Source organism: Pteropus vampyrus, unplaced genomic scaffold, assembly GCF_000151845.1.
Source record: "Pteropus vampyrus isolate Shadow unplaced genomic scaffold, Pvam_2.0 Scaffold64, whole genome shotgun sequence".
Taxonomy (NCBI): domain Eukaryota; kingdom Metazoa; phylum Chordata; class Mammalia; order Chiroptera; family Pteropodidae; genus Pteropus; species Pteropus vampyrus.
Window position 1 is genome coordinate 5993136 of NW_011888845.1, and position 71274 is coordinate 6064409.

The following is a 71274-nucleotide window of genomic DNA, read 5'->3' on the forward strand; positions in this document are numbered from 1 at the left end:
TTTTTGGAATTGCTTTTATTTTTAAGTTACCAGACTTAATATATGTGGTAGTAGGTTCAGAATGAGTGTGAAAACATGATACAATACTTAACTAAGAGCTGTCACATAGTGAGGAAGGAAAGTCTTCTTTAGGATAAAAGAAGCAATATTCTTTAGTGACTTTTTGTTGACATTAGACTAGTGACAGAGAGAGACAATTCTGTTTCCCTAGATGACACTATGCTTTCAAGTATAATGCCATGACTCTAGGGCAATGTCTAAGCTCCATTGCTTGCTTGTCTAAGTTTGGACAAGATGGACTGGTAATATCTCTTAGTCACCTGCATTTTAATATGATTTCTTACTGTAATTATAGTTATCATGGGCCATATGTTGATGCAAGTTAAAAATTTTTTAGATGAATGGGTTACTTTGAAAACCTATAGTAATGAAGTAAATCGTAATAACTTTTGTTTTTTTAGGAAAAATAATTTCAAATAGCATCAAAAATTGTATTGAAAAGGCTTCCTACTTGGAAATTTTTACTGAGGAACTGTTAGTCTGTTTGACATTACTTTTTTGAAGTTATTTCCCAGAAGAGCGGGATCTAGAGAAAAAGGCAAAGTTTGTCCTGGTACAAATGTGTTCTTTCAGTACCAAAGTCAGTCTAATGATGGATATTAAGGGTGGTGGCTACATTTTGAACAGAGTAAAGTATTTTCTCAGCCAGCAGATTATAGTGTATTGTGACCACCTACTTATTACTGAAAGCTCTAATTCAAACTGTTTCGCTATGACACTGGGATACAAATTATAGGCGAGTTTAAGCTAATTTACATCTACCTGTTTATTTTCCATTGTAAACTTTTCTCTTATGTTGCAAATAATATTGTAATATTCTATAATATTTCATTAAAAACTATGTGTATGCACAAATATACAGACATAACTATAAAGAGAGACAATGAAAAGTTAACAGTGATTGCCTCTGGTTTATGAGATTATTAATACTATTAATATAATTTGGGTTCAGTTGCATGTAACAAAAGGTATTCTAGAAAGGAAATTATTAAGAGAATTATGTGCTTATAAAATTATTATAAAGGCTACAGAAGCAGGCTTTTGACTGAGTTTCCAGAAATGACTTCCAGACTTTCCACGTTGGCTACTTCCTCTGCCATGATCCGGAAGCTGCTGCTATGATCTCTGGCTCCAGGACCAGGTAAACTCAGCTGAGATCCACACCAGCGAAATGATACAGTCATGAACAGAAGACAGAAACTGTTATCTCTATTACCACTGCCGTAGAAAAACTAACAGCAGCATGGCTGTATTTAACAGCAGAAAGCAGAAGTGCAAACGCAATGTCTTTCCATTTTCCAAATATGTGAGGGTACATCTGCTTGGTGGAAGCTAGAACATACGTGGACACTGAGATCACTGAGAATTCTAGTCTTCATCTCTCCATTCTCCAAAATGCTGGAGGGCAGGTACGGGGAATTGGAATGAAGTTGTGAACCAATATGTCATAATGGACTCAAAGTCTGATTTCAATTTTATCCTTTATAATTTGGTGTTTTCTAAGTTTTTCAGCATAAAGCATGAATTATCTTGGTGACTGGAAAAAATAATAAAATTTTATATTAGGAAGTTTCAAAGTTATTATACAGCTTCAATAACCATCACTTTTAATAGCTACTTGCTTGGTTCTCAACTGAAAAAAAAAATTTCCATACTTTTCTTCTACAAAGTAAGATTCAATTCAATAGGGCTTCTGTGTTGACATAAAATTACTGAAAATATTTAAACCTGTATGAAATGAAAAGCAATAAACATATGTAAAAGGCAAATACAACTTGGGACATTTAGAATGAGGATAAAGGGTACACATATTTAGGAAAACAAGAGAAAACAACTCTTTTTCATCTTGGTGAAACAATGATACACCACTTTATCTTGTTGGCTAACTTGCAACATGACAAATAAAAATGCTCCCTTCATAACTTCCTTATGAGGGCTGAGAAAATGTGTCTAGAAAGTGAATCTTCTCAAGTCAATCACATAAGACTCTAGCTGTCAAACACAGTAGAGATAGCTTGGTGATGCTTATGACACTGTCTACCAAAAGAGAGCAGCTCAGACGTAAAAATAATTCTGTGCCCTAGGGAGGAATGCTGTTTCTTTCCTTGTGATATGCAGCTGCAGCTCACCCCTATCAAGAATACCAATGCAGTTTGATTGTACTGCTTTCTATTCTGTATTTTTGAGATTTCTGCTGAGTGCCTACCAATGTGCAAAGTGGCACAGAAATTCAACAGTGAAAAGGAAAGTTCTCTGGTTCTTTGAAAACTTCTTTTTGAGAGCAGTGAGTTGAGACATTCGCATTTAAATAATGAGAAAAACTGCAAATGACTAAAAGACATAGTAGATCTTTAGATAGAAAATAATTTCATGGTGATTGCTCCTGCGTTAACTAGAACAACATATTCCAAGCCCGTCAAGTTAAAAAAATAGTTTCATGGGTCCTACTCCACGAATTTCAGTAAATTGAGGACATGACTGAGGACTTTATATTTTTAAAAATATGTGAAGAGTTTCTGATAATCATCTAGATATTGACCACTGGACAAGAGGAGGCAAAGAGGACCTGCTGCCATCTGCTTTGACACACTGACATCATACATATATCTGTTAATATCAGTCATTGAGAGAAACTGAAAAGGCATGACTCTATTGACAATATAAAGAAAAGATATCATTCCCCCTTGTATTTTTTCCTCCCATATGCAGTCATCCCCAAGGGGGCTGTGACTGACTCTGGATTCTATGCTAAGGCCCTTTTTAACTATGATTTGATGGCACTGGGTGTCTACCAAATGTCTAGAGAAAAGGAATAGACATGCCAATAACAGTAATTTTTCCTCAGGAGCCAGGACTCCTGGTACCTTTTCCCCTTAGTTCTATCTACCAAAGCATGTCTGTGCCTATTCATACCTGATTGATCCATCTTTCCCAAAGCTGCTACGTTGTAAGTAGGAACTCAGCTTTTAGTGGAGCATTTACTCTATGAGGTAGTCAAAAAGCTCATGTTTTTAATTGAGGGGTGGGGGTAGGCAATCAATCGTTCTCCTGTTGATTTTAATAATTTTTCATTCTCTAACAGCATTACTTCCGTAGCTTTTATTCTGAACAATTCCTATCCGATTAAAGGTGAGGTGAGAGGAAGAAGGGCCAATGGGGCAAACGAGCCTGCAGTGCTATAAAAAAGTGTTAAAAATCTGGTCCTCTGATTATCTTGCTCAAAATTCTTCATTGGTCTCTCATTGCCCTCAGAATAAATCACAAACTATGGAAACATGGCTTACAAAGTCCATCAATATATGACTACATCAGAGACACAGTACACATTAAACATTCCATTTTCTCCCCTAGATTTTAGATCCTTGTAATTTTAGGGGATGAGGGGAGGATGGAACTAGTGCTACAATAAACTGTGAATATTTGATGTGTATCACTTCTAGAATGAAATATATAAAAGACATGCAAATTTCTCTTTCCCTGATGAGGTGACCAGGAAAGCCAGATCTTCCAGGTGTTTCAGCTACAAGATTGTGAGTCTCCATTACCCTAAATCTCTAAATTGCAGTGTGTAGCCCACCACTACTAGCTTGGCTCCAGCTTACATTGGGTATGTATCTTGAGTGAGAGATAACTATTATTGTGTCAAATCACCGATATTTATTTGTTAATTAAGTATAACCTAGATAATCCTGACTAATATGTAGAACTTGGCTACACTATGCCCTTCATCTTTTGCTGATATTTTCCTTACACTTGAGGCTGCAGCCAAACTGAATTTCAAGTTCTTGAACATGCCTACCTCTGATCCTTTGTACATGCTGTTCTCTTTCTGGATTGCTTTTCCAGTTCTTCTTTATCTGTCTAACTTTTCATCCTCCTTTTCTCAGCCAGGACATCCTTTCTTCGAGAAAAATTTTTTTGATCTTAAAAAGTTTCAACCTACACATGAGTGTTCAATGGAGAATTAGATGCCCTTTCTAATTTGATGCTTTTTATAGCTACTTAAATTTCCCCTGTACTTATTACACCATGAAATAATTCCCTGCTTAGTTATCCTTGAGCTCCTTTGGGCTATTTACAAGTGAGGACAGATACCATATCTATAATGACCACCATTTTATTCTTAACACAGAGAATAGTACCAGCCACATGGGAAATTCTCAATAAATATTTGTAAAATAGATGATTGCATGAACAAAATCACCAAGGCTGTTTGGAGAGTTAGGGCAAAAGGCAGACTGAGGGAGGCAATATGGTAGCATTTGGAAGGCTGCTGAAAATTTGCCTTCAGGTCACACAGAGATGATGGTTATCCATCTCTGCTCTACTGCCTGCTTGATCGCTGGGCCTCTTGCATCCCCCTGACGTTACTCTCTCCCTGTTGGCTTGCCATAATTTATCAAAGCTGTGTTAGCGTCTATTGCCAAAGATTAAAAAATCCAACTGGCTCCTGAATCCTAAGTGGCAAATGTTTACTATAAGTCAGATGAAAACAGGCTGTTCTCTTAGCAGAATTTTGCTTCTAAGTAAGAGGAAAATTAATCTAAAATTTGAGTGCTGTAATGTAAAGGAAGAATCAGTGCATATCTCTGCTTCATTTGGAAGTATCCTTTACACTCTAAGTAATTTTCTTAAAATGAGAGCAATCTATTCCAGATTAGAAAAGCTAAAAGAAGGCACCACACATAGTATATATTTTGTTGTTGTTGTGTGTTTTTCTGGGTTTGGCAATTCAGGAACACCACTTCTCCCTGCAGAGTGATGTTCAGATAAAAATAGTAGCCACTTGTGAATGTAAACCGTTGTTAAAATGCACCCTGTATATTTTAATGAAAGTTATTCACACAGAAATCTTGTTCCAGCTAGCAAACTGATTCAAATGCTGAAAGTAGATGAGTTGATAAAAGCAAATCAGATTAAATCAAATACCAGTTTCCCACTTTCCCCTTCATTTTAAACCTTTCTCTAATGGTTTCTTTCTTATATTTAAAATTCTATTGGGCTCAAGTAAGAGGCAGTCAAATAATTAGAAAAGAAATTAAAGAGAAATGCAATGGATGAATGTTTTTTAGAAGCTCAGAAAAGGCTGGGTCTATCTATTGCCTTTTGCTTGAGTCTATTATAGAGTTATAGTACAGAATATTGAATCCAACCATTGTGATATTTCTAGATGTCAGCATCAGTAGCCAGAGGGCTTACTCGTCATCAAGGCAATCTTTACTCTTCATAAGCTTGGCCCTGAATAAATAGGAAGCACTGATTAAGAGAAGTGAGGTTGTGGAATATTTTTGATGTTTCTTAGATTTCAAATAGCACACTCTTGGGTGTTTGTTATTTGCATTGCTCTCTGCTGAGAGCCTCAAGGGTGTCTCTTCAGAAATGCTCTGTGGTCTGCCTTTAGTAATAAGCCCTTTGGGTAAGTAAGTAAAAAGAAAGAGAAAGCTTCTTCTCTGCTTTTGAAGAGTGCTTGAATGATTAGAGAGACAACACCCAGAACATTCAAGCATAATTAGAAAGCAGCAGGGGAACATGGGCAAGATAATCTAGTGAAAGTAGGGTCTATGGAATAAAAAAATCATATATCATGAAGAGAGCATAGTGCAGTGTTTTAGAATTTATTTAGAAAAACTAAATGATTATTTCTCAATAACATGTCTCCTTATTGCCCAAGAAAACCAACAATAACAGCAATAGAGACTCATAACCTAAGCAGAGCTCCCGTGGAATATTTGTTCCAAAGCATCAATATCCTCTTCCTTGAAAGATCAGATTTTCCTAAGATTTTATCACAAGCAACTTTTTCTTTTCATTTCCAGTCACAAGTTTCTCTTATTACAAGATCATATGTTTGCGCAGCAATTTTTCTTTAAATAAAAGATTGAGAAATCAAGAAGGAGCACATATAACACCCAAGACATGTATAAGTTTTGTAGTCAGGGATACTATGGTAGATAGAATAATGGAAAGGGGCCATGAGCCAAGGAATGTAGGCAGCTTCCAGAACTTGGAAAATGTGAGAAAAAAAGATTCTCTCTTCGAGCCTCCAGAAAGAACGCAGCCCTGAAGATTCATTTTAGACTCCCAAATCTGTAAGATAACAAATTTGTTTTAAGATAATTTTTTAGCCACTAAGTTCGAGGTCATTTGTTATAAGAGCGATAGGAAACTCAGATACTAAATGGGATAACCATCATTTGCTTAAATCTGGTCTCTCCATTTGACTATTTTGACTAAAATATGTCCATGACACTAAGATGCATATTTTCTTCATTTTAACATCTTAGAAGTTGTGATATATCTTAAAATTAAAAATGTCATTGCTGTCGGTCAGGCAGCAAAGATAGTGGCATTATCCATGCTTTTGGGAACTTAAAAGTGCTATCAATAAAACTTGCAGAATGAGTGTCAATTATTTGAAAGAAAATGCTAGAGAAAATAGTGAAGCTCTATTAAAACATTTTTATTTTAAATAATTTCAGACTTTCAGAAAAACAGAACGAAAATTCCCATATAAGCTTACCCTGATTCCACAAAGGTTAACATTTTACCACATTTGCTTTGCCATTCCATTTCTATGTAATATATGTTGAATTTTTTTTTCGAAAGATTTGAGAGTAAACGGCAGAAATGAAGACATAGTGCCCTTTACCTCTAAATAATATTTCAATGTGTATTATCATAAAAACAAAGTAATTCTCTTATATGACCACAGTACAGCTACCAAAAAGAGTCAATTAGCATTGATCAAATACTCTACTTTCCTCCCACCACCACCATCACCCTGGACATGAGAAATTACATTGCTCATTTACAGGAACTTGAAAAGACCCGAAGTCATTAACATTGGATCATAGCAATACAAATCATTCCATATTTGGCTACATGGAATATAGCTTATAAAAACGTACACTAATAAAACATGAATTGAATGCTGTTTTGTTTTGAATCTGGTTCTCATTTACAGGTAAATGCAGAAAAAATTTTAGTGACTACTTCGGCAGCTGCAGTGAACAGAGAATTATTACTTCCTTCCCTTTTTGACTCTTTTGTGTTCTCAGGAGGTACAGCAGAAAAATCAACACCAGATGGCTTGAAAGGAGATTACATTAATTTTTAAAATTTATGCCCTATTTCTAAAAAAATTTGAGGTAGCTCAAAATCATTTCCAGAGTAGAAACTCTTAATTGTTTTGGATTTAAATCTCCCTGGGGGAAATGCCATTTCTATTGGTTAAAAACAAATCTCTTGGTTTAGTGGTTTACAGATGTTGTTTGGTCCTTGAATGATGAGGCCCTATGATTTTAATCACTATGGCAGAGGCCCCTTTAGTTCTGCTCCAAAGCACCTAAAAAGTAGAAGTTATTGGAAGAAAAGCATCCAAGATATGTTCCAGGTTATCCTCTAATTTCTTGGAGAAGCCTGGAGAGAGACATACCCATAATAACTTGCATCACTGAAAGGGAACAACACACTGACAGAGATGAAAAGAATGAACTAATGTTTTTGAGAATTTTGCTAGGCTTTCCACTCTGACAGAACCAATCTACTTGTCTCATGTTTTCTTTCCGACATTTACACAAAACTTATGGATGATAAAAATCTATGTTTCACAAGCAGGAATAGCTATATAATTTGCAGATCCCAAAGCAAAATGAAAATGTAGACTCCTTGTTCGAAAAGCAGGAAAAATATTTTTCCATGATTTTTTTTTCTTTATTATAGTCTTTTGACTTATGCTATCTACAGATCATGCTGAATCTTTGGTGGAATAACTAGGAAATTCCTGGGCTAAGCTCTGTGAGTTTTACCTGTGTGTATAAGCTCATTGTAAAATAGCATGCTTGAACTGAGCTTCTCCTTTTCATTAAGACTTCAAGATATACCCTCGCCCTATATAAAAACAAGTATGAGCAACACCAATTTGAAGAAATGTCTCTGAATTTACCACAACTGTAATGGAAAATAGTGCTCATCGTGTTCATATTTAGATATGGCTCACCTGGGACAAGTTGATGGTTTTCAGCCAATTCTCTTTAGCATAAATACAAGGGCTGCTGACAGATTGCAAGTTTAAACAATTGTTCTTTTGATAAATATTCATTTGCTGTTACTTTGTGCAAGGCCTGCTTCTCACTCCAGAGAATATGGTAGAAAACAAAAACGATAAAAATCTTTGCCTTCATGGAGTTTATATTCCAATGGAGGAACAGACAATAAAAGTAAATGAGTTGAAAAATTATGATGATATGTGTTTTGGAGAAAAGGAATGAGAGAAGAGGAATAAGGACAATTGACATGGCAGCATGGCAGAGGGTTAATTTAAAATGGGGTGACCAGAAAAGTCTTCCTGAGAAGGTGACATTTTAACAAAAATCTGAAAAGAGTGCAGCAGCTAGGTAAGAAGAAGGTATTTGGAGAACAGCAAGTACAAAGCCTGTTGTTTTCAAGGAACAGCAGCAGGACTGTAGTTTTGGAAGAGAGGGAGCAAGGGTGACGGAAATTTCAGTAGATGATGAGGTTGGAGGGATTGTGAACTTCCATTGCTAAAGGTGTTGACTGTTAACTAATTAAATTAACATTAGTTAAAACTAACTACATTGACATTTGTTTAAAGTAACTAACTGCCTAAAGTTATCCCCATTTTTAAGGAGAGTCATGTAAAAGGTTCACCATCAGATCAATACTTGGACCAGATAACTTTGATGGGTCTTTATGAGATCGCATGACTCTTGGTTGCTGTGAAGATACGCTTTACTCCTACTGGGCAGGTGTCTTTAATTTCGAAATTGGTAGGGGGAAAACAGTGAAAAGTCAAATTCAGTTTCCCCTTTATTGAAATGTACACTCCATGAAGGCAAATAATTTTACATTTTTTGTTCATTGCTTTGTCCCCAGGAGTCAGAAGTGTGCAAAGTGAGTATTTGTTTAGAGAACAATCATTTACACTTAGCTGTCAATCAATATCTTCCCTGGTCTTGCTAAAGATGAGTTAACTGCAAATCAACAACTTGCTCAGAATTAAAAAGAATGTTTTGTGATTTATTTATAATCATGAAAGTATTTCAAGGAATGAAGGCAATTGGTTATATTCCAATTTTAGCACTTAAAGTCCCATATTTTCAGGAATAGATATCTCTTTTCCCAGTTATCTTCATGTCCCCATTCCTCCGTTTCTTGTTCAAATCTCACTTTCTCTGTTCAAATGTCATTTTCCTTGACTACCTTATCTAAATGTACCTCCCCTCCCCTTGCCCATTAATTTCTATTTCTTTTATTCTGGTTCATTTTTTTTTTTTTTTCATGATATGGGTTATGGGTTGAATTGTGTTTCCCACAAAAGATATGTTGAATTTCTAACCCCAGTACCTCAGATTGTGACCTTATTTGTAAATATGGTCTTTGCCGATGTAGCCAAGTTAAAATGAAATTATTAGGGTGGGTTCTAGTCTAATATGATTGGTGTCCTTATAAAAAGGGGAAATTTGAACACAAACATAGACATATATAGAGCAAAGTATATGTGAAGAGACACAGGAAGAGCGCCATGTGAAGATGGAGGATTGGGCGAATGCACTGAAAAGCCAAGGAATGCTAAGGACTGCTGGCAAATTACTCAAAGCTAGGAAAAGGCAAGGAAGATTTTTCTCCAGGTTTCAGAGGGAGCATGTCCTTGCAGATACCTTAATTTTAGATTTTCAGCCTCCGAAACTATGAGACAATAAATTTCTGTTGCTGTAAGTCACTCACTTGTGATACTTTGTTGTAGCAGCTCTAGGAAACAAATATTACACCACTGGACATATGATATGCCATTTATTTGTTTAATTTCTGCCTGCTCCTATCAGACTCTAAATTCCATGAGGAAATGGATGTGATATATTTTGTTTACTTTTGTATCCAAAGTATTTAGAACAGTGCCTGGCATCAATAAATATTAGCTGAAGAAATGTAGGGATAAAATATTTTATTTTTTCTCACTCTTTTCTTTATTCCTATTTGTTCTTTCTAAAGATAAATCCGAGTCCAAGATTAATGAAATAGGAAAAAATTTTAGTAATTGCAAAAGAGTGTAGTGGAAAGTTTCATTTTATATATTCTATTATGGTTCCCCCACGAAATACTCTGTCAGAGGAATGAATTCTCTGGTAGGGGGAATCCTGAACATCTCTGAGCATGACCAGGAAGGCACTATGACCAGGGATGGAGACATTAGGTACTAAGGCTTACATTATCCTGTGTGTGTATTTCAGCCTCTCGCCTGTTGATTGTGTAAGTCTAAGAAAGTGACAGCAAGTTCTGGCCGGATTGCCTCATTTCCTTCCCCTTCGCTGTTACTGACCTCTGCTGTCATAAAGCAGCATCTCTGCTCGCCTCTAGAGCTAAGCTCTCTGATTCCCAACCAGGAAAACATTCAATAACAAATCTCATCATTCTGGAAAATAAGAATACCCACGGGCTTCAAAGGCCACGTGACTTCCACTGTTTAGCTCCTAAAATGGCTTCTTAGATTTGGAAGTTCATCTTCGAGAACCACATCCAGGGTCACATGTCTTTAGCTTTTAGCATTACTGAGAGAGGCAGATGGGGGCTGTATGCTCTCAAAAGAGAAAAGCTTGATGCAGCTTCCGCCTTCTCTTGACCACTGGATGTGCCTTCTGCAGCAACTTGTTGCAAATTCTAGTTTTTGAGGTCATGCTATGGCTTTTTTTTTTAACATTTAAAAAAAAAAGTATGTGTGGTTCCATTAATCCTCACTCTTACCTAATTCAACCAACTTCTGGCCAACTCCTGTAAGGAAAAAAAATTCTCTCCCTCGTTTAGATGAACAGTCTAATATGATTCATGAATAAAACATTTTAAAGATTAATGATCTTAGTGAAGTCCTTCTTACAAAGTAGAAGCATGATAGGCTAAAATAGAATAAAAACAAAGAATATGTTTGTGCATAGATACCCCTTCTGATTCGTGAGTTTTGGAAAGTCCCATATTTCATGAATCATTAGCCTGTTTTATCTTGATGTTATACAATCATTTCAAAAGCAAGACTGTGTAGATGTTGCCACCTACTGTTTGCCTGGAAATATGCCATTATAATTCACTTTATATAACAACACTCATCCCTCTAACTGCATTTCTTTTTCTGCAGAGACCATTTTTATCTCAATTCTTTCTTTAAAAAAATTTATTTACTTGTTCTTAAGTATTCTATCTACAAAGTCATTACAAGAAATTCTTCCATTGGTCTGTTGGAAAATCCTGAAGAAGTGATCTAATTTTCCTAAAATCTTCCTTAATATGTTGAAATCATTTTCAGATTTGAAAAGACATACAGTATGTATAATTTTTAATTTTTAAAATCCCGCTTTAAAAATACAGCAGTCTCCAATCTAAGTCAAAGAATTTAAATTTAATAGATTGCTTTTAGTTTTAAGATTCGAAGGCAAATATAGTTTTAAGATTATAAAGCAAATATCTGCTCTTTTTTCTTATAAATATATTTAGATGTCATTGATTGAGTGTCAAGTTCTTTTTATTAGTATAAAATACCAATTACTTTACTTACCATTTGGTCTTGTGAACTGTTTACTTTGTAGTTCTATGATGTGCAGGTAGCACTATTTTAAGTATGTTGTTGATTCAAATAGAGTAAAATTTGAAAATCTTAAAAATTATATTTTAGGCTAATTTAAATACACTGAAGTAATCTGTCATCTGCAGACAAATAGCTATGATTAGACCCAGTAATAATTATAATTAAAATATATGAGTTATTTTATACATTTTTTGTATATTTTAGTAAATTTGGTCCTAGTTACAATACTATGAAGTAATTAGTACAGTAATTATTTCTATATTACAATAAAAGAAAGTAAGACTAAAAGAAATCAAGGTACTTGTTGGATATTACATGGCCAAAATAAATATACAAACAGTTCTCTTAATTCCAAAGCTTATTCATTTTTTCATTCCTCATGAGTTAGTTTAATTAGTTTACATGATACTCAACTCTTTCAGCTTTTGATTGTTGAGTGCATAACTATAAAGTGTTTTAAAATAATCAAGCCATTCAATTCTAAATCTTTGAGCAGGTCTTGAATAACTGAAATTCACTGAAATGTTATTCTTATCCTGTGAAGGTGACCTGGACAAGGAGGTTCCAAAATGCTGCCTTCTTTATGTGTATACTGAATACTTGGTTTAGTAAAAAACAGATGTTTTAAAATGGTGTAAAGTACTACATTTCATTATGGTTACTATTTCTATTACTGCTAACAAATTACTACAAACTTGGAGGCTTAAAAATAACACAAAAATTCGATCACAGCTTTATAGGTCAGACGTCCTGGCATGATGTGAGTGAGTTCTGTGTTCGAGGTATCATAAGGTGTTGGCCAGGCTGAGTTCTTGTATGAAGACTCTGGGGAACAATTCACTTCTAAACTTTTTCAGGTTGTGGGCAGAATTCAGTTCCTTTTCACTGTACAACTGATGTTCGCATTTCCTTGCTGGCAGTTAACTGGGAACCATTCTCAGCTTTCAGAGGCCACTCACATTTTTTGCCATGTATAGCTCCTCATTTTCAAAGCCAGTAATGGAAAAAAAAAATTTTTCCTTGTCGAACCCCTCTTATGCTTTGAATCTCTCTAACTTCTCTGTCTCTGACCTCTAAGACTCATGTCATTAGGTCAGGCACTCCTGGATGCTTTCTCTAACTTAAGATCCACTCATTTTGGACCTCAATTACATCGCAAAATACCTTCACAGCAATATCTAGATTAGTGATTGACTGAGTAACTGGGAGAAGTTCTGTGTACACCAAGGGCTGGGAATTTGGGGTCTTTTTAGAATTCTGCCGAGCATGTGTGTCATCTGTGCAGCTACAAGCATTTTCTAATTTAACCCTAGTCTCCAGTCTCTGCCTTAAAACTCTCATAAATTCACATTACAAAGTGGGTCTCTCAATGAATCTTAGAAGCACAGTTCTGATTAAATTTAACACCTTGCTGAAATCAATAACAAAACAACCAGCACTCAGAAGGCCTCTTCTGGCATGTAAGTAAAGTCTTTGAAAATCAAGATCTGTGCTAGCAGTTTCTCTCTACCTTCCCTTATGCATTACAAGTTGAGAATTCACCCTGTTTGTCCTGAGCACAGTGAGCTCAGTGTGTTGACTTCCCCGCTTCTCCGTACCCTCATTTTTACAAGTACAAATCCCCCAATGTTGTTTCAGGGCAGCATTCCAATGCTACCTTTTTCAAAGTACTTTGCACTAATCTCTTCTCCTTTGAATGTTTTTGTTCTATTTTGTTTTAAAAATCTATATCTCTAGTGTGGTTCGCACTCCACCTTGAGTTAAGGTAATTAATAAATGCCTCCTTGCTCCTACCAAATGGCAGATTCTTCTAGGCCAAATCTGGATTTGGTTCATCTTTGTTTCTCTATAGCACCTGGTAATACCTTGTAGACATTTTATATTTCAAAATATTTATTGCACCATTAACTAAAAATCAAAATAGACACCAGAATGTGCCAAGAGTTTGTAGATCTTCATTGTGAATGCCTAATTACATTTCCACATCTTTTCCAGTTCAGGCTGATAGTTTTTCTTTTATGGCTACTATTTTTCAAGGTCATTGACTCCTGAGAGCTTTGGCTTTAAGGTAGACCAAGTTCTTCAGTGCTTAGCTAAAAGTAAATAATCAACACATTTATGTTTTCTTCTATTATAAATAATTTTTTTTTAATCTCCTGGAGAGAAATGTTTTCTATTTGAAAAAAATTTTCAAAACCTAGAGAGACAGTCTTCCACTTTATTTTTTCGTTCACGGAGTTAACCTTTTTCTAATATTAGGCACATATCTCTACAAGTCACTCTTTGACTAGTGAACTCTGCTGTATGAGTCATGTGTGACTCAACAAGTATTTTAATTTTTAATGAGTTACCATTTATTTAAGCAGGCTTCAGAAACATGATTAGTCATTGTGAGATTCAGCTTGCACATTTGCAGTTAGTGACTAATTAAAAATAAGAACAGAATAGATATTTACTTGGTAACTTTTCAAATTTTCAAAGGACTTTGGCATTAAGTATCTATTTTATTTCATGAAGCAAGTGTTTCATTGCTTGTGCAAAACAGGACCTTATCTTTAATACACATCTAGCCTTTGAAACATACTAGATATGTCATTTTGGAAAAAGAACAAATGAATGAATGAATGTAAAAGTGAATGAACTTATGGAATAATGATGGATTATAAAATAAACTGAAGCAGAAAAATATAGACTTTAAAATTGCAAAATCTGAACAACAATTAAAACATTAAAATTTAACTAAAGGACACGAAGATCAGAATAAATAGATAATCATATCATTATGATGAGAATACTCCAAATTATAAAGATGTCAATTTTCCCCTAATATTCTACAAATTGATGTGAATTCAAAGACTCAAACAGTTTTCTGTTTTGTTGTTTTTGTTTGTTCATTTTTAAAGAAGACTGGCCTTTAAAATTCATCTGTAAGGGAAAATGCACAAAAACAATTCAAGAAACTTTTGAAAAGGAACAATGAAAGAAGATTTGCCCCACTGGATATCTAAAGTATACTTTAGGTTTGTGGTAAATAAAACAGTGCAGAATTAAAGTAAGAATTTACAAATAGATCAACATTCTGGAATACAGAATTCAGAAACAGACTATTTATTTTTGGAAATTTAGTTTACGAAAAGGATGGTCTTTCACTAAATGGGGACAATTTTAAGTAAAAAAGATACTGGGCCAGAGAGTCTAGTTGGCCCATTCTTTTCTGCTTCCATAGTCATAGAACCCATGATTTCCACTGGGAACATGGCTGCACACAGTGGAGGCAGTACTTCCCAGCCTTCTGCAGTAAGGTAGCCATGTGATTAATTCCAGATCTACTAGATGTAAGCATGAGGCTTGTGCTTAAAGTGAAGGGCCTGGCCGCTTTTGATTTTTATCCTTCCTGCTGACTAAAACAAGGACACACTATCTGCTGTCCTAATGCAATCTTGGCCCATGTAGAAAAAGCCATGGTTGTGATAATAAGATAGAAGAAACATGGATCCCTGACCCACAGGCCCTGGCTTGCCTATCTTCAAATTTTATTTTCCTTCTATTATTTTGGATTTTCTATTTACCTAGATGAACCAGATGTAGACTATTGATTATGCATTAAATTTTTTTTTAAAGTTGACAAAAAAGTAAAAATAAAAAATAAAAAATAAACCACCTTATTAAAACCTGTTTAAGAAGAAAGAAAGAATTCCCAAATCCAAGGCATATATTTTTGAGACTAGTTTTCATCTATTGCTAATGTAATGATTTTTTAAAGGGATGTCTATTTATTTTTGTAGGATAATGGTGTCCGTTCCAAAAGTTCATTTGTAAGTTTCTTAGTTAAGAAATTTAATTATAATAAATATAATGAAATATATTTTTTCATAGAAATTGCATTCTGTGAGTCAGTGCTACAGAGGACAATGGTAAGACTTTGAATCAGAATATTGATAATAGTATGTATTTCTAGTCTCCTCTTTCTAATATAATCACATTGTTATGGTTTCAGTATTTTGTGTTTATATTACCATAAATATAAATGTTATTTATTTCTCAGCCAAATATTATATTATGATTATTTTTCTTTTGCTAGCTTTTTGTTTTCCTTGGGGTTAATTAATCAATTTGACTCTAAACTCTCAATCAATTGTCTAAATCCCCTCTTAATACAGTCAGACCCATGACATATTCTTACAAGGTCTGTCATTTTAAAGGATGTCTCCTAGACCTGCAGAACTTCTTTGATTTGGATCAGTCTCCCTTGTGTACAGATTCATCCTGGGAACTCTCTTCACTTTGTCTATGGGTATGATCCCCTGTTTGTTGAACTACATGATTTCTAATTTTCTGGTTTTGCTTTCCTTGTGGTGGAGCACAGCTTCTACTAGACTTCTGAGAGAGGATGAGAATGAAGGATGCCATGTTTTTTGAATATCTTAGTATATCATCACATTTTCTTGATAGTTTGATCTGGGTAGGTGACTTTTGATTACCTTTCTTCAGAATTTCAAAAGCACTGTTCCTTTTTGTCCCCTACATTTCAGCTTTGCTGTAGAGAAGTCCAAGCCACTCTGACTCTTAATCCTTTGTAACTATATTCATTTTCTACTGCTGTGTTCCAAGTTATCACAAATGTGGAGACTTAAAACAATATCTATTAATTATCTTATAGTTACTTCAGTCAGAAGTCAGAGTGGATTCTGCTGAACTCTCTGTTTTTAGGGTCTCACAAGGCCAAAATCAGTGTGTTGGCCAGGCCAGACCTCATAGGAAGGTTTTGGAGAAGAATCCACTTCCAAGCTCTTTTAGATTTTTGGCCAAAGTTGACTTTTATTTATAGGATTCAAGTTCCCATTTTCTTGTTAGTGGTCAGCTGGGGGCTGACCACATTGCTGATCACATTGCTTGTCATGTGGTCTCCTCTATCTTCCAGCCAGCAGTGGTGCACTGAATCCTTCCGGTGTTTTCCATCTCTGACTTTCCCTTCTGCTGCCAGCCAGAATACATGACCGGCTTTTAAAGGGCTGATGGAATTAGATTAAATTCATCTGGATGATTTCAGTATTTTTAATCTGTAATTTGAGATTTTAATTTCATTAGCAAAAGCCCTTCATAGCTATACTTAGATTAGTGTTTGATCAAATAACCAGAGAATGAAATTCTTGGTGGTGGTGGCATCTTTAGAATTCTGTCTACCACAAGAATTATTTGTACTTTGCAAAAGAACTTTTCCTGTCCTGGAAATTCTGAGACTCCCCTTTGCTACTTGATTAGGGAATACTCCCCTCACCCTCTTCAAGTTCACTTGCCAGTTCAAAAGCACTACCACCAGAGCTGAGTCTTTCATTACAGATTCTATGGACAGTGACTAAGAATGAGTAAACTGAGGAGTTGTGAGCTGGGTAATTCATTTTTTGACGTTTTATTCAAGTTACAAACTTGATTGTTCTGTCTTACAAACAAAAATTGAAAGTGATACAAGCTTTTAAATGCCAAATCATATCTCAGACTGATTAAAGTAAGTAGAAAATAATAAACATGTAACTGCATGCCTAATTTTTTTATAAAAAATAATATTAAAATGTGAATAGGACTCAATTAAAAAATTATGCCAGCGTACATAATGAGTTAGCTTATGGACTATTTTCTTTCAACTATTCTATTGGCATGAAATTGTAATTAACACTGTTTCATTTTTTATGTTTCTAACTATAATATGAGTAGGCAAGGCATTCTTAAAGTATAATAAATTAGAAATCTTTTATATTAAATTAATCTTATTATACTAATAAAATTAAGATGTGAATTTGAAAAAGTCTCATATGTTTGAGAGGATGCAATGTTTTGATCAACTAGGAAAGATTTTCAAATCAAAAGAAGGTCGAATAAGCTTGAGAGAATGTAGGAGGTGAAGAAGATTAACTCTAGCATGTTGATGGTTGAAGGTTGAAGTGATATCACTGTAAGAAACATGCTTTATGAAGAATGAATAAATGCTATTCAGCAAAATCAAGCTGATATAGGCCTGGATCAGAATTTGGAAGCAAGTATGGTATCTGATTCTGAATGCATTGTTCTGATCAATGCAAAAAAAAAGACAATATTAATTTATGTTATTTGCCAAATGATATTTAGAAAAGGTGATTATCAAACTTTCTTACATAGAATAATACTTCAATGCCCTTAACGAGATCTCATGGACCATATTATAATGAAATCGTTGAGCGATATTTTGTTTGTTTGTTTTTGGCCACTGACATTCAAGTTCATCTTGCCCATTGAGTAAAAAAATACATATATGTGTGTGTGTATGTATATATATATACGTATATATATACGTATATATACACGTGTATATATACGTATATATATACGTATATATATATACATACACACATATCTATAAAGCTCTAATGTTTCTTTTGTAGACATAAAGTATAACTATCCTCTATATACTTCTTATCATTTGCATTATGTTTATTGAATAATAAAATATGTGTCATGACTACTGCAAACAAATCATCTTTTAAATATTTAAAATCATTGATTCCTATGCCGATAGAGAACCACTAAAGTTGCTATTGTTATTATTCTTTGGACTGAACTAATTTTATAGTTGCATAAAAGAGTATAGATCAGTTGGATTCTGAGCGACAGAAATTACCTCTGATAGATGTAAGCAGAAAATGAATTTGTAAAGACATCGAACATTTTGTAGGGTTATCGTGGGAGCTGAAACTGGCCTCAGGAAGTGGGGAAAAACAGACTGAACTCTGGCAAGAAGCACAGCACAGATGTGGCTCCTGTTACAAAGATACTCCACCACTGAGCCCTGGGTGGTGCAGCTTAGTTTCCCAACATCACTCCTGGGACACCGGACCCTTCCACTGCTGCCACCTCCAAAACAAAATCTTCCCATCTCTGCTGCTTTGCATCAATAGCCTTTGACTGGTCACTCTGTCTGGCTGAGCAGAGGACAAATACCTGTTCCTAGATAAGGTGCACACAAGTTGGCTGCAGGTGTTAGGAATTTAAGAATCATATTTTCTCAGCTTCTGTAGTGAGAGTTGGGCTATTGCTCTCTCTAAGACTCTCAATATAGGCATTTCCCCATCCCCCTCAAAAAGAGGAAGGGTTTTAGATGCTCGGCAGTAAACAACACAAAACAAAATATTACCAACCTCCACAATAACGGGCTATGAGTAAACAATGCTCATTATGAATTTGATAAAGCAAGTAGCGAATTGAATATTTGCAATTTTATTTTATTTTTTTTGTGTGTTAATATTTCTAATTTTAATACTGATAATAAAATTTAAAATGATTCAGTTTTAATCATTTTTCTAAAAATTAAATTCCTATATGGGATCTTGCATCATATTCTGAGATATCTAGAGTATTTCCTTTTTTTTTTTTAATAGAGTCTTGAAAAATGATTAGACAACAATGATAGTTGCTATCTGAAGGTGTACTTCTACGCTCACCCCCACCATTTTAAATATGGTGATGTAACAGGGCCCTGAATGCCACCTTATTATTTTTTTTTAGATGATTTTTAACTTACAGAAGAGTTTCAACAATAGTAGAGTCCTAGTATGGACTTCTCCAAGCTTCCTCTTATGTTAACATCCTATGTAATCATTAATCTTGGCGCAATACTATTAGAGAATTTATTTGTATTTCACCAGTTTTCCCACGAACGTTCTTTCCCTGTTTCAGATATCATATTGCATTTAAGAATACCATTTAAAAAAAATTCTAGGTCCTCTACACACATAAACTTTGCAATTCTTACCTGAGTTAATCACTAAACTAGATGCTTAGTTGAATTAATTTGTCATTTTTTTATTATGACAATTACATTATAGGAGTGAGGGAACTGTGGGTGGGTTTCCCTTTCTTTAATACTTTACAGAATCACAGAATATTAAAGTTAGGAGAAACCTGAGAGATCATCTCACCTCAAACCTCATTTTGCACATGAAAAAACTGAAATCAAGAAAATTTGGTAATTTGCCTTTAAGGAACCAGTTTTCATATAGAACTCAAGTTTTTAATCTGCTGGCTGTTTCACTACAGCAGCAGTTCTCAGTATAGTTCCACAGAGACCCCCTAGACCCTTTGAGAAGACTGTGTGGTCAAAATTATTTTCATAATGATACTAAGATATTATTTGCCTTTTCCACTTTCGTTCTCTCATGAGTGTGCAGTTGAGCTTTCCAGAGGCTGCATGTCATGTGGTATTGCAAAAGCAGATATGAAATTCTAGTGGTTTTCTATTTGTAGATATTAAAAAGAGTTGTAAAAATTTAAATGGTGTCAAGCTTCTATTTTTATGTTTTGAAAAATGTAGGTATTTTTCTTTAAAATGTTATTTATGTTAATATGTACTATGTTTGTTATTATTCTATTTTAAATATGGTAAATACTGATTGACATAACCCACATAAATGAAAGGTTTTGGGGTTCTCAATAATTTTTAAGCCTTGTCTCATAATTAGAATGTCATTCATAAAAGAAGGAAATATGGATAACACGAACTATCAAATCTGTTAAATGAATGATGTTATAAAAATGTATTCTGTGGCACTCCCCTTCTTTTCCTAAATATAGCTCTGGCTGTTTCGGAATAATATTTAACTCATTATATCTGATTGCAAGCTCCTTATGTGCTTTGGAACTCTAGAATTTCATGCTTTCATATTCATAATTGACTTCATTTAACTTTGTGAAGTTTGTGCTAAATATATGAATACTTGTAGATATGTGCCAACAATGTTAAATTAAAATGATTTGAACTAGTTTTTTACTTCATCAAATCTACATAATTGTCATGTACTTTTTTCAGAGAGTTACATTGTTTTTTATATATTGCTTAATTAAATTTATTGAAGAGGTAAATGACAGAAGCAATTCTCTTTCCAGAGTAAATGAAGAGGACAAAAAAAAATTCTCATGTTCTCTGTCAATCTGTGTATTATACATGAATTCGCTGATGTTCTACTCAGCCCCACCTAAGCTATTTTTTTAAAAAAATTGGTCTTATATCTCAATTTGTAAACACATATACCATTTTCTTAGAAAATGAGATGTTTCTAGGCAGAATTGGGAGAGATGGGTGGTAGGTAGATGGAGAGGACATCTGAGAGCTTTTGTTATCAGGACTTCTGGAACTACTAGGAGAGCCCAAATATTACTCTTCATTTTTTTTTTTTTGCCACATTGGCTTCAATAAAGAGTGTCAGTGGCAGTCTTCTGGTTGTCGATGTCACAACTGGATACATATGAAAGAGAAGCAAACTCCTGGAGCTTTTGGGACAACTACATATCTGGAGAAAGATAAAGTGGAAGTATTCTGTCACTGTTGTCATGGCCTTATGTTGACCTTAAACCACAATTTTGTGATTGATGGAGGTAGTGAGAAAGACCATTCTTTTCTCCGGACTCATTCTCAAAAATCAGTTATTCCCTTACTCCCATTGGGCATGTTTTACTATATTTCTTTAGCAGTTAGTGGTGGGAAGGCAAGAACTTTGTGTTTCATACATTGTTTTGTAACATATAATATACATAAACATGAAAGAAAACCACAATCATTGTGATTTTATTTTCCCCCACTGTTTCTCCTACAGTGAAAGAATGAGTTTAATCTTTCTCTTAATTTGCATCCTTTGCTCCACCAATTCTGTTAAATAATTCATCAGAAGGCAGTAACTTAGTGGTAAACAACATACTGTTTCCCTTTGCTGATACTTAGTAAACTTTAGCTTCTCAATCTGTCCTCATAAAATAAATCCCATCATTCCTTTAATCATTTTAGTCACTCTTCTCTGGATCCATTCAATTAGATTATATCTTTTCAGCAAGAGGAAGTATTTGAGTTGAACAGTCTTTCCATATGTTAGAAGAGTGGTAGGGGAAAGGCTTGAATTTTATGTTTGGCTCAATAGCTATGATCATTTTGACAGATATAGCCTTCTGAACATTGTTGATATTGAAGAAATGCTTGCAAATGAAAAAATGTTGTATATAGATTTATTGACAATTTATTTTTTCCCATCTATCTCTTAAGCCTTTTACTACCTTTTGGATCTACTGGACTGATCATTTTTTTTTTTTTTAATCCTTTTTGTCTTGGATTTGTCTTTTTTCTTTTTCTTTTTTTCCTAGGAAGTCTGATGTACATTGCATTAGTTCTTGGTTTTCCTTACTGAATATTTAAGATTAGCTTTCTGAGGTTTGTTAAAAGTGTGCTACAATTTGTTCGCTTGCTTTCTACTATCTAATTTTTTTTTTTATTGTCCTATTTCCTCTTTCTTTCTCCCTTTTTTTTGCTTATGCTTTTTAATTAGGTATTTTTTGGAACAGTCAAACGTAAGTGCATGTTTTAATATCTGACATCTGTCCCCAAGTGGCCTCATTTACTTTTTAAAGAAAAGTTTATAAAGGAACTCTTTTGTCTTAAATAATCAGGTAAAAAAATGGTTGGTTAATCAAGAAAGTCAGCTGAAACAGAGGATCGTAAAAAAGAGTACATGCTTTAAACATATGATTTTAAATTAAGTCATATAATTATACATTTATTAGCCAACTTATTGATTTTGAACGATGTCTTTTTTGAGCATATCTCCATTGATTTGAATCCCATATTGTCTTTTTTTATAAACCATTATCTTAGTTCATCATGTAAAAATAATGATTTTGTATTTTTTTGTGATGCAAAATCATAAAGAGCATTGTAAGACAATCTGAGAGAATAAATCTTAATAAATTTTCTAAATTTCTTAAAAGATTGTATCACTCAAACTGAATTTAACATTTATTAGACATGTATTGCTGTAGACTGAATTCCTCATGAATGAGATTAGAGTCCTTATAAAAGAGACTTCAGAGAGTGCTCTCACTTTTTCTGTCACATGAAAACACGGTGAGAGACACTGAATCTGCCAGCACCTAAATCTTGGACGTCCTCATCTCCAGAACTGTGATAAATATATTTCTGTTATTTATAAGCTACCCAGTCTACAATATTTTTGTTATAGCAGCTCGAACTGAAACATATATCACTTTCAAGTCTTTTTTAAATCATTACTTAGTTCTAAAGAAATATTAAATATCTTTCTTTATTAGCTTACATAATATTTAACTTAACTGTGTATTTGCACTAATCAGTGCAACTAGGATAAACAATTTTGAAAATAACTACAACTGATTTTTAGTATGTATACAACTAGACTAGTGGGAGAAAAAGTTGAGAAACTCATTGAAAATAGCTAATCTTGAGATTTAGAGTCAGGAAAGAGTACAATGCTATTGAAGAGGGGCTAAAGACAATTTGATTAGGAGGTTAGAGATGATAAGGTACAGGTCCAATGAGTACAATAGAATTGGAAAGATGCTCAGTGAGGAAGTAATCACTGGAAATGAGTATCTCTGACTTATGATGTGAAGCATGTGCCACCACTGTGAAGATAAGACTACTCTGTATGTGACACGAAAACTTCTAAATGAAGAATAAATATGTTCTAACAACTTAGTAAGATCTAATTCTTTAACTGATTTCTTTCTCAGAAATGTACCAACTCAATGTTTTATGATACAACCATTTTTTCCATTTCATCTTGGATATTAGAATTAGAGGATTAAGAAAAGAGGATGTTGCTATGGATAAGACAGCGTTTAGATTGCTGTGTTTTGTATAAATAATTGATTTTCTGGATACTTCAGCTGTAATTTTTTACTTTGTCTCAATTCTATGAAATAAATAGACGAGTTATTAAGGTTTATAATGAGAAATAGCATTCGCATTAGGATGAAATTGTGAAAAATGTACTGAATGAATAAGTAAATAGGCCCAATTTAGTTTTTTTAAGTTTTAAGAGAGAAATGAAAAATTTTCAGATACTCAGTTTTGTAATTAAGAACAGAGAACAAAATTTGTCAACAATATAGCAACTGTTAAAAACGGTATGTTTGAAATCTATATTATGGTTTGATTAGAAAAAGAGATGGAGGTAAACTGAGAAGATATTGAAATTCATAAGGCAGAAAAGAGAGACAAAGAAAGGGACAGATGAACAAAGAAACAAATTAAAAAGCAGAGCCGATTACAACAAACATAAAATGATGACTATGCAACTATAGAAATAGAATAAGAGAGTCAGACCTGGCTGACTGACTGGAATACTGGCCTGGGCCTCCTCAGGCCTACAAGTCCCAGATGAGAGCAGCTGTGGAGGCTATACACTCATCCATGGAAAATGCTTAGAGTGGGTTGGGTTTGATTCAGAAAAAAAACCCTCCTTCCCTCACCAACTGTTCTTGAAGTCACAACTGAAGGCAGCAGAAGTGTAATTTTAAACTTCCTTCGAGAAAGCATTTTCCACTTCCTCTGACTGAGTTAGGATTGTTTATGGGACCATGTAGGCAGATTGTAGATATTTCTAAGCTCACTGTGGCCAGCTGGGAAAGGCTGGGGTTTGTCAGAGACTGATATTTGGAGAATTGAAAAAACTAAAGAAAGATGGCTATAGTTATAGAATGAAGAACCAGAATTAATTTAGAGACCAGAAGGGACCCTAGAAAAGATAATGAAAGTGAGAATTATAAATGAGTAGATCTTTCCAATTGGTAAAAATCTGGGTCACTTACATTGTATTTTTCCATTTGTGTTTTTGTCTGTGGACTTCGATAGCACAGTTGTCTAATAAGGGTTCATCATCTGAGTCTAACAATAGATTTCATTCCAGAATACAATTGTTATATAACAAAAATTCAGTATGTTGGAGAAAAAGTCAATCAACACAGTTTTAAGCTTTGTATGCCTTTGTTTGTAGGAAGTCAGGCATAAATGAGCATTCGTCATTCGACTCTTCTAGTGCGTTTCCAGCATACTGTGCCTTGGGCATGACACATCAGAGTCCAGTGTTTATCTTTTATTACCTGCCAGACCCCTCTGGAAAGAGCCTCCATGGAATTCATCATCTGCAGTGTTTGTTTCAGGTATACATATAAATACATGCTGAATGCATTTGTTGAGGATATTGTGGTTTCCGAGGGCGACTTAAATAAAAGTGTGAGATGAATAATGAAGGGGACTTTCTACAGGAGGTATGACGTTAATAATTAAAATGTTATTTATCAAAATACCAACAGTAAAGCTTCTTATTGCTTTATGTCAACTATCTGAATGCCAGTATGAATAAGGGGAGCATGGTCATACTCGTTTCATGGCTGTTTTGGAGAAATTTGTGAAGAAACTCTCTTTTCTACCACACGCTGAGTTTATAAATATAATAAAAACTAAATTCAGAATTTGTATTAGGAAAGCTCACTTAATTTTAACAATCATTTAAAATAACTTCATTAAACACTGAGTTTCAGAAGCTTAAGGATGTTATAAAATTTTTTATGCCTGTTTTGGTTGTGACTGAGAGCACAATCTTTGTTTTTGTCAAAGCATTAGTTTCAATCTAATAAAAATGCTTTGAGGTTAAATGATTAAAGTTGAAAACTGTGGGCTAAAATATTATTAATACTTTTTCTCCTACCTTCTAAATTTTTCTAGCTGGGCTAATAATCAAATTAACAGATTAACAGGAAAAAAGCAAATTTTAATACATGCGCATGGGGAATACACATAACCATGAAAATTACAAAGACGCTGAGGCAACACTGGTTATATGTGGAATTTTGGACAAAGGAGAAAAGGTTGGGAATGGGGTCTTAAATTTCAGAAGTGAGAATGGGTGATTTTACAGGTAGTTGAGGAAGAGCGAACACACGTGGCAGGCAAGTTTTTGCTAGGCAACTATGGGATACATGGGGTATCTAGTTAGCAGGCCCCTGCCTGAAGCCCTCCTATTTACTATACTTAATTCAAATTAGCCTAAGGCAAACATCATAAGATTTTCTTTCTGAAGCAGGTTTTTCTGTCTGAATCTCTTGGGCAGAAAAGGCGAGGAGTTTCCTCTCAGTCTTTTGTTTCTTAATAAATAGCTTATAATCAATATCCTAAAAAGGCAGCTTCAGAGTGCCAAAACTTTGGTCCCCTTCAGAACCTATTTTCAAGTTATATTTGAAATGCATAGCATTTTAAATAATGACAACTACTCATCTGCTCTAGAATATATTAAAATACTCAGTTGTCAACATGTAGCATTTCTCATTAGTTCTTAAAGTGTATGTATCCAACTTCTACTCTTGTTTTTCAGACAGACCATTCTGAAAAGCTGAAATGTAGACTGGGAGGCATGCTGTGGTCAAGTTTGGGAGGATGTGAGTTTTCTTTAGATGAAGTTGAGAAAATGTAATGCAAGAAGCACACCTACCTATGTTCAAGGCTCAGTGGTAGACCAATGCATTGTTTTTGAAATAGTGGCATTTAGAGACTAGACCTGATCCATACTCCTCCATCTAGTGGAGAGGACAGCTAAAAACCTGAGGAAGAATGAGGTCACTGCTATGTACACTGAGTATAGGCAGCATGCTTTGGGATGTAGACAAGAACGAGTGTACTTCCCACAACGAAAGTGGATATCACTATGTGAAGAAGGGACTCACTGAAGAGTAGCTGTGGCTTATCAAGTAGTAACCTATCATTGTCAGAGGCATCAAATAATGGACGTGTTTGTGAAAGAAAACAAATTTATCTGAAAGTAAAGTTGTAGCTGCAAATTATGGTTTAGAGAAAGAAATTAGTATGTACATCCTCAGCTTTTAAAATTTTTAATCTCTAATTATTTAACTTCTTGGAGTAGATTTTGCTACTCCTGAACTTATGGTAAAACTATGTGTTTTTCCCCAATCTCTCTCGATTTTAGCCAAGGATTCCAGGTGACCCAGTTTTTGTAAAAACTCTTAAGAGCCACACTCTCTCCAGACCAGTTTAGACCAAATGTTGACAGTTCACTCTTAGGAGAATAGACAAACAACAGTATGATTTGAATGTACACAAATTTCAAAGCCAGAGACATACTTTCTCTTTTGGGAAAAAGTTTCTCGATACCTGGGATAGAACATTATATTTAATAGGTGTAATAAAGGAGAGCCTTGGTGTCTACTTGACCCAACTCTCCACTGAATAAAATCTGTGTTCTCCTGAGTAGGGTCAGATTTTCAGGAAGAGAAAGTTTATGGGAGGAAGGCGGGAGATGGTGTGTGACATTCCTTTTCTAGTTAACTAATGACTGGAAAAGGGCAATCATTGTGCTCCATACCAGATGTTCTGGTAACATGAGCAGCAGTGGCCTGAGGTAAATTGCAAAAACAGCAGCTGAACAAAGGCGCGATGGATTCAGAAGGGCAGATTTTGTGTGTGAAGAAAATTCCTTAGGATCATCACTGCCCCAAACAGAACAAATTCTTCAGTAAAAATGAACAATTATTCAACTTAGATTTGGTATTTCCCTAAAGAATATTTTACTGAGATTCTCTATTCAAAGCAGTGTCATAAAGTCATGCATTCAGCCAAATTCTTAGTACTGGTGAACAGAAAATAGATCAAAAACACATTCTTATCCCCAAAATAGACCTTATGGGTGTATGAAGTTGTGAAATTGAGGGAAATAGCAACACATAGTAAAAATTAAGATCTATTTATCGAAAATCTTGTGTATGGTACCGAAGATGGTTTATATGCCCAGTGAATTGGGTAAGATTTGTTTTTTGCCTTGTAGATATGTATGACTCATACTGAAAATGCTGACACAGGTAGATACAGAGGACTGATACTTCCACATTGCAGGAGGAATGGATGCTATCCAGAGTGAGACCAGAGGTTCATCCTGCTCTGCAGCCTGTTATCTGTCTGTGTGTCAGGGCACTAAGCACAGTTCTGTGGGAGGTTATGACTGACCTAGAGTGGCAGGACTTGAGGCCAGAGATTGACCTGCCTCAGCTTGCCCTATTTTCTCTGTTTTATGCTATCGTCTGTGTAACTCTATTAAAACTTCCTGATTCTATTTGTATATTTTAAATATGTTTTGTCTCTTAAGATTCAAAGTTTTATTTTCAGACTTCAAGGCTTCATTATCTATTAATTTTTACTTACCTCAAATCTAGCTTCTACCAGTTCAAGTACGTCTCTCGATGTTAAAGATTAGATTTGTGTTTCACATTTCAGTGGTTAAAGAACACACTCCCTGAAATCGGAATGCCCATGTTTTAATCTTGGCTCTACTACTAACTAGCTGTGTGACATGGAGTAAATTATTGAATTTCTCTGTGTTTCATTTGGACATTAATAGTACCCATTGGAATAAATTTTGTGGAGAAATTAAATGAGCACATGTTAAATGCTTAGAATAGTATTTAGAACATAGTGAATACTCATACATGAGTTATTTACCACGTATACATTATTATCTTATAGACTGATCAGTAATAGCTCACCTAAGTTTTCATTTTTACAGCCTTGAAGAGTTTACACTTTTTTCTTTACACAGAACTTTGTCTTTTGATATGATTATGATAACAATTGTATGTAGTATACATTTATATAAATAAACACATATCTATTCACTTATAACCCATTAAGGCTTTTTAAGGGTACAGTGACTAGAATTATATTTATTATTCTAGTTCTAGGCATATCATCTTTTTTTAAAAGATAGATTGCCTTCTCTAGTCATATTTAAAATATTCTTTTTGATGAGGCCTGGTAGTTTATCTGTAGCAGTCCATCAGTTGATATCTTCACCGACAGTTCTGTAATGTTCTTGGATCTTATTTCACACTGTATTACAGAACCCATTCTCATAAATATATATTATATACTATACATATATTTAAAATTTTCTACAAGTCTTTTCTTACCTTTGAAGCCTATCTGTTGCTTTTTTGCCCATTCACAAAGCTTTCAAAAATTACTTTAATCTTCTCCACACAGAAAAACATATTTTTAGGTGCAAAATCTTAATTTCTCTGGAAAATATAAAGATTTCTTTTTCAGTTCACGTATGAAAATGCTAAATAAGACTACTACTAGTGGCAAGCTCAAGGAATTGACTAAGCTTCTTGCTTCCTTTACTATTTCAGCTTCCTTTGTTATTTAGCTTTATCTTATGAAAATAACATGGTGCTATACCTTTAGAAAGTAAATTTTTTCCCTTCTCTGAAACTACTGGTTAGGCACATTTTCTCATGTGAAATGTTCTGTGGCAGATTTTGCATTCCCTTGCCCTCAGAGGTGAGATTTGCTCTGGCTTTGTGCTGCTGCTCTGTATTTTGCCATCTTGCTGGAAATGAGATTCAGAGTTCTTCACATGGGTAACAGCCATGTCATTTACATTGTAACACTTCTTTGACACACAGGCTCTTTATAACCATAGTTTCTCCATAATTCTTGGGTAGATGTGGATATATAGATTCAACTTGGATCTAGATTATCTTATTGCAAAAGTGGTAAGCATCTATGGAGGTAGAACTGGAAATTATCTGGTCATCCTTGACATTTGACTATCTAACCCCTCCATAAATGGGCTTGAGGATGAGAAACCTGATACTTTTCCAAATAGGCCATCCCATTTTTAGCCCATTATATTAAGTAAAATTCTGATTCTCTGTAATTTAAAAGAAATGTACCTATATTTTCCTTCTGTGCTTAGTTTCACCTCAAAAGACAGAGATGCTACTGAACTCTAAATTGAAATGGAAAGTTTATACATACATATATATGTGTATATATATATATATATGTGGATATATATATGTATATATATGTGGAGATATATCTATATCTATCTCTCTCTCTCTATATATGGATATATATATATACACATATATATGTATGTATAGACTTGAATTTCCTGCTGCCTTTTATATAAAACTGTCCAGCATTCAATATTAAAGGCAACATTTTTAGTTTTCAACATTTCGTTGCCTGTAAACTTTATAAGTAGCGTGAAGAAATGAAAAAGTGTTTCAAGTCATACGTTTGGATTCCGCTACTTTCTAGGTGTGAAATTAAATGAGTTACTGCATCTTTCAGAGACTCAGCTGCCTCATCAGGAAAATGGTTCTACTGGTACCTTCCTCATTCTTAAAACACATACTCATACACCTTTTTATCACATATTATATTATGTTCCATGGAACGACAAGTAACTAACCTTTATCTCTCCTAGAGCATCTAGGCCTATGACTGGCCTATTCTAGGTATTCATAAAGTACTTGTTGGATAAACAAATTAACTCTGTACAAAGTAGGTGGTTCCAGTAATTCATTTGCCAACAAGAGGGTAAATGTATTATATCTATTCACTTCAATTTCTATTTTTGGTATATTTAAAAATGTGTCTGGTTCCAATCAGTACCGACACATTAAATCTTTACTAGAAACAACTATTAATTTATATTAGAAAATGAGCCATTACAAAATTTATTTGTAGTAACAAGAAACAACTCTTTCTGAAAATATTTACTTGTCAAAAATCTAAAGTTTATGGGAAAAGAAAGGATTTTTATTGTTTTTTTTGTTTGTTTTCCATTTTACTTTATGAGTTTCTGTACTTTTGAATCTTTGCAATGAGAATTATTACATTTGTAATAAAGAATAAATAATGACAAAAATCTCCAGAGATCCCATGTATTCAGATGGAAACTTGTAAAATGCAATACGGTTTAAGGATTAAAACTTTTTTAAAAATGTACAGATGGCGGTCTATTTTTCAGAATAAGTAGACCAGTGGATAATGTCTCCCTAAGAATATTTCATTTTCTGTAAGTTGGGAAATGGTGGCCTTTTGAGTCCTTATCCGTAATGATCTCAGGGACTGTCTAATTTTGTGCGAGATTAAAGTGCTTTGCAGAAACAGTTTGATTGAAGGAGTGAATTACTTACTAGACCATAAATAAGTATTCTAAGTTTTCAAATAAGCTTCAAATCATGCTTATTTATCTGGTTGGAGAACCAGATAACTAAAAAGGAAAATACTTCGGGTAAGATATTTCATATCTTCTTGAGTAAGAAGATATGAAATAGTTCGACGTCTACAAACATAGTTAATGACCAGGACTACAGAAAATAAATATTTTTTTAATGTCTCTGAATTTTCTTTAATATTGCTTCTTAATTTTTAGAAAATTCTTTTGAAATATTTAGCATGTTTTAGCTATGCTGTGAGGAAGCATAAGAAACAATGTCTTGAAGGGAATAATCATATCCCTGGAGATAAGATATAGTTTAGGGGATAAATATAGTGAAATAACCTTGAAGGAAAGGAGAAATTAATGTGGTAAAGGGACAGAGCTGCTGTGGAGCAGCTTGTCACCAGCAGAAGCTTTTTTTTTTTTCTAAGCTCTTCCTGAGAAAACTTTGAAGCATTATTTCCTCTAGGAAAGCTGTTTTGATTATATCAGTTTGTTGGGTTACCATCAGGTCCTGTTGGACATCCAAAGAAATCTCATTTGGAATCATTTATGAAGGAGAGATATGAGTCAAATGTCTCTCTAGCCTAATATTTCAATATGGTAGGCCTTGTTTGCCATTCATTTATTCATTTATTAGAAAATATTTATTCAATTTCTTTTTTATTCTAGTCAACATATTAAGCACAAGACACATTTAAAATGTCGCCTTCTAGGAATCTCTGGTCCCTCAACTATGTTTCTTTGTCAGTCTGTCCTGATTTCACTTCCTATTCCATTTATCTTGAATTCCATATTTCATTATTTTAGTTTCTTACCTTCCAATAGCTTCAACTTATTTTTGTCATTGCATTCCTGAGTTTTTGTCCTCATAATACCCCAACTCCATGTTTTTCATATCTCCAACAGAGCTCTGTCAGAGAAAATTACTTATCTATTCAAGTTGGTGCCACTATAACTTTAAATTCTCTAGTTCCTGTGGGGCACTCAACATTTTTGTTTTTCGAGTTGGCTCTTTCTCATTCTCTGTTATTGCTATATTAAATCATTTCCATCCTCCTTAAACCTTTTTCATACTCTACTGCCTGGGACTCTCCCACTTGAAAGACAAAATTGGAAGCTCCACAACTGTCTATCTTTCCTATCCAGAATGAATAAAAAAAGATAACCTTTGCTTTCTAGAATAAATAAGAAATATCAAGTGTTTAAAATTACTTTTAAATTCAGATCCTACCACTTATTGGGTGACCTTAATTTCCCCAAGTCTCAGTCAGTTCTGTCATTTAAAAAGCATTCATTAAATATGGACAATTCCCTTCTTTCTCTCTGCCTCATAATTTTTCTCTTCCTTTTTATTTTTCTTCTTTCCTCCTGTTCTAACATTCTGTCTTCTTTTTATTCTTCTTATAGAGGAAGCTATAGCAAAGTTAATTCCTTCATTTCGACTCTTGTTTCCATTCTTTTGGTCCTTTCAGGGACCTCACTTTATTATTTATTTGTTTGTTTGTTTATTTGTTTATTTATTATTTCTGCAACCTCTTTATTATTGACTCTTTTTATTAAGCATTTAAATATTTATAAGTCTTTTATTCCTAAATGCAAATAATTTTTTAGGATCCCTTTGTATTCTTCCAGTGGTCATACTCTCTGTTTTCTTCTCTTCATATTTTTGAGTTATATTTCCTGACTGTCTCTACTTGATGATGGAGGACATTTCCGATGTGCTTATCGTGTATAGACCTGGGCTAAACACCTCTCATTCCTCCTGACCTCACTGTAGTCTGGCTGCTGCTCACATTCTTCCCCTAAAACCGCTCTTACCAAGACACCTAGTGAACTGGGTTGCAAAATAAAATGGACAAGTCTTAATTCCAACTTTATTTGTCATTTCAGTAGCATGGCCTATTGGTGTTCCTTCTTTTAATACAGCTTTTATTTTTTGATGTCAATGAAACCACTCTGTCTCATTTTTTTCTTTTACCTTCTGATCATTTCTGACTACTCTCTGAGATTCCATTCCTATGTTTACTCATTAAATATTGCTGCTTCTTAGTTCTATCTTATTTTTTCAATCACTGCTCTTTTTCTTAATGATTCCAACCACTGTCAGAGCTATGCTTTTTCCTTCCATTTTATCTTTTGGAGTCTGACTCATATGGCCAATGCTTGCTGGATTTCTCCAGATGGCATAGTTATCTTAGATTCCATGTGCCCAAAACAGAACCCAGTAATTTCTCCTCTCTGGTCTCTTTCTCATTCTGGGTTTCCTAGTCAGAAACCTGACTTTTACTTTTGAGCCTTTTGTCTCTTTTACCTTCTATAACCAGTTAATCACCAAACTGCTAAATCTATCTTCCAATATATCTGTAGTATGCTCACTTTTCCTCTCATCTCCATAGCCATTATCTTAGTTCAGATCAATGTAATCTCTGCCCTATGTTGCCCAAGCAGACACTGAGAGTCTCAGTAATTCTTTGGTTTATAGCTGTAGTGGTTCTTACCTCTAGAAGGGGCACTTATATATATACTTGGCATTTAAGGAATCACAATATTTGGGCTAAACTAATTATTGACTTTGGTTTGGAGAACAAAAACATGTAGATAAAAAAAGCTACTTTAATGAATGATACTGAGAATCATTTTACAAAACAATAAGTGAAATCTCTAAGAGGAGATTAAACAATTTACCAATTGTAATGAAGACAATATTATGATTTATTTGAGCAAGCTCCAAAATTTAATAAGGGATCTGTTTTCACTAGAGATTTAAGAAGATTAATCATCTTTGAATGGGGTGGCTACAGCATATCCTCCAGGGGGTTGGGTTAATTTTGAGAGCGGTGGCCAGAAGAGTAGATAACTATTTCACTGGGATAGGCTAGACAAGCAGTAAGAGCCTGGCAAGAAGGAAACAATGTTGGCCATAAGAATAAAACTAGTTTTGTATAGGTGGAGATAGGGTTTGTGTATGAAAATGGCCAACTATGGAGCCTGGAGAGATTGATGAAGCTGGAATGCAGCACCTCAGAGAATACTTCGAATTTTTTCTGAAGTTGATGGGAAATTTTGGACATATCCCAAGTAGAGAAATAATGAGACCAAATTGTGATTTAGAGAAGTAAAATGGGCAATAGTCCGGAGGATGGGTAGCAGAATGATAACATTAAATGTAGGGAGAATAGTTCAGTAACAGCTATGGTAACCCAGGTGACAGGATGTGAAGTGGAAGCACTCATTTCTCAATGGTGAATTCACTGAACAGAATTACCACAATGTATTTAACTCATTCTACTTTATGTTGCTTTTAACTTTTCACTATTATAACAAAAGTGGCACTGGACATGCATATAACTTCACATATTTGAATTATTGTCTTTGACCAGGTTGCCAGAAGTATGAGTAGTAGTTAATAGGTATGGATATTTTTAGGTTAGGTGATGCAAATTTGTGATGTGTTCTTGTAAATATCTATTCTGTAAATATTTTGAATACATTTTCCTCCCCTCTTCTTTGAAGAATAAACTTTAAGGAAATTGGAGACACATTCTTTCCAATTTGACCTATTCTCTAAATTTGATTGTCATTGATCCCTTTTTTCCATTATCTCTAACAGAGAGGTTAAAGCCCTATGAGATTTTCTTGGCTTGCTTTCTTTTTTTGTGCACCTTAATCATTATCAAAAACAGAGTGTATGGTAAATGCATTAATGATTATATTTTAGACTATAGTGAGTATACAGGGGTCAAAATAAAGGTTTTTAAAGTATTGACTTCAAAAAAGTAGCTGTTAGAGAAAATTAAAAGTAAAAGAATAAAATCGGTGATATTTAGAACCTAAATAACATTGGTTACTTTATTGGAAGGAAACTTTTTAGGTCAAATTAAGGTCTATGTTTAATGCTCGGCAGAATCCCTTTAGGTTAAGCTTCTTTTAGTTAATTTGATCCAGTCAATGAGTTGAAACGCAAAATGACAAACTTATATTAAACCACATGAACAACTTTCAAAAAAACATTGTGATGAGAAAAAACATGAATTATGAAAATATAATATGAATCATTACATTCTGTAAGGCCATTCCTATGTATGAGACAAAGGAGCTAACTGATGGAATGATAGAAACATCTCTGAAGTGGGAAAAGCTTTTCTGGTGGAAATGTCAAAAGAAATCAGAATCTATCTGTTGTAGAATTTTGAGATTGTCTACATTAAGCATGAATTAGATTTGCATATTTGTGTTATGCTATCAAAACAAAATTATATATCTATGCTTATGCTCATGGTTTTTCCTACATGGTTTATTTCATTCCTCTTTACCTTCAGCTCAGATGTTCCTTCTTCTGTTTAAGCTTGGCCAAGTCTTCCTGGCTAGCTGAAGACTCTATTTATAAAATATTCTGCCTGTTCAACAATAGCAGTATTAGAGTTTAAGCACAAGTATGTTGGTCACACTGCCCCCTCTGAGAACCCTCAGACTACTCGACATACCCTCACCTCTCTGAGAGGTTCCTCTAGTTTATTGTGTTCAGAATCTAGAGCCGCTTAGATAAAAGATTAGAGCCTGGCTCAATGAGAGCCATCTCCCATAAGTTAGGGGTCCATGAGATAACCTAAAATTAAGTATCTTCTCAACAGAAATTCCCAGCAATGCATTGTGCCTGGGTAATAATAATCATGGCTAACATCTATTTAGTACTTACTATACATCAGGCACTGCTTGTTCAACATAATGGCGCAACTGGATTTGTCAGCTGCAAATCCGGTTTTCCAGACTGGTTTGTAAACAGCTGCAGACAAGAGTCCTTTAAGGGTCCCCCCAAACCCTCCAAACTTCTCTAGCTGTCCTACTGTTCCCTTGGGGCTCTTGGACCTCTCTACAATCCACCAACTAAAGAGTTAACACCTGGCCCTGCAGGGGCTCTCTAGAATTCTGTCTTAGCTTCCCAGCACCCCAACAAGGATTGGGGGAGGGGCATTCTGACTGACAGTATTCATTAAGGATGCATTGAGTACTTGTGCTCTAGAGCCAATTGTCTGAGTTCAAATCCTAGCTCTACTACTTACAAGCTGTGTGATTTTGAGCTAATTAGTCTTTTTGACTCAATTTTCCTCATCTCTAAAATGGAGATAATAATGTATATCTCAAATGATTGTTCTGAGACTAAATGAATTAATACACGCAGAGCATTTAGAAGAGACTTGACATATAGTAGGTAGGATAAAAGTGTTTCTTATTTTTATTAGCTGTACTTATGGTTAAATGTTTGACTATCATCTCTCAGTAGCACATTAGATACCACTCCTGAGGAAAACATAGATGGTCACTGCTACTATCCTTCTACCCAGAGGCACTCTAGAACTGCTGAATAATCTGATCAGCATTCCATTCTTTTTGTGATCTTCTGTGTGGTAGTTGAGAAACATTTTTTCTTCTTTACGACTTACTTTATATTTTAAATTAATTATCAACATTTTAAAATCATAAAATTTCATATAAAAATCCAGATTTCTGGCATTTCTTGGAGTTTTGGATAGCTGACATCACCTGGCGACATTTTGCCGTGGCAACGATTGGCGAGAGCCGTGTGTCCACTCCTTCCCTGGAAGGGGCGTCAGCTCTGGTGTTCACCATCCAGCCACTGCATCTCTTTGTCATCTGCCTGGAATTTGAGTTTGTTATCCCTGAACTCCCTGAGTCTTTCTTTGCTTCATGAAAACCTTCAACCTCCATAACAACACTTTATTACCTGGATTAGATAAGATTCTTAATGAAAGGAACCGTGTTTTGTTTATTTTTATGTCTTTGCCTTACCCATAATAGGTTATTCATAGTCCTCACTATTTGGATTGATGAAGTTTAAGCTGGTGGTAAATTAAGATGATTTTAACCCTTATACAGGAAAGAGTGATAACAAAAATACAATTGTAAAAGAAAATATAATTGAGGAAGTCGAGTGAACAAGTTTTTATGAGTCACACAGATAACATTACACAATAGAACTGGAATTCCATCTAGTTCAACTGTCAGGCTATGGCAATGTGGGAAGCTTCCCAAATAATTCCCATTCTTCCTTGGCTGTCATATGACCTTGAACAAATCACTTAACCTCTGTGGACATATTTCTGCCTTGGCAAAAATGTAGGTAATAATAAATGTTTCCTGGATGACTTCTGAGTATTAAATGAAACATAGAATATTGTCTGGTTATGAAATACTTGTGAAAAGTTAATATATTTACTGAGTATGATTGCATTTATGGTAGTGTTTATAAATGAAAATACCAAGGCTTCAGAAAGACTTACTAATTAGTGGGAACTCAGAATTAGAACCCAAACCACATGAATCTTGGCTAGTAGATTTTTTACTGGAACATCATTCACATTGTAACTAAGTATAATTGGAAGAGTAAGGAGAATAAAAATACTCTAGTAGAGGTGAATAAACCAGGGATCCACTAAATTTGTTTCAGCTGTTAAAGCTATGTCTATACTCTGAACATACTAGTATATAAGAGAAAAATCAAAGGACTGAACTAAATATATTCTTTATCTGAAAACAATTTTTTTAAAATTTTTTTTAAGCATTTATTATGGAGTCAGAGACATGTACTGTGACTTAGTTCTTGGATTTTATTGATGGAATTTTCAGCTTAGTGACTAGATGAATTGTCTTTGTTGTCTTCTTAAGAATCTTTCCATTTTGGTGTGGTTTATATGTAGGCAGGTGAATGTTACTAAAATTAACTTTCTCTGGGCTCAAGTCTCTGGCATTTAGGAAGCAGAATGGCTCGAAAATAATAAGACCTGTTTATAAACTGCATCTTCCATTCACTTGTGCCCCTGGGCAAGTGATTCTGGGTCTCATTTTCTCATTTGTAAAATAGTGATTCTACTACCTCAGGGTAGTTATGCTGAGGAAATGGGCCTGACAAAGTGCTCAATTGTAGCACTTTGTAGCACTCAGTTAATTCAGTTGTATGTTAGAGTTTGAAGCTGGAGGAAATCTTAAAGTTCATCTTTTTTGATTCCTTCGATCTGTATATGAGGGGATCCCTAATGCGTCAAACTAGTACAAATGTTAGTCTGCTCAGTTTCTGCTGATATTTATATACCTGGCCAAGTATTTCATTTTCTAAACAAGACTTCTTAAAAAAATAGAGCCATGTATATATAAAAATATTTACCAAAAATACAATTATATGAGGTATATTACTGATAATGAAAATTGAGAAATGATGAATATGTACTATATAGGCTAGCATGTCACTGTCAGAATTCTATCAGAAATGTATTGGGGAAATTTACACTAATATTTGAATAAAATCATAAACGACTAAAAAATCCTACTATCTCATGATAAGTTTCGGATAATCCAAATATGATTATCTGGAGTGAAAGAAAACACAATTTGCTAAGAAGCGAAACTTTAAAATAACAAAAAGTCTTTATCTTAAGAAATATACCTTTGTTAATAAGAATCAAAAATAATATATCAGAATTACATATAAACACAAAAAAGTGAAATTATTTTTTTCCTCTTTTCTTCTTCAGTGGCTGAATTGGTTTTATTGACAAATGAGTACGGCTGTGCCTCAGCAATCACTTTGGTCATGTATTTATATAATTTGCCCGCAGATATGGAACTTCTCGGAACCTGTTCTTCAAGAGTCAATAGCTCAAAACATTTGAGAATATAGTTTTGACCCTGACTCTACCACTTTCCTCTCCCCTCAAACAACAATGAGGAGCTTGTAAGAAATATTAAAAATACCAGCGTCAGCTTAAAAAAGTTTTTGTGTGTGTGTTAGCTTTTGTGTCCTGGGGTTGCAGGGGCGATTCTGTCTACTATTGATGTAAAGTCACCTGAACTCTTCACCTACAACCCCTGCCTTACTGTCCAACTTCCTGCTAAAAATAGCCCTAAACAGGTCTATCAAGGGATCCTGTCAAAGATTTTAATTAGAGTGTAAATGTTTGGTTATTTTGTTTAAAAATGGTTTTCTTTACATTTTCTTAAGCTACAAAATAATTTGAGGATGATATCTATTTTACACATACAAAGTTACACTTTTCTTATTTGTAGGAAAAATTAGGTTGACATTTAAGAGCAATTTTAGAACAATAGCTATGCCACCATGTAGGTTAGAATATTGAGGACAAATAAACTTTCTATGGCCTATAATCTGATGACGTACACATCGAAAACTTAAGCAAACATTCTGCAAAGGAAAGCAACTTGACCTGAAATTTGACATGGTTCATTTCCACATCAAGCTCAAACAGATTAATTAGCTGCTTTTTAATCAAATAAATTCTGGTTGCTTTGGAGAAGGAGCGCTGAAAAAAACGTCAAAAATCAGCAATGGCCACATTTCACTATAAATCCCTTCCACAGTGAGGCTTTCCAGCTTGCGTTAGCAATCAATACAAAGAAGTGGTAGTGTGACACCCTTGGGCCTCCCCATTGGTCTAGCAGTATAAGGAAAATTCCTGTACCCATCCTTTGCTGACAGCCCCTTTGTAGGCCTGCCTGCTGTAAGCCTCCAAGCCTTCCAGTAATGATTCTGCACTTAACCCTGAACACTTCCTCTTGCCTTCCTCCAACACCAGGATGAACTGCCACTTGGCAGCTGCCACTCAGACTGTGTGGCTAACAGTGGCAACAATAGCAACTCTTAACCAAACATTGTCAAGTTATATTTGAAGAAGAGAAGGAGAAAAGACAAGATACTAAATGATGGTTTAAGTTCTTTTATTCAAAACAATTGTATTAGTTTATGCAATTGATAACAGCAGGAATATAAAATTAATAAAAACTTTATTTTAATAAAAAATAGTACACAGTCATCAACTAGCATCTTATGAAGTTTTTTTTTTTTTTTTTTTTTTTTAAGTAAATATCGATGTCATAAGGATAAGGGTAAGGAAACGAGAGAAAAGAATCAAATTCTCAGGTACTTACGCCTCTGGTCAAAAATATTAGAGATCCTAAAAAAGATAAAAAATCATGTAAAGAAGACTTTATTTTTAGCTGAAATGAGTTTGGTAAAATTATTTAGAACTAAATTATATAAAATACCCCAGAATAAAACATAAAGATAAAAATTTTGACTAGTTGGACAAAATTTTAGTTTCTTTCATGATATTTTCTGTATCACATATAGAAAATATACAGAAAATCCAACCTGTCAGCAGAATGTTGGGCTTTGTAATTTTGAATTATTCAAGTGGATGTGGAAATGACAAAATTTAGCACTTTATAAAAGTTTCCCATACTCATTTTAAAATTTAGCTATCCAATCATCATACCTTCTTGACATTCAAATTTAGTTGTGTGCATGGTCTGTTATTTGGCTTTTTGTTTATTAACTTTTACAGGATGCAAGAGATGAAGGTAATGAGACTGAGGCCAGCATGATAAATAAATTAAGAAGGACAAGAAAGAAAGCCACCAAACCACATATATCAACTGAAATAGGAGAAGTGGATATATCCAGCTCGAAAGGTATCTTGCTACTATGCTCCCTCAAGAACATGTGGTCAGTAATAATCTCTGTTTGGTTCTCCTTTTTATGATGTTTTCTTTTCTTCTATCAGAGAAGTAAAAACAAAGAAAATTTATTTCTGTATAGCCAACATAAGGAATGGCAAATATAGGCTTATTATGTAAATATATAAAAATAATCAACCAAAATATTCAGAATTTAAAGAGGGCAGAAATAGGAGATAGTAGTGGGTAGAGGGAAAGAGAGAACACAACAGAAGAAACATATAAGTAAGAAGAGAAGCACATATTTGCTCTGAGAATGAATTCAAAAATTGTTTAGGAGGCCACAATTAAGTAATGGAGTGAGTTTCCATACTACAGGTTGGAATTACAACTCAACTCCAGTGGATCAGTGATGAAACTAGGCTTTAATTTGGACAACAGACTTAATCCCAGGAACAGTGGTGTTCCAAAGCAGCAGCAGTAGAAATGGCCAGTGCACAGTGACAATAAAAAGTAGTCAGACATTTTGTAGATTTTATTGTTTTTAAATTCTCTGCAGACAATTTTATCCACTGATGGCCTGCAACCAAGATATGTCACCGCCTAGAAATAAATTATTGTCTCAAACATTTCTCTCTCTAGTATATTGAAAGACAATTGAAAACAATGGCAACATATTTTAACATTTTTTATTACAACAGAAAGGAGCAAAAAACAAATGGCGTGCCACAAATTGGGGGATACTAGCAAACCAGTTGTGGGACCTGGCTCTGCTGAATCTCATCTGCCACAAGATGACAAGGACTCCCAGGATCAGACAGCAGTGATAAAATCGTCACCCTTCAAAACATCAGCCAGCACTCCTGGTGGTGATTTCAACCCAGACTCCAGCTATACTGGTAAGAACTCTGAAATAACTGGCACATGGTTCTGACTACTAATCCCAAATTTGTATTCAAGTTAGAGATAATGTGATGTTGGTTGAAGAAAATAGGGAATGGTGCTGGCTACGACAAACTAGAAGAGAGGTTGTCAAACTGTGGCCCAGGGACAAATTCAGCTCTTGGGCTGGATTTTATAAATAATGTTTATGTATTGTCTATGGCTGCCTTTGTGCTACAACAGCATAATCGAGGAGTTGCAACAGATACCATTTGGCCTGCAAAGCTGCAAATATTTAGTATTGGGCCCTTTACAGAAAATGTTTCCCAGCCCATGAATTCGAGAATGCATGCCCCATTCCAGGTCATATCAGAGATCCAGCCAATGGTTGCTATGGAGAAATATCTGTCCATCGTTGCCAAATACAGTTTTTTTGAAGAGAAGCCTAAACTCAAGATTTTTATATGAAATTTTCTGATACTTAAGTGTCAACTAGTTTTAAAAAGTTTTCAAACACTGGGAAGACTAATAAGGAAACATCTGCTGGCCATATTGGCTCTTCCACAGTTTTTGACCTTTGTATTATATAGTTTCAGCCAAAAAAGAGAGAGATTGAAGTTACCCTTTCTTAGTCAACTCACAAAATCAGAGGAAAGAACTTGTGGCATGAACTCTCTTTGCACAAATCAACTATAGGAATGTGGGCACCATTACTGACTCAAATCGTTTAATTGAGAAGCTCCCTCTCTGGTCCAGGGCTAGATTAAGTTTTTAGAGGCCCTAAGCACCAAGAAGGTCACAACCCCAAACAAACCATTTTCACATGTATTGTAAATACATTGAAAAATAAATATAAGAATCAATCCTCAAAATAAGTGCAAGGAATTACAACATGGTATTTTTTCCTCTATGGTAATTATTCTGAGTTTAAAAATAATTTTTTCCCCCCAAAGAAAGGTCCCTGCCACCACACCCACATTTCCACACTTCATTGTTTTTGTCTCTGCTTTGTACCAGGTTATTCTGCCACCTGTGCTTTCTAACACTGCTGGGCTAATGTGAAATGACCGGAGGGTGGGGTACATGTGCACTAGCAGAGTGGTTCTCAGAGTGGCCCCGTGAGGGAAGGAAGGCAGGCCCTGGGGAAGGAGCATGGCAGATCATCCCAGGCATTCCATAAGCTAAATGGATGACAGCGTACTCTTGAATGTACTTTTTCCTTTTTGAACTCATATTTCTGAAAGCCCAAACGCCTATTCAATCTGCCTTTCATAAGTGACGTTGGCTTGCTCTCTACAACTGAAACATGCCCATATTGTCACTGAAAACAGGCAACATCTCTCTAAGGCCTTCTAGTTGCTATAGAGTTTAGAGGGTCTGGGGGTTTTGTGTGTGTGTGTGTGTTATATTTTTTAATTTTTTCCCCTAACACTTAACAGCAGTGAAACTTCCTCTATAAAAGTACACTGACTTAATTTATTAGTCCTCTGAGGGGCTAGGAAAGGAAAACACCTACCAGGAACCACACTATAAGGAAAACAAATGAGACCTTGAACTGGCAATTATCTGCCTGCTATTTATCATGTGCTTCTGGGAGGGGCTGACCAAAAGGTTTAATTGTAACTAACAAGTATGATTTATTTGAAGAAAAGAAATTTAGACAATGAAACAACAAGATTAGTTGCTGTCTTGAAAATGAAATTAGATTGTATAGGGTTCTCATATTTGGTGAAATAATTGAACTTTTAAATAAAAAAATGATATTTAGGATACATGCCAAAGTATGTGATGTCAATTTTTACTTGTTAATTAGACAAGGTCGAATCATACAGCATGTATTAATTAAACCACATGACCACTTATTAAAGTCTTTGAGTGCCTATAATATGCTTGTACTGCTGCAGGTACTGGGCATACCGCAGCAAGTAAAGCTAAGCCCCTGCTCTTTTGGAGCCGACAGGCAAATAGAGAAAGGCAGACGGAAAACATGTGCTTATACAATATGGCAGGTGGTGATAAGGACTCTAAAGGAAATGAGAACAGGGTGATAATTGTTATGGGCCAAATTGTGTCTCCTTAAAATTCACATGTTGAAGCCCTAACCCTTCATAATGTGACTATATTAAGAAATGGGGTTTTAAAAGAGGTCATTAATGTTGAATAAGTTGTGTGGGGTGACCCCTAGTCTAATATGACTGGTGTCTTTATAAGAAGAAGAGATTAGGATGCACATGCACATACACACATGTAGAAGGAAGACCATGAAAGGAAGTCAAACATCTGTAAATTAAGGAAAGAGGCCCTCAGATGAGACCAACCCTCCTGACACCTTGATCTGGGACTTCTACCCCCACAGGACTGTAAGAAAACAAATTTCTATATAAGCCACCTGGTCTGTGTTATTTGCTATGGTAGCCCTAGCAAATTAATACATATGCTCGTTGTTCGACCGTAGTGAAACTTGGTGATCTTAAAGTAAATCAGTGGTTGGACCTGTCCACATTGTGATCAAATCTCATAGATTAATACTCCAGGTGATTATGCCTTATTCATTTTTTTCAGAACTTTTCACCATGGCAAATTATCTCACCTTTGTATTCGATAGCACGTTTATTGTCTATAGTTCCCTCACTTAATAAGATAAAGCTCTATGAGGGCAAGACTTTCTCTGGCTGGTTCCTAGATATATGTCCAGTATAAATAGTAGTGGTAACTAAAAGAAATCTATCTTGAGTCGATCAATATTGTTCTTATTTTAAAATAATACATATTTATTATAGAAACTCAATAAGATACAGATAAGGCAAAGAACCAATAAGAGTACCTGTAATCATATTACTGGTGAATGAATAAAATGGCCTTACTCTTTAATAGGAGATACATTCTTATTTTTTTATGTTGTTAAAATATTTATAGCTTACATATAATTGCTAATCATGTTTAGAATACTGATTATCTGAAATTTTCCATATTTTAAAATGCCTATAAATTTTATTTTCTTTAAAGAGAATTATTCAACTTGGGCAGAATACCCCATAGTTCAGAATATGTTGGGAACACAGCAACTGCTATTTTAGCATGAAATATTGTAATTGCTACAGCTTAATTGTTTGTGTTAAATGGAAGGTAGTTATAAACCCTCAGGAGTCTTAGTAGCCCAATGTATCAGTGACGGGACATTATCTCTAATATATTTGCATAGGTGGAATCAGTAATTTGTTTTCCTCATGCTTCATGTACTTAAAATCTATTTAGTCTATGTTTTTAAATTGTCAATCTTTATGCTATTCTTAAAGCCTAATTACAAGTTGAAAAAGGATACTCAGGTATCACTTTAAAATTATAGCTGCTCAGTATCAGTGATGTGGCAGATTGATGGGTATTCAGATTCAGACATGATTATGGTACCATTACTACACTTAGAGTAATTGTACTCACTTTATGTGTTTGAGAAGCACTTATATGGCTCTTACTGTCTGCCAGAAACTGTTAAACAACTTGTTTAATCGTTATAACAAGGCTGTGGGTATATTGTATCAATGAGAAAGCTGAGGCACAGAGAGGATAAGAAAGTCACTGGGGCAAAGGCAGGATTTGGAGGGAGGCGGATGGGCTTCAGTGTTTGTGCTGAGTTACTGTTGTCTGCTGCCTCTCCTAAAGATTTGGACAGGAGCTAACATTTATGATGGGTAATATATTCCTGACCTTTCTATATGCTTTAGACATATTCAGTTATTTTATGGTGATGAGCCACTCCCTGGAAATCAAAATGTTTGCATTCTCATTTCAATTTTGCCAATGGTCTTGACAGTATGATTTGGAGAGACTCATTGTACATCTCTGGGACTCAAACTAACAAGTTGGTTGTATTAGATCATTTATCTCCAAAGTCTCTTCTGACTCAAAAGTGTTAGAATTTGAAGACTATCCTAAAAGTCTTGAAAAGGATTTATGTTTTAGGTTTTTAATTTTAAAACTGAGTACTCAGTCTAGATTTTTCATCTCCTGCACTCTTAATCTTGAAAAAACACTTGTTTGCTTATTTATACAAACTTTAAATCCGGCAAAAAGGTGTAGATGTCTTAGATTCAGATGCCATTATAAAGACGTGAAACCCTTCTGGCAAACAAAACACAACAAAAAACATACAAGATATTTTAATTTAGGTGTTACCAGTTAGTTCAAGAAGCTCAAAGTGTTTTTAATGGTAGGAGGCTATGTACAGATTTATACAGTGCCAACGCCATCAAGTTATATTTTGACAGCTACAAATATATTTTAATTTTCATAAGCTAAGGCATTTTCAGTAAGTACTTACTTATAACATTGCTATATACTTATGTAGGTAATGTTAACTTTTACCTAGTCTCAAGTGATAAACAATTTCTTAGGCTGCTTAGAGACAATATTCTTGGGAATATGGTAAAGGCTGAGGAAGAAAAGTAAGATCTCTAACTCTAAACCAATTACATGAATATATGATGTTTTTATTAATCATCATAATGAGTAATTAACCACTCTCTCTTTTTCCTTCGCAGTTCATCAAGATCTAATGCTTTAGAACCATTCTTTATTTTACAGATAACACCAGAGACAGCACTCAAATTCCAGCCGCACCCCAACTCTCTTCTAGAATGAAGCACATTAAACAAGAGATGGCCAAAAATCACCTTCAGTTTGTCCGATTTGAAGCAACAGATCTTCATGGAGTGTCCAGGTCTAAGAGTATCCCTGCACAATTTTTCCAAGTGAGTTTTACAAATAGAGTTATGCTTGAATGTAATTTTCTGAGCATTAGCAAGCAAATGGTCCTTACTACTCTTTCTTGTTTTATTGTAATCTATACATCAAGTTTAGCTGAAAACCAATCATTTATTTTGTTCCTTCTCTTGTCTCTCTGCAAATACATTAGTGCTCCCCAAGGAGCTGAGCATACACTTTCAGCTCCCAAACAGTAATTCCTATACCCAATAGAAAGAGAAAACTAATTAAGACTGGTAATTTTAGTCCTTCTGCTTTGAATAATTTTCCTCCACAGAATTATGTTTTTTTTTCTTACTGCAATTATGAAGATGATATTTTGTTTGACTTGAGAAAATTGCAACAGAAGACCCAGGAGCTAATATAAAAGGAAAAAAATAATTAAATAGAGAGAATTGGCTAGATAAAAAGCATATTCCTTTTACCTTCTAATTCTGATAAGAAAATACCCTATTGTTGTTGGATGACAATAAATATTAAGTTCTCAAAAATAGTGATATCAAGAAATATTGCATTTTTGCATATGTTTTGAGACTTTCTGAGATTTTTTTTCAGTTTATATTATGTATTTATTTTAATGACAAATTTATTGTGCTACCGAAGCATCATTTCTTAAGAAGAGACATTAGTGAGGTTTATATACAAAAGTGTAAAACAATCCTTAAAATTTTTTTGAATATATCCTTCTGTTATCACTTAAAATCAAATTATAATTTTTCTCATTTGCTTTATGTTGGAAAAAACTGGGAATCTTCAAAACTCTTTTTAAAATAATTCCAACAGATTCAAATTTGTTTCTTAAGAAATTCTTCAAATCTCCCTGCAGATTGTTTCCTCTTCTTTCAGGCAAGAAGGCATGTTGTTTAATTTTGTTAACAAAATGTGAAATTTATTGTGGACAGGCCTAGAACACTTGAATTTCTTTCAATCAATAAGAAAAAATAACTGTCTAATTCTAATAATTTATTCCACTAATGGCATTTAAAACTATGTATTTAAAACCTTACTCTAGTCCCAATGGAACTAGAAAATATGAAAATATAATTTAATATGCTCCCTACATTTACAGAGGATAGATATAATTGACATAAAGAGAAAATGTCTGCATTCTTTTTTAAAAATGCTATTGAAGATATTTTCCATTATCTTGTTCAATGTCCCATGTATAAGATCTACCCTTTTTTTTTTTTTTTGAAGTTTAGATAGGGAAGAAGTTTGTCTATCATGAATGTTTTAATATAACTCATTATACTTCCTCTCAATTGTATTTATTCTTAGCCCCAGTTTTCTAATATATCTCATTATTCCTTTCATTACCCAGTTATTATTTTATTCTTATTTAATGATCATACAGCATCTATATATATTTAACAAAATAATTCATTTGTTTTGGAACTTGTAAAGGTATAAACAAAAATTTTTACCATGAATATTTGTAATTTAAGATGAAGTAATTGACTTTGGAAAATTTATTGTGAATAGACATTAAAAACAGATTCATCTGTGCAAACTAATCTAAACAATGTGTGTTTAATGGGAAATTCATTAAACAAAGAGTGGAATCAATAATTTGAATTTGCCAATGGCTTAGTGTAAAGTAATTTCAATCCTTATAAAACAATTTTTAAACTTTTTCTATTAGTGGAAAATAAAATATCAATTTGAAAATTATTGTTAGACCATGAAGGGATATAAGAGATAATTATTTATAGATGAGGGGAATGAGGCCAGAAAAGTTAATGAAAACATTTTAAAAATAGTACAGGCAGTTAGTAGCAGAACTGGGATGTCAGTCAGTGATGCCTCACTTCCATTTGCAGAGGTTCTTTTTGTTTTTTTTTTTTAACTGCATCTTCTGCTTCCAGCTTTTATATTTCTTTTTATTGTTTATTGGAGCTAAGTGTTCTTTCTTATGAAATTGAAAAAATATTGCTTTTTAAAAACAAGTCGTCTACTATTCTTTTAGAGAACTTGCCATGTGTCTGGCACTATGCTAAATGCTTTACAAACATTAGTTTATTTAAATTCACAATCAACTTATACTGTCTTTGTTCTATCAAAGAATTGTTTTTTATTTAGATTATATGCAGATAAAATAGGTACTTTCTACTTTTGGTCTAATCAAAGCATGATATATTGCTATAGAACTCATAACCAATTCTTCAGGTTATTTCAAATGGTACCTTAATGGTGGCCCAAATTTCAGTTATCATAGAGATTTGAGCTATTCTGTAAGAATTTTTATTGAGTTCCTGGGATCTGTATTGGAGTATGAAGTCGTCCTAGTGCTTTATATTTGTAAACGCAATTTAAGAAAACAATTATTGTCATGAACAAGATCTGTTTATATATATTTACATATTTCCCACTAGTAATAAAGAGTAGTTTGAATTCAGAACGCCTAAAAAAGAATACAGGAAATGACAGTTAAAAAAGTGTGCTCAGAAAAATACAGATTAAATAACCTGAAGTTGTGACTTCTTACTATTTTTTAAATTTGTGAAAGACTATTGAAATAAAATAGTAACAAGCTATTCTCTATTGTTTACAATCAAGTTACTACAAACACATTTAAATTGCAGCAACTCTTTTAGAGAACTTACCATGTGTCTGGCACGATGCTAAATGTTTTACAAACAGTATTTAAATTCACAACCAACTCATACTGTCTTTGTTTTATCAAAGAATTGTTTTAAAATTGTATTTAAATTTAGAAACAATCTGCGTAATATTAATAACATAAATGGTGCTTGACTTGCTCAACTTTATTATTAATAAAAACAGATTTGGATCAGACAAGTCAAATGGATTTGAAAATATGTGTAGAGATGGTGGAACGTGAAGGTGGCAGTGGCACATGGTCAATGGCAGTGGAAGAGTGAACTAGTAGCTTTGCCTCTGCTATCCCCAACCCATCTTTGGTAGCTTTGCTCTTTGGGATTCAAAGGTAACACAGGAAACGATTTGGCTTGCAGAATGTCAGTATGTTTTATTAACTTCATGATGCTCACTGACATCCTGGGAACCAAACTTTATAGTTGGTTTTTCTCTGTCCATTAATGTAACCTTCAACACGTGAAGCCTTTTTGATAACTCTATTACACAATTTCTAGAAATTGTTTTATGTGTCTGTTCAACTTTATAACCTCACCGCTTCCCTGTTGTCTGGCACATAGCAGAAGTTAAATAAATGACCAAATCCATTAAAACTGAGAGGTATATGACTAGAAAGTGCCTTAGCAATCACCTACTCTAATACTTTCGTTTCATAGACATGGATGCTGAGGCACACAGTCCAGAGATTCGCTTAATTTCACATGAGTAATGAATGAAAGAGCTAGGAGTAGAAATCAGATTTGGTGACCCCTAGTTCATGCTGACTTGAAGGCTACAACATTTTAGAAAAGATAACTTTGAAGATATGGGTCCACATTCCTGGGCAAGGTTTCTGGGACTCTGAGACTGGGAGGTAGTTCATTCTTAAGTGGGTTGTAAAAGTGAATGAGAGAGGAGTGAAGCTGTCAGCAGACCTGGCTCCTTTGGTGTTAGGACGACTGTCGTGTGTATCACAGAACTGACTACAGTCAGCAATCTGGGAAGGACGGAAAATTTTTTACTGTAGACTTTTTAGAGTCAGTTAACTACGGAGATTACTACAGAATAAGCCAAAATAAAGTCTTATCTGAAGTATTAGGAACTATATCATAAAATAAAATGTCCTTTAAAAAGTACTCTTGGTTATGGTCATTTTGAATAATTCCGTAAGCTTTATTTACCTTTGTCATTTGCTATAAAGACATTTTTAAAATCATTATACCATTTATTTATGACTGCTGTTTTCAGATTCCAGAGCATATAAAACCTTCAAGGCTTTATATGAGTTGTTTTTAAAAATATTGAGCTGTTTTAAAAAGTAGCTTTGGGGTTTTATTTTAAAATATTTAGTTAGTGACCAACAGATGTGAAACATTTTCTCTTCATTAGCAAGCTCCCCTCCACTACCCCTTTTTGTTTGTTTTAAAGTTTTAAAACCTAATTACTCTATCCCTTAACTCCTTTAGGAAAAAGTGATCCATGGTGTTTTCATGCCTCGAGGTTATCTTGAATTGATACCGAATCCTAAGGACAATGAAGTGGATCACATAAGAGCAACATGTTTTAATAGTGACATAGTCCTAATGCCAGAATTATCAACCTTTAGAGTTTTGCCATGGGCTGAGAGAACAGCAAGAGTGATATGTGATACGTTCACTGTGACTGGTGAGCCTCTACTCACTTCCCCGAGGTACATCGCAAAGAGGCAGCTGAGCCAGCTGCAGGATTCTGGCTTTTCCTTGCTCTCTGCCTTCATTTATGATTTTTGCATTTTTGGTGTACCCGAAATTATCAACTCAAAGACCATATCTTTTCCTGCTTCAACATTGCTAAATAATCATGACCAACCCTTCATTCAGGAACTCGTTGATGGTTTATATCACACTGGAGCCAATGTCGAGAGCTTTTCCTCCTCTACCAGGCCTGGTCAGGTGGAAATTTGTTTTCTGCCCGAATTGGGCATCAATTCAGCTGATAACGCATTTACCCTCAGAACAGGTGTCAAAGAAGTAGCAAGGAAATATAATTATATCACCAGTTTTTTCATTGAGACCGGATTCTGCAATTCAGGAATTTTGTCTCATAGTCTCTGGGATGTCGGTGGGAAGAAAAACATGTTCTGCAGCAGTTCTGGAACTGAGCAGCTCACGATCACTGGGAAAAAGTGGTTGTCGGGACTCTTGAAGCACTCTGCTGCTCTCAGCTGCCTGATGGCTCCTGCTGTTAGCTGCCGAAAACGTTATGCTAAGGAGAGTAAAGACCAGAAGGAGAGTGTGCCTACAACATGGGGATATAACGATAACAGCTGTGCCTTTAATATCAAGTGTCATGGGGAGAAAGGTGCCCGAATAGAAAATAAACTGGGCTCAGCAACGGCAAATCCTTACCTGGTGCTGGCCGCGACTGTTGCTGCAGGCTTGGATGGACTTCAAAGCAGCAACGGTGTCTTGGTTGATTCAGAAGACAGCACAGAGCTTTATCAGTCAAAACCTTCTGAGATCCCTTTGAAACTTGAAGATGCCCTTGTGGCACTGGAGGAAGATCAGTGTCTGAAACATGCTCTAGGAGAAACTTTTATTCGATATTTTGTTGCCATGAAGAAATATGAGTTGGAAAATGAAGAAACAGATGCTGAGAGAAATAAATTCTTAGAGTATTTTATTTAGAGTGTAATAACAACTATTCCTTTAGAGATGTGATTTTTACTTAAGTAGCTGATCTACCAGAAGGAAATGATAGGACTTTTATAATTAACAACGACAAGAAGATTACAAATGCTTTTGCTCTCTTTTGTGCTCATGGACTATTTGACAGATGAAGTGAGACTGCTGAGAGGATTCTGATAACAATAAAGTTGTGGTGAAGCTGTAATATGCAAAATTACCAGGTCTTGTCAGTCAGTCATCATTTCCTCTGTGCACGTTGACCTAGACAGAACTATACAGTTTTTTTCCCCCCCAGGCGACAAATATATTCACACGATAAAAAAATCTTAAGAATTAAAAAGCAAAAATTAAATGACTAAAAGAAAATAATTTTAATTATACAGATAAGTAGTGATGGCCTGCGAGACCAAAATACTTACTAATGTAATCTCATTAATCAAGACATATTGAGAACCTATTTTGCAAACATCATTGTGATGTTTTTAAACAAGTTAAATAGGTTCTACAAAACTATGTCGATGACAAGCCAGCAGAAGTGTTTATATATGTCCATTCTATTTTTACTTTGTTAATAGCTCCTGAAAGGCCTAGGAATTTCAAGGCTATAATGTCCACAAAAAGCAAGTCCTCAAGAAATAGATTCAGGTTGTAAACAATGAGGTCAAATATTTAAAAGTAGTCAAAACCTGTTTTTTAAACAATGCCTCATATTAAAGTCAATACATAAAATAAAAATAGGTGGAATGGCTCTGTGTGCTTTGCTCTCTTCTTTGAAACTCGAGATTTCAAGGATACCTCTAGTACTTTGTGAAGTATGAGAACAACTGCCTAGATAACTACGGCTGTATTCGCAGCTTAAATTAGTATTTAAATTATTGATTCTGCTACCCACAGAGATTGCTATCTCCCCAGAGAATATTTATTCCAGAGCTTTGTTTGAATGAGATAATATTGTAACTATCCCTAAAGTTTAGTTTCTTTTGGGAAAAAATCTAAAATCCACTTACTAGCAAATGAAAACCCTGTTCTACTACTTAGGATCAAACAAGATATTTTGTGTTCAATTAAAACCGACTGCAGTCTCAATTTAGATAGCAAACACACAAGCTCATTTCCTCCTATTCAAATTTACAGCAGTTCTTCCTTATCCATGGGGATTATGTTCCAAGTACCCCACTGATGAAACTCTATATAGACTATGTTTTTTCCTATGTATGTACACCTTTTCACTTAAAGGAAGCACCTTATGGCTTCTCTTTGGCATATCTGAGTCACCAACATCACTACTCTTTGAGGCCAATATTAAGTACAATAAGGTCTACTTGCACACAAGTATGGCACATGTGATGTACACATAACTGTCAGTCTGCTAACCCAGACAGCTACTAAATGACTAATGGGTGGGTAGCATATACAACATGGATATAACGGACAAAGAGATGATTCACGTCCTGGGCGGGATGGAGCAGGACTGCATGAGATTTTATCATGCTACACAAAGGGCATGCAATTTAAAACTTATGCATTGTTTATCTCTGGCATTTTCCATTTAATATTTTCGAACCATGGTTGACCTCGGATAACTAAAACCACGGAAAGCAGAACTGCAGACAAGGGGGAACTGCTGTGCCCAGTAGCTTTAATTGTGGAAGTTGGTCTGTCTTTCTCTAATTGCCTCCTTCTTTTCTCCTTTGAGCAGGAGAAGTGTGTCTGAATACAAAAGAATGAAGTTCTTGGCGGATTAAGAGTAAGAGGGAAAGGTAGTGTAGGGAGGGCAGAGAAGGAAAGGAATCTGCTCTGAAACCTCTGAGAGTGAAACCCCACCCGCTACATCATGGGAGGGAAAGTGGGGCTGAACCCCATGCTCAACGTCTGCCAATATGCATTCTACCCTCTCTGCTCAGTAATTATTATACCTAGATGTGTCGATTGGGAGCACACTATGAAAGAATAAAAATGACATTTCTGAGCTACCATTGTATCTGAGTATGGTCATGTCATTAGGTTCAGGCCAAAGAGATGTAATTAGAAGGGCTGTATGGGAGCTCTAGAAAGCGTCCTTAAAAAACAGATGCCGTGTTCCCTGTGCTTGCCCCATCCTTCTGCCTTTGCCCTTCCTGCTGGCTGGCCTGAAGATAAGGCGGTGGAGGTAATGTCCTTGAGAATGGAAGCCACACAAGGTGGAGTAACAAGATGGAAGCTCTGCTTCGTGGAGCAGAGATTGATTTGCTCACATCCAGATTTTTATCTGAGAGAGAAACAAACTTCAATCTCCTTTAAGGCACAATGATTTTGGGTCTTCATTACTTGTGTATGAGTGTGACTGTGTGTGTCTGAGTGTGTGTGCATGTCTGTTGGGGGCATTTGAGGGATTTGGGGGTAAAAGAATAAAGATATAAGAACAAGATATACTTCCTCAATCTTTCCACTTCTAGAGAGGAGAATCTGAGAGGGATCCACACATGCAGAAACTTTATTGTCTCTCATCCTAACAGAGCTGTAGTGACCCCTTCATAATCCCTGGGCCTTTATGAAACAAGTTTAGTACTTTGGCTTGGTTTTATCACAGTGGGTAAAAGATGTTATAAAAAATTCTTCTAATCACAATATTTGTAACCTTTATTTTTTTCTTATATATTTTATTAGCATTTAAAAAACACAACATTCAGGAGACCAGTGTGAGGGAATTATGTAACTGAGAATATTATCTTCAGTTTTCAGTGTACAGCAGTGAGTTGCCAGAAAATATTCAGTCATGTGTTACCGCTCAGTTTATAACATAAGTCGATGTAGCAATCTTCATGGAGATCTCCCCTAGATGTGTGCTGAGGCATATTTTTGGTCTTTAAGGCAAACCAAAACTAAACATTGGCCAAGAGAGTTTAGGGCTAAAGAAAATTTGGAGTAGAAGTAAAAATTCAATTATCTGTTTCTTTTCTATTTATCTGTTCACAGGGTTTCTATTTTTGAGGAGACTTTCTGCTGATGTTTCTACCTTCTTAGTCTAGGTTAGAGGTCCAGAAATTCATAGCATTTACTGGACAGCTTCATGTGCTAAGTCTTTTGCCGGGACTCATAGTACTAGGAGAGATCAAGACAAAGAACACGAGTACACAGTGAGAGTTTTGGATTTGTGTATCTCAAGCAGAACAGGAAGAAATTTTTTGTAGCCCTAATGCTAACCCCCCCGCCCCCACCAAAAAAACTATTTAGAAGGCTGCTTTATGGCTTGAAAAAGATGCTTTATGAGTCTCTTTACAGAAATTACTTTCTTATTTTCATTTACTATAATTGTTCTAATCAAAGCTTAGGGGAAATGTGATTACTGAATTTAAAGTTGGTTATTAAATGAGTATACATAAGAAATGTAAATTAAAAACTATAATGTTTCAAGATTAGAAACCAAAACATTAGTATTATAGTAAGAAGTTTCTATTTTCAAGGACATTCTATGATCTAAAATTTTATTTTACAGTGAGTACCTGAATAACAATGAAGCTTGAAATGATTTGAAGGCAATGAAAGATATAAAAACTTAGATATGAATAAAAATCGAAAGCACACAGTAAAATCTGAACTTATCAGCATCACACAACAGTCTATTGACATATCTCCAGTCACCTATTTAACAAAACAAACTTAGCAATATTTCTGTGATATAGGTGTTATCGAACAATACCTTTAATCTTGGGTTTCCTATTACAGGCGTTAGAATGCGTATCTCTAAACATTATCTGTGTGCACAGTGTTTTGTGTCTTCCCTGTTAAAGCTCTTCTCATGTTGCCTATAATTAGTGGCTTACACGACATATTTTCTAATTAGGGTGTGAGTTCCAAGAATGAAGGGCATAGATCTCATTCACATTTATATTTACATTTTTTGTTCCTTGCAGATGTTCAATAATTGTTAAATCAATCAATTGCTAGATCAATCAACCTATATGCTATAAGCGTAATATAGTTCTATCTTTGTATGGTATAATACTCTCACACACATTTATATATCTAGAGAATGAGAAGTGGAGATGAGGACAGCTGAGACAATCAATGTTTTGTGGTTTGTTATTAGCCTTAAAATTTTTGCCATTTGATGATCTTTTTCAGCTTTTCTGTTTCTAGAAACTCTTGAGTAAACACAATTTGATCACCTGGATGAGGATCATAACAAACAAAGAGCAAGGAGGAATGGTCATGCTTTGTGGCCATGTGGAACCCTTCAATAGCTTTCGTGTGTTTGTAGAGTTCCTCTCTTTTTGTTTCCTTTCTCTTAAGATAGAAGTCATAACTTGTAGCCATGGTGCAAAGACTGGCAATCAGATGCAATCATTCAACCCTCTGGGGACTCCACCCTGGGTAAGCCTGAGGGAGGCGGGAGTGACAAGAGTTCCAGTGGTAGCATCCTGAGGTGGCACTGGCAGGGGGTGGGTGGGGGAAGGCGTGGTACTGTTGCCCAGTGGCAGTGGCTTAAGATCTCTCTGGAATAGTAGAGTTTAGCCCCCAAACCCAATTTTCTGGTTCTCCCAGATTCTGTGAATTACCTAATATTTGCTGCTTAAATGAATTAGAATTTACGAAAAGAAGCCTGACTGAAAAACAGTATATAAAGGATATATGAAGAGCAAGAAACTATGATAAGAGGGAGGGGAGAAAAAAGGCAGGGGGTGCTCCTTAAGCAGAAGAGCAAGAATACTTTAACGTTTATATTAAATTTAAATTAAACAAAGATTTATTAAGCTCTTTGTATAAAGCATGCATCATGCCAATGCTTTCTCATTCATTGCCTTATTTGATGCTCTCTGCAATTTCACGAGAATGGCATGCTGATTATTTTAAAAGTAGAAGATGTAAGACTCAGAGAATTTAAACATCGAGAAAACTGGGAATCAAATGTAGGTTTCTTCCACCTTTTGAATCTCAGAGTCTTGGTGCTGTACCGAAATGCCATTCACTGTACAGTCTCAGCTGAGTACAACACTGAAAATTATGTTACACATTATATTTCAATTTTAAGTCTTCTGAGCACCAAAATGCAGGTAGATAAATAATTGGACCTTCTCCTTTTAAACATGCAGTTCAATTTAATGTGGTTTCACTGAGTTTTAGTCAATTAATGTGTCAATGTAAACAAATCTCAGCAACCCAAATGTGAAATTGTTTAGGTAAGAGCTACCTGGCCAGCTACTCCATCCAGACCAAAAAATCTGATCACAAAAGAGAATCATGCCATAACAGTATTTATTTCAGAATTTTTCTCAGAGAATAGTAATTCAAGCTTTAATTATTTTCATAACTTCTTGAATGTAAAAAATACCTGGTTGAAATTTCTGACATTCCTTGGAATTTGAACTGAAATTATTTTGTTTTGTCTTCAAAAATATTTTTTGACAAGTACTCAGCTTTCACCAAACACATGAAAGATCTGATACTCTTTTCTGGATGCCTAAGGAATAATAGATAAGAAAGCACATTGATTTAAAAACAAATAAATAAACAAAAAAAACAGGCAGCTTATCTGAAGGGAAAAGGTGAAAAAAGAATCGACTGAGAATCTGGTACACAACGAGATAACAGTTTTTCTTTTCTTTCCTTTTTATGATTTGTCCTTTTAAGATTAATGTGATTAGTTGACCTTCTTATCTGGAAAGGAAAGAGATGTATAATTTTAATTGATAAGCATCCACATTTCATTGTTATAGAACTGCAATATATTATTTATGGACAAAGAATGGGTACCTATTTATTGGACATATACAAGAGATTTATTGAAGAAATTGTTACATTGTAGGGAACTTTTCAAACATGAGCTAGAGGGCAGCAGCATACCATTAAAGAGCCAGTACTGGTGGCTCAGAATTCATCACAAAACCTCGTATTAAACATGAAAGTAACCAGATCTTAAATGAATGGAAATTGAAAAAATATATTAGAAATACTAACAGCAGAAGTGCATTTCCAATCACATGACTTATATTTGAATATTTTTCAGTTAACAGATATTAAAAATAGGCTCAATATCAGTGGGGAGAGGAGAGAGAAACATTGGAAGGATATTACTGATATGAAGGGTATATTCAAGGGCCCTTAGAAATATGAAACCATGGAAACATAAGCTGCATGTGATGCCTGAAATTACTCCAGGTTTTAAAAATTCTGGGTGACTCTGCAATTGATTTGGAATATATAGTTCTGAAAAGAAGTAAGAAAGAAATGTTTAACATTTAATAAGCTATGAAAGGAATGATAGAAAAATCTAACTATATTTTGTTAGTTATTTTGGAAGTTCATTTAAATTGATCAGATTACAAAATTCTCTAAAACATTTACAAATTGAATAAATTCTACAAAGCGTTAATTTTCTTTCTGAGATCACCAGAAAACACATACGCCAATTCAGTTTTTAGAAGGTAATCCGAAATAGTACTTTTGTACAAGTCAGAAATAAAAAAGAATGGTTAGATGTTAAATTGTTATTGATGTGAGACATCAATAGTAGCATTTCTATTCAATTTATTAAATATCTGAGAACCCTTTGTATGTAAGTTACTGAAGAGGAAGGTGCAAAACTGGACAATACCTATTTTTCTCCAACAAATCACTTTCAATTTAGTTGAGAGAATAAAATATATTTATAAATCTCTATCAATTGAGGACAGAATATATGTGCTGCAGAAGAGAACGTAACAACATAGAGCAGAGGGACGCTGGTCAAAAACTGTTCAGGTCTTATCTGTATCACAGATTTCCTTGGTTACAACCTTGTTTCCCCCAGAATGGCAGGAGTTTAAGGCCTCATGTCTCCAGGACTTGAAGAAGGAAAAGAAGTGTGGCTAGGAAGGAGAGAAGAAAACCAACACTAACAGTGGCTGTGCTGAGCCGTCCCACTTCCTTAATTTCCCGACAGGGAACCGGCATCTTCCCTCGGCTTCACCATGGTTCCCGCTTCGCTCCGCTGGCAAGGTGAGAGGTGTCCCTCAGATATTCTCAGCATCTCACTCTTCTGGCCTTCTCAGGCCTTAATGCTACCAATTACCTCCTTCTCTGCTGTAGCTCCAGTATATCAATCTCCTGATGTTCCTTTCCCATCAGAATTTAAATATGTCAACATGTTTCCAATATGTATAATATATACACATTCTAGGAGAAAAAATAAACAAACATGTATTAATCCCAACTACCCTTCGTACACTCTCTCCTATTAAAATCTAATTTATTGATTGGGTGACATATCCTTGCTCTTTCTACTTCCTCTATTTATTCCTCACAACTCCATACCAATCCACTTCAATGGCTCTCGCCAAAGTTAAATCCCTCTTGTTAAATCCATTGGGTCACTGCTCATTTTTTATGTTTCATGACAGGCAGAATGTGACATGGCTGTCCTCTGCCTCTTGTTGAAATGGGTTTCTCTTGACTTGTAGGACACTACAGGCTCTAGGTTTTCTTTGCTCTCTGGCTACTTCTCAATCTCCGGTGAACTCCTATCCTCTGTCTGATATTTAATGTTGATTATTATTCAGGATCCTTCTCTTCTCTCTAAAGAAGTCCTTTCCTCATTCTAAAATGTGTCCCCACAACATCTTGTCTATTATTTATATTACTTTTCATTTATTAAAATTCTCGATTTGAAGCAATAAAAATAAAGTTAAACTTTATTAAATAAAAAGGAAGATTTTTATTTTTTATTTTTGGTAGAGATAAAAGGCGCCTCATGGACCCTAATACTTTCTGTGTAGCTATGTTTCAGGGATGGATCTAATCAGGGACCAGAGCACTGTAGATAAACCAGAATATCTTTTATCACTGTTCTCATCTCTGTTTCTCTTCATGCTTTCTCTCTTGCTGTAGACTGGCTTTCTCTGTTTCTTTCCATACACAATGGAAAATGGCTGCTGAAACAATGGATAAAATTTGTATATTTTATAATAAGCAACTTGACTGAAGCTGGACGTTTATAGTTCCAATTCCAAATTGCCTGGTTCAGTTTGGGAAATGTACCCACTACTCATCCAGTTAGAAGTGGCCTGGAAGGGAGAAGTCACATTGTACAATCATGGCTGCTCTCTCTATTATAACATGGCTGGGACAGAGGAGGGGAATCCTTGTGAGATGATATGAAAACCTGTGAGTGTCCATGGTAAGTCCCATAACTTCAGTTTCCATCTATAAGCAGATAATTGACAAATCGTTTTCTCAAAATGAAACTCCATGTCAATGTCCCCCAGGTATCTCAAACTCAGTACATTCAGTGTTTAACTCATGGCCTTTTGGCCTCAACATATTGGTATCCTGCTATTTTTTAAGCCTTCATTGGCTTCCTTCTAGGAGAAGTCTCTTGTCACACTTACCTGGTCACTAAATATCTGCTGCCATTTGTTGTTTAAGGCCATGGGGTCTTGTGTGGTCTCTTCACATAGTCAGGGCATCCCCCAGGTGCTTCTTATCTGTCGACTCAGTCCTTCTTTAGCTCTTTCCGGCACTATAGGTCATCTGAGTTTTAGACATGTGCATTTTTTACTGAAGGACCTATGTGGTTCTCTAAGCAGGTTCAGCTATGGCGTCATCTACCCCAAACGCTGGCCTGAAGCAGGCCTGCTGTCTCTATGCTCTTGGTATGTGATCTTAGTCAAGTAATATAATTTCTTTGAGTTACAATTCCTCTGTAGATAAAATGAGGATATCTTTTTATCCATAGCAGGACACCAATTACAATAATTCTCTCCTTTCTTTTTTTTTTTTAACTTAAAAATGCTACACATAAAGTTAGATCACATTGCTAAGACGCTTCACAAATGTATTGTTCTGAGTTCCTTTGGATATGTCTTTTAAAAAGTGACACTAAATGAAAGGTTGTATGATTTAATCATCTAACAGTTACTAAAAATTTTGTTATGAGTTGGATTAGTAGAACCTAAAGCTGAGTGGAAAATAAAAAAAATGTCTTGACTGAAATCTGCAGAAAGCATCTAAATTGGACCCCACATGTACTCTACTTCAAATTCTCTTGCCTTTTCTTTATAGTATGAAACAATACCCTAAAGATTCAATTGGTAAGGTCACCTATTATAGTTGAAGCTCATGGTGAGGATGAGATAGAATGGTTCCCCCACTTTGGGGATACTCATTTTTCATACTCAGGTACCCAGTCGAGAAGGCTCTATGCTACACTCTGATCTTACAGTTTATTCTGTTTTTGTGTTTTTGGTCAGGGGACACTAATTGTTTTTACATGTCCTGTGGTTACCAGAGCTGTTTCTTTGTCTCACTGGTATAAGATAAGACCAAAAGAATAAAAAATAAAATAAAATAAGAAAGTGAGGCAGCTTCGGGAATCACAGTTGTTATAAGGATGCCCTAAAACAGCACAGAGCTGCTCAAAAACGTCTTTACAGCAGCCCAAGCATCACCTCTTAAGTTTTTTTTAGAAATGAAAACTCTCAGGCCTAGGAATATGTGTTTTCACTAGTGCTCTAGGCAATTCTTCAGCATGCTTATGTTTGAGAAGCACTGTCCACAAGATCAAGACCTACCCAATATTTCACAGAGATTTCCCTAAGTCCCGAATTGAAAAAGTACACAAAAGCTTTTGCTTTTCAAGATGCTACTTCCATGTTTCTCGTTTCTTGTGCCCCTGGGGTTAACGTTTGCTATTCTAAAGTGCTACAGAAGCCAAACAGCTGTTCTCACACCTAGAATATCTTCTTAATACCCAAGAAAGGCTTTTACACGCTTCAGAAAAGTAGGTTATCTGCTGTGCTATTAGGTCCAATGTGATGACTATTAATCAGGTTTACAGCTAAGACAGTTAAAAGCTCCTTGACATGAATGATTTCACTTCACTTAATCACTTACTCCTTTAGGAAGGAGAGAGACACTATAAAGCAGGGGTCCCAACCCCCATGCCGTAGACCAGTGCTTGTCCTTGGCCTGTCAGGAACCAGGCCATGCAGCAGGAGGTGAGTGGTGGGCAAGCCAAAAAGCTTCATCTGTATTTGCAGCTGCTCCCCAGTGCCTCAGCTCCACCTCAGATCCCGAGCCATTAGATTCTCATAGGAGCACTGGTCTCTGGTGCCAAAAAGGTTGGGGACAGCTGTTATAAAGCATATTCTCTGATTGAATAGCTTGCAACTTATTGGCTTTGGGATATTTTTAAGAATAGAATTTTGGCAGCACATTTAACCTGAATGAGCTATTTGATGTCTCAGGAGGCAAAATTCTTGCATGAACAAGAATTCATGTGGTTTTTGTAAGTATCAGGGTTATGAAATACTTCTTAAAAATTGTCTAAATGCTCTTCATTTTCTATAGCAGTAAGCTCATTTTTTCATAAGACAGAAACAGTTATGTCAGGATATATATTCGCAATTGGAAAACACATTGAACACACTGTATTTGTCCACATTCCTTTAAATGATTCTTAAAATTCTGAAGTACATTATTCACATCAGATTCACACACACACACAGTAATGGGAGAAAGAGAAACAATGTATTTATTGACAATAGACATAAACTTCTACATAAAAACACATACAACGGTACAGTTTGAAAAAGTATAGTCATTATCCCTACTGGGGCGGTCTAGTGTAGAGTTTTCTATAGCACAGTCTCTGCAATTAGTCTGCCGAGGTTAGAGTCCTGCTCTACCACTTACTATCTCTGTGTCCTTGGGAAGCTTTTGTAAACTTTCTGTGTTAGATTTCTGCATCTGTAAAATAAGGTTTATAGTAAAGCCTCAACAGTCAATGTGAGGATTAAATTAGCTGATGCATGGAAAGCCCGTAAAAGAGTGCTTGACGTTGGTTAAGCGTGCAGTAAATATTTGCGAACAAATAATACTATAGAATTATTTATTTTTGTGACAAGAGAAACCATGGGTTTCACCCTGTCCATATGGTTTGAGACCTCCCTGGTTGGAGGATACAGCTTAAAAAAAAGGACTTCTCTTGGAGACGTTAATGGAGGGTATATAAAGGAAGCAACTATGAGGACCAATTTTAGGCATTTAACCTTTACATCTTCTGGCTTCTATTGTTTGTTTACCTTCTTCCTATTACAAATAATTCTCATTGTCTGGACAGGATAAGGGAGAACTTTTTATCAGTATGTGTTATTTTTAAAAAATTTACTTTATAGCTTGTAATACACTTCAGAGGTAATTAATCTTTGACTGACAGAAATATAATAGTATATTAGATTCGAGCAGTTCCCACAATCATCACTCTTCACAATTGTGTTCTATAAACATGTAAGAAGAAGAGAACATTCACAAATGGAACTTTCTGGAAGAAATCTCATGTAGTATGGATTTTCATCTGCTTGTGAAGTTGGAAGGAACCTTTGTAGCATAGTAAATCACTGTGTTTCTTGAACAATATAAAGGACTGAAATGAAGGACTATTCACTTGTTTTCTTATTACTGAGTATATTTTTCATGTTAAGTCAAAGAAGAAATATGCAGGGTTGCGAGAAAGGCAGATTTGAATAATTCGTATAAAAGAACATAAACCTAACATGGACAAACATAATGTTTGACACTGGGTTTTCTTTTAAAATGAGCTCATTTTGTTAGATTTTAAGAAAAGCAAGCTTATTCTAAAGAGTAACAGATTGATAATAACCTTTTAAACAAAATTCTTTCCCAATGAGGAATATCTATAATTAAATTTAGAAATAAGATATTACAAATTGATAATAGTATTTAGACCAACAAACACCATACAATTTTGCATATTTTGTGACTTCTTTTATATCATTTTAAAATTTGAAAATCTTGGAAGATTTTTTTCCTTGAAGACTTTCGAAAAATCATCTCCAGAATAATAATCTACTTTATGTTGTGTTACCTCATTTAGTTGTACGTAGTTCAAATAATAATTAACAGACTTTTTAAAATAAAAAATAAAATATGGGCAAACTAAGATGTTCACAAGCAATCTCAAAGTATTTATAAAACATAGTTACTCTTAAAGTGAATGAACACTGAAGATTATCACATTGTTATTTCTCCTGTCAGATTTGGCATTTTTATGCTATGAACTTTGGTTTAATGATTTTTTGGTAAAGGTAAAATTTTCATTCTTCTTACAAAGGGAAAGATTAATAATACACATGTCTTATGCCAGAAGCTGTTCTCCTGAGGTTACTTTTTCATGTATTACTTCCATATGGTAAGACTGTACTTGCCATTGTTCATGGCTGGTTGGAGCCTCATCTCAGGCTACAGAAAGCCTTCTATTGAGAAATCCCAATGGATTAATGAAATTTCAAGTTTTGTTACCATAGAGTGACACAATAAAATCCTCTGGGATTCATATTAAACTAGAGTTTCACCACCAAGTGACTCAGTTGGTTTCATGCTATTGCACAGTAAATAAGAGTCTCCCAATAAAGCAACACTATGAGCTTCTATATATCGTACAGTAAATCAATAGCATTTTACAATAGAATTACATGCTAAGCTTCCCTGTGCTTTACTCTAAATCAATGGAGATTCGCAATAGGATTCACTTTTTAGCTTCTATGAATTGCATGGTAAATCAAGTGTGTTTATTTGTTTTAAAACTGGATAGTTGCCATCACATTAGGCAGTAAAGCTTATAGGCATAACCTTTCTGATAAGAATAAAATTTTATTTCTAAGACTCGCACCAAGATAGCTATGGATTTTTCAAGAAGAAAGGTAGTAGCTTCTATGATGTCAACTATTAGAGTCACTTGGAAAAAAGGAGCACAACTTACTGGAAGGAACAAGACAATTTTCTGAACCACAAACTCAAGAAGAAACAGAGCTAAAAGAAATCTTTCTGTTAGTGGGAGGTGAGATATGGTGGGAAAAAAGGATTCTGAGAGAATGATAAAGTTGTAGGAAGGAAGAGGATAGGATGCCGGTTAAGCATTGATTGAAAAATCCCATCCATCAATTAGTAAAAATTTTATTCTTTTTTTTGCCACAGAGAAATAATTACTTGATTCAATGGTGTCTTTTAATTATAATATTTTTGATGACTAAGGAAAAACAATTTCTAGAGAAGATATTTTACCAACCTTGAAATATTTTCTCACTTCTGGAAAATTTTTGCCTTTTTAGTACAACACTATTGATTTTGTATAAACTAAATTTAAGTAGGGTGAAGGAATTTAAGTAGTCTATTGTTGGGGGAAGGAATTATAAGTATCACATTTGATTTTAACGGAATTTCACTTTATAACATAACCAAATGCTGTAGACCTTTCAGACAATCTAGTGTGAGGTTTCCAAGTAGATAGTGAACCAAGTATTTTGGGTGTGTGAAAGATATCAGTTATCTCTCACTTTTAAGGGTAAGGAATCTAAGACTCAAAAGTTTTATATGATTTGCCCAGGGCTGTTAGCTACTGGCAGAGCCCAAACTAAGGCAGGATCTGCTAATTTCCACTCTAGTGCTTTTTTTTTTAATGTTGTATAATGTCAGCTTCCTACTATCTCATATTTAAATAGAATTTTTGTGCCGTTGCTGGAACTTGTAAAATATTTTTACCCTTGAATCTGCCCTTTTATTTGCATTTTACCATGTTTTAAAGTTCTATTGGTTTTCTGCCTAGAGGAATTTTGAATTAAATTGCCTTTTGGATTCTAAATTTGTTTTAAAACTCATTTTGAATTGGCTCATAAAACTGCGAGCTTGTCCTGCTTGAGTTTCGTCCCATACTCTGATTTAAATTGACTTAGACATAAACTGGAGATAATTTCCAATTTTTCTCTACTTCCCAATCACCCGTCAGACTCCTGCTATCCTGTTTTATGTTCTTATGACAGAAACTGAGGAAAGCATACCGACCCTTGAGGTGATTTGAGAGCACCTTGGACCAGATTCAAACACATAAAGAAAAAAAAAACAGAGTGGTGGTAGATTTTAGATAAAAAGTGGATTCAAACCTGTTCCAGAAAAAATGCCAGCAGGTGTCCAGGACTCATAGTCCTCCCGTCCTTTATCACCTCATTAGCTTTTGATTGCCTGACCCTGGATGCTCACAACTCTGTCAGTGTCAGCTTCTGGCTTCCTATTTTCTCTCAGGAATTGAAGTGATCCCCTCTACTCAACTTAAAGCTTTTACCAACAATGCCCTTTGGGAATTGGAGTAGCAGAGAAATGCTATGTAAACATATTGGTTCTGTCTTGGGCACCTTTACCTCTAACCTTCAGTAATCTTTGAGATTTTATCTTTGTGTTCAGTTTTACATAGAAGCCTGGAGCTCCTAACACTTCTGCCTTCCTTTCTTCCTGACAGTCTTAAAATACACAAGGGGACAGTTTTAAGCAGGATTTTGCAATGGAGATTATGTCAGCAAGAGTGTGTGTGTGTGTGTGTGTGTGTGTGTGTGTGTCAGAGTTTGTGTGTGGATGTGTGTAAGCAAGTTAGAAATGGAAAATCATAAACATTTCTTCAAACGAATGAAAGGTAATGTTTATGTTCAGCTTAAATATCTGTAGGGCAGATGAATGAAATTAGGATACATTTTTCTTCCACATTTCAGTTTTGGACACTTAACTATTTCCACCCAGTGGAAGACAGGCCAATTCAAAGCTGTAGACTCAGTTCCCTGCTCCCTGTTGGAGCTACACTCAAACTGCAGATGGATGTTCATATGTCATCTCATTCAGGGCTACGACTTTATAATTGCAGCCCAGAGAGTGGAAGAAAGAACAGAGAGAGGTAATCTGGTGGAAATACAAACAAAACAAACTCCGAATGGTTATTTCCACCCCTTCAAGCAGTGTTTTTCAACCTTGGCTGCACATCTTAGTTAACCCGGACCTTTAAAAAATGCCAATGTTCAGGTCTCACCCTCAGGCATCCGATGTGATTGGTCCAGGATGGGGCCCCCGCATCAGAAAAAATCTCCCAAGGTGATTCTAATGTGCAGCTAAGTTATGCTTAACCTTGACTTTAAGGAATGACTGACTAGCGATTCTGCTTTTGATTTAGTCAATAGTTCTCAATCCTGCCTATGAATGAGAATCACCTTGGGAGGCAGTTAAAGATAGAGTCCTAGGCCTCATCCCAGCTCAACTAAACAATTACTTGAGGGTAGATCCCCAAAAATCTATTTTTAAGAAAATATCTCTCAGTAAAATTTTAGAACAAACCAGCTACTTGACAAACAAAGAATTATTTGTTTGCTCTGACATTTACTAAATAATTTCTACTGGGCTTGTCTTTAGCGTTCTACAGGAACTTTTGCTGACAGTACTATTCATAGCTGGGGAGGGGGAGAGGAGTGTACAGAGAAGTGGGAGTTATGCTGGAAAACACCTTCCAAAGTAAAAAAGAACAAGAGTAAATATAGAAAAGGAGGAGAAAATTTTTGTGCAAATTTAATATTATTTATTGATAAACCCATCTTAAGTATAAATCCATCAAATGATTCTCTAATGGTATAAAAGAGCTGGACTCACATCTGGGAGCTGCCACTTGCCATTGTGTAAACTCAAGAGATCTGTGTTTTCAGCGATGAATATAAGACAACCTTTTTTTTGTAGGACTATTGTGAAATAACGTACATAATGTGCCTAGTATGGTCTTCATGTGAAAGATACTTAGTAAGAGGCAGCTGTTATTTTTATAGTATATACATAATTTTTTTTTCTGAGCAATAACACATGTAGAGAGGATGACAAGGAGAGAAAGATAATTAAGCAGAAGCATACCGAGCCTGGAACAATCATAAAACTTAATTGCCATCTATCAAGAAAAAAATTCAAGGTTGTTTTTTATTTTAGTCTTACTTATGTTGCTTTTAAAAATGTAGGTGGTCTCAAAAATGCAATTTTATTTTGAAACATTTTCTTTTAATATTATTAGAGTCTTCAATCTAATCAATCTAAGAACACTTATAATTATCACTAGAATTATAATTATCATCCACAGAATTATTTTTCCATCTTAGATATGCAAAAATAGCCTAAAAGATCAATTTTAACTGCATGATGCTGAGTTTTTTTTCTCTATTCTCCAAACCCTGTAAGTTTCTTAAATTATAAGAAAACATAAGTAAATTTGACTCCGATATTTATTAATAGGGTAGTTATTTGATATGATATGTTAATTTTTAATATAGTCAAGTCTCTGAATAGTCCATATTTATAGAATATAGAGACTGTGTGAATATAAACAGCAAACTGGCTGCATTTCTTTTGCTTCATTGGCAAAGCCTGTGATTATAAATGGCAGCAAGACTTAAGATATTTCCTGGTCTGACAATAAAAAATCATCCCAATTACTATCTTCATGGCCTAGTTTGAGGGAAGGGGAGAAAGAAGGAGAGAGAGAGAGAGAGAGAGAGAGAGAGAGAGAGAGAGAGAGAATATTACTATTGAAGAAGTTCCTTCCTTCCTTTACGTAAAATTCCTCTAAATGAATCATAATACAAAGGGGATGAATTTTGGAGGAAGCTTTTGACATTTCAGTATTTCATCTGGTGTACATATTTTTAAAATGTCTTTTGTCTTAACTTGGACTGCTAAAAGCAAAATACCGCAGACTGATGGCTTAAATAACAGACATTGACTTATTTCTCACAGTTCTGGAGAAATCAAGGTACAAGCAGGTTCAATTCTTGGTGACAGCTCCCTTCCTGATATAAGGATGGCAACCATCTCATTGTGTGTTCACTTGGCCTTTCCTCAGTGCAGCCTGTGAGAAAGTGTTCTTTGTCTTCTTCTCTTTATAAGGGCACTAATCTCATCGTAAAGGTTCCACTTTCATTACCTAATCTTAAACCCTAATTAATTCCCAAGGCCCCAATTTCAAATATCGTTATCGAAGGTTAGGGCTTCAACATGTGGAGTTTTGAAGGGACACAACCATTTAGTCCACAATAGTTGTCTTAATATATTTTTAACTACTAAGTTTCCGGTACAAGTTCTAGATCCTTTGGAGAATGAGATCTTGGCCTAAAGTTTTCTACTTAAGTTGTTATTTATTCTTCCACAGTACATAGATCAAAGGAAAATGAGAATCCATCTTATAAAAACTCTGCAGAACAAATAGGATAAAGGTAATGGAAGCATGTTTAAGAACCTGACTATACACTAAGTATGGGCTGTAAAATATTTCAAGACAAAACAGAATTTAAAGGACTTTTTGTTTTCTCTGATTTTAGAGAAGGTATTATTTATGCTAAAAACTTCAAACCAGAAACCACAGAAGGAGCTGTGATAGGTTGATTAGGGTAAAGCTTAAGAACACTGAACATTTAGCTGAATGACAGATGGATTTTATCCTACTCTTTTGAGTGTTCTCATTTAAAAATCTATCAGACAGTAAGCTCCTTGAGGCTAAGTTCCACATTTTATTTCCCTTTATAATTTCTGTGGCATGATGCTGTGTATGGTTTATGCACTCAGAATAACTTTTGGATTAAAAAATGAAAACTGGTAGGTTGGAAAATGTTTAAAATTTTGAGTTCAGTTTTAGTTTGGTTATTTACTAGCCATATGATATAGGTAAATCATTCAACTTCTCAAGTTCTTAGTTTAGCCATCTGTAAAAATAAATTAGCAATGGTATCTAATTTACAATTCATTGCAAACAATAAAGTGTAATTTAAAAAAATTCCTGTCTTCAGCTTGTATTCGTTTATTCCACATACAGTTAATGAGTGTCTATTCTGTCCCAGACATAGTCACATGATCTTGGGATACGTTATTAAATAGAACAGACAAAAACTCCTGCCATCATTGAACTTGTATCATAGTTTAGAAGAGAGAGACAATAAAAAAATAAATAAGTCAACAAATCCATTGACCAGTCAGTAGTAGAGGATGTTAGAAAGCCACAGTGGCATATAAGTAAAAAACAGCAGTGAGGAGAGGATTGGAACTGTGGGGGTGGTGGTGCAGGTGCCATATCATAGTGTTGAATAAGATAGTCAGAGGAGGCCTCACTGTGACTGTGAGATTTAAATGAAGATTTGAAGGAGATGAGGGAGTTAGCTAAGTAGACACCTAGAAGAAGAGGGTTCCAGGGTTGGCCAATATCCTCAGGCAGAAGCCAGCCGGGAGGTGGTGTGCAGTGTTCTCTGGTGAAGCTACAGTCAGGTGAGCAGATAGGCAGAGGAACAGTAGATGAAGTCAGAGAAGTAAGGAAGTGGGGGTTAGGGGGGTGTAGAACATTTGGGGCCTTGTAGGCTCCTATAACTTTTCAGCTTTTCCTCTGGGTCATATTGGGTTCCATTGCACAGTCTGAGTGAAAATGACATGGTCTGACTTCCATTTTATTTGCATTTAGTGCATAGAATACAGTGGACATCCAATACACATCCGATAATGCTTACAAAATAAAATTCATGTTTTAAATTATTATTTATGATTATTCCCAATAAGCTGACAGAAGTTCTCTTGTTTATTGGTTAATTTTGTTGACCACTTTGGCATACTACAATCAAAATTTTATTCTGATTAAAGAAAATCATAAATAATCATTAAAATATGACTAAATATTATTAATGAAATGCTAAATTTTTATTTTCCAAAGAGTTAGTTCTTAGAAAGTGAACAAATTCTGACTTTCCTAAAGGTCATTATAAAATTCCCTATCTTCACTTCTTAAGTGCTCTAGAAACTTATGAGAAATTTTTAGAGCATTTAAAAGCGCTTTATTTAAAAAAAAAATAATACTCTTTTTCTTGAGGTGGCATTTTTCTAATATATCTGATAGAAATGACAAGTCAGGCTTTTGTTCTATAGTCACTGAAGTGATTTCACTGTGCTTTGTACTGTTCAGGGTTCCACTGCACTGCTTTTTCTTTACCTCAAACCACTAATCCAGGCCTCTCTGTTACCTGTGTTGCTTGGCACTTTCAGGGAAAAAGAAAATCAGATTTAGCATTAGAACGTTTACAGAGCTTTTAATTTTCTTCTCTACTAACATGCCACTATTTTTCTCCTGCAATTTCCTTCCTTCTAATCAGAAAAAACAATTTGAATCATTCTTTTCTTATTTTCAGAGGGACCTGAGGGTACAGTCATAACAACTGCACTAGTTACGATTTAATTAAATGACATTCTTTTTTGAATAAATTACTATCATCCACAGACATTTAATCTTTAAATTGTCTTTAAAAACTCAGAAGGAAAAAGTCCCTTACAAGTTTAGCAACTAATCACAAAAGAAAGGTTTGAATACCTTTCTCTTTAAAATCATTTCATGCACTTTATTGACACATCTTAAGTCCATCAAATGACATTCTTTAAAACTTATTTTATGCTATTTAAAAATATTGATGATGTATTTAATTCAATGAAAAGATATTAGATTTTACTGAGTTGTCAACATAGTAATAATATTGTTAATGTTTCTGTAATTAGTTTCAAAGAAATAAAAAAAATAGTAAGTTATTTGATAACACTCATACTACACTGTGGTAGACAGAATAATGCTCCTCCAAAGATGCCCAAATTCTAATCCCTAAAACCATGAATATGTTACCATACATTTGCAAATGTAATTAAGTTATAAATCTGGAGATGGTGATATTATCGTGGATTATCTGGGTAGACCACATGTAACTACAAAAATTCTTATAAGGATGCAAGAAGATCAAAGTTAGAAAAGGTGATGTGATAAGAGCGGAGGTTGGAGTGACGTGGCCACAAACCAAGGAATGATGGCAGCCTGTAAGAAGCAAGGAACAGAATCTTCCCTAGAGCTTCCAGAAGGAACAAGCCATGCTGACATCTTGACTTTAGCCCAGTGAGACTGATTTTGGACTTCTGATCTCCAGAACTGTAAAATAATAAATTTGTGTTGTTTTAAGCTACTAAACTTGTGGTAATTTGCTACAGCATCTATAAGAAACAATTAATGCATAACCATATAATTAAAACAAATCTATATTTTAAAAAGCTGATAACACTGATTTATATTCAATTATGTTCAATATACTTGTTAGTACAAAGAAGCAGAGTAAGAAATATCTTCCAGTTTTGTTTTTATGTAACTAATATCGATGCAGAGCTAGAGTACTACTCATAAATTCTTTTTGAATACATGATTACAGGCATAGAGAACAGTTAAGCAATTTATCCTGGAGGTTAATATGTTTGAATGAGATGTCAGAGACAATTGTAGTTAAAATTGAGAAGAAGCAAAACTCATTGTTGATGCCCGTTGTTACACCTTTCTGGTATCTTTTATCATTGGTGATACTCCCTCTATCTGATTCTTACCTGTTCTATGTTCTATCTAACAAAAGTAAAACATCTAGTAAGTTACTAATGTATTATTATGACTCAGTGTGATTTGCAGAATATAACCAATGAAATTTATCTTTTTGGAAAGGTATTTATATATTTTGAGGAAAACAAAGGAAAGGAAGCACCAATGAGAGAATTT

The 71274-nt window shown here is 34.8% G+C and overlaps 1 protein-coding gene across 1 annotated transcript; it reads left to right on the top strand.

Moving 5' to 3' along the window:
* Positions 1-24547: 24547 nt before the first annotated feature.
* LGSN (lengsin, lens protein with glutamine synthetase domain) lies at positions 24548-51117 on the top strand. Its single transcript, XM_023531218.1, has 5 exons — positions 24548-24643; positions 39885-40011; positions 40698-40895; positions 45460-45626; positions 49701-51117. The coding sequence occupies exons 1-5, from the start codon at positions 24548-24550 to the stop codon at positions 50898-50900; spliced, it is 1788 nt and encodes a 595-aa protein (XP_023386986.1). The 3' UTR covers positions 50901-51117.
* Positions 51118-71274: the final 20157 nt, after the last annotated feature.

What these genes read in the sequence shown, in the direction of transcription:
- LGSN (XM_023531218.1), top strand. Translation starts at nt 24,548, where the DNA reads ATGACACATCAGAGTCCAGTGTTTATCTTTTATTACCTGCCAGACCCC. An exon ending in GGATATATCCAGCTCGAAAG is followed by an intron (nt 40,012 to 40,697) that starts GTATCTTGCTAC and finishes TTATTACAACAG; the next exon opens with AAAGGAGCAAAAAACAAATG. An exon ending in CCCAGACTCCAGCTATACTG is followed by an intron (nt 40,896 to 45,459) that starts GTAAGAACTCTG and finishes TTTATTTTACAG; the next exon opens with ATAACACCAGAGACAGCACT.